General features: G+C 41.9%; 1 protein-coding gene across 1 annotated transcript; it reads left to right on the plus strand.

Moving 5' to 3' along the window:
- The first annotated feature begins 26,113 nt into the window (after positions 1-26,113).
- Positions 26,114-54,286, plus strand: PCSK1 (proprotein convertase subtilisin/kexin type 1). Its single transcript, XM_058865399.1, has 14 exons — positions 26,114-26,427; positions 27,892-27,996; positions 31,299-31,409; positions 33,654-33,800; positions 34,260-34,336; positions 35,975-36,063; positions 40,166-40,338; positions 42,509-42,721; positions 43,824-43,924; positions 44,899-45,132; positions 46,295-46,452; positions 47,913-48,046; positions 49,747-49,908; positions 51,398-54,286. The coding sequence occupies exons 1-14, from the start codon at positions 26,245-26,247 to the stop codon at positions 51,758-51,760; spliced, it is 2,250 nt and encodes a 749-aa protein (XP_058721382.1). The 5' UTR covers positions 26,114-26,244; the 3' UTR covers positions 51,761-54,286.
- Positions 54,287-72,089: the final 17,803 nt, after the last annotated feature.

Below are 72,089 nucleotides of genomic sequence, written 5' to 3' on the forward strand. Positions count from 1 at the left end.
ACCTGATATTACACAACCACAGCATCAGAGTGCACTCACCACACTTTTTCCAATGTGTGTGATCTTCATAGCAACTTTGTGACTATGCAGAACTCTTCATAAATATTTAATTAATATTATTCTGCAGACACAAGTGCTGGGGAAGAGTCAGAAAGTGACTCATTGTTTCTTAGTAAGAGATGAGGGACAAAGGAGCTCTGGCGTCACAGTGGGAGAGGGCTCTTGGTGCTTGATCTTAAAATCATCCCAGGATTTAAAAAAATCCTGTGGAATGAAAAGAAAGTATCTCTTGCACCATCAGCAAGGGTATGTGTGAGAAAACAAGCACAACTGGTCTACTCTGTAACAACAACAACAAAATGTTAGCAGTAAAATAATGTTAAAATCAGTAGGAGTAATTTCTTTCAAGAGCTTTAGCCATCATATCATGGATGGAAATAAGAAATAAACAATGTAATCACACACTAAAATAAATGATTTATCATTGAACATTTTATGCAAGCCATTCCTATGCCCTTCTGGTACAGTTTAAATGACTTATATTTATGCTCACATTTTTCTGGAATTTGTCTTCACTGATTTGGTGGCTTACAGCAAATTTACCATAAATGGTTAATTTCAGGATGGCTCTGAGACAATACCAAGCCTTAGCTCCACCTTTTGATTTTAGCTGGTTAAATAAGAGCAGATCACTGACAGCTATGAAGATCCTGCAGGAAAAATTGGTGAAAAGATATTTTCCTGAAGTGAACTGTGCATGAGGTTTCCCATCCCATCCTCTGGGTGAGAAGGTGAGAAGGGTACAACCCGCATTCACTCAAGCCAGATACAGAGATGGCTGAGCTGTCTGTATTATTATTATTATTATTATTATTATTAGTAGTAGTAGTAGTAGTAGTAGTAGTAGTAGTAGTAGTAGTAGTAGTAGTAGTAGTATATTTAATGATAATATATAGTCATATAGATAATGTGTGGGAAATTTATTTACTATTCATTTTAAAATATTAAAGCCTTACACAGTAAGAGCCCCTTTAAAAAATAAACAAACAAAACCAACTGGCCCAAAACAAAAATAACAAAACAAAACAAAAGAAACACCACAATAAAAAGACCAAATATGTCTACAAATGGCAGCTGGTCAGTGGCTGCTGCAGGACATCAGCCACCAGAGCAGGGACAGCATGCTGTCTCCTCAATACTGCCCCTTGTGAATTCTTTAAACATTCTTGAGGATGACTTCGAGATGACTTTAGATATCTTTTTCTGTGAAAGTTTCCACTCCATAAACCAATAGGGATTTTATTGAAAAGTGGCTAGGCAAAGGATATCTGAAAAATGACTAATTGTCATTACATCAGCCTCCTTGATTTATCCTCATTACCTGACACTTACTCTCTCTGTATATGAAGGTTTTTCTCTACTTTGCATACTCTGGTATTAAATTCTGCCTTCAAGCAGAGATCTGAGCAACTGCCCAGGAGATAAATGGTCAGGTGTATCTTGCTAGAGTAACTACATATTTCTATTTTTGGCTGGGCTACATTTTGAGTTGCAGCACCACCCCAAATGTGATGTCTGATGCATGACATTTATTGTTATGAATTGCTTTTGCAGATCTTTCAAGCCTGCAGGATGCTATCAATCCTCAGGGAAAGCATTGAAGGGTAAATTCTACATCAGTTCCCATTTTAATTTTAAATTAACAGCGTCTTGATTGAGTGGAGCAGCACACTAAATGAGCATTCACAATTTCATGAAAAATACCATGTTGCTTCCAGTTTTTGTTGGTCCTGCTATCATTTTTCCTGCACCAAGAGGTCAGTGCTGGAGAGCTTAACCCATCTCCTGGGGATCTGCCAAGTGCTGCTCAGCATGAGGGGAGGGTTGAACAAGGGGAGGCTCCTGCCTTCACGTGGAAGGAGCAGGCATTTTCTTTTACAGCCCCGCTGAGCTGCTAAAAAGGTTATCAGTCAACCAAGAAAAATGTGAGTGCCTTCAGAAACAGATTCTTCCCTATTATCCCCTCCAAAACAGATCAAAAACTGTGGTGCTACAGCTAAAGTGTGCAACTCGTGTTTCACAAATCTGGCATTACCACAAATAGTGTGTTTCCATCCTACTATAATATTTAGGTGCTGTATAAAGAGAAGTGCAAATCCTTCAGGGTGGATTAATCCTTCATGTTCAAATCAATCCTTAATTTGTTTATATCTGTTAAAATCCTCATTTGGTTTTATGCTGTAATGTCACCAAGACTCGCAGGGTACAGCTGCTCCATGACTTTGCTTTGGGCTGCTGTGTAACCTTAGAATGGCCACAAAAATCAGAAGAAAGTTGTCTTTTTTTGGGTGCACTGAAAATACAAACATTTGTAACATTTCAGGGGGCCAAGAGACCAAAACAACAACAACAAACAGCTAAATTGCCTGAACTGTTTGACCAGCCAAGAGGGTGGCAACTTTGAGAGCAGATCAGTAAAACCTGAAAGGCTGTGTCAGCAAAATGGATTAGTGCTGACTGCAGGGCCAGGCAGGCAAACACTTTGCAGTCCATTTGTAAAACTCTTTGGCACAGAGAAACTCAAACCCCAAGGAGGAGGTGGGTTTTGAGTGGTGGCTTTGGTCCTGAATAGCCTGAAGCTGGTAAGGGAAAGCATCCCCAAAAGGATCCTGGTGACATCCCTATCCTCCCTGCTGCCTGTGGCCTTGCTGATGTCCAAGAGATGGAAATTGTCTTTGTTGCCCCTGGATAAAGAGCACTGCCTTCCTCTCTATCTCACAGCCATTCAGGCTTCCAAACTTCTGCAAGAAGAAGCAGTAAAATAAGATGTAAAGTCAAGATACTGCTGTTTTATTCCCCGAGCAATGCCAAAAGAGCTAAAAAAGGCATCATAAATATCTGCCAGCAAGTGGGAAGGCTGTTGTGCTTGATGCCAGTTTTATGATGCCAAGGTGAATCTGGTTTGAGTCACTCTTATAACTTAAATGGACATGGCACAGACTTTTGATGCTCACTATTTTTTTCACTCCACCAAAAGTTATAATCCTGAAAGTGTAGATCCACTTTCTTTTCCTACCTTTTCTTGTAAAGAAGAATAATATGTGTGAGTTTTCAAAAACAGGGTGCAGGAGAAAATCTGGGTCTATTTCACCTGTAAAATTCACTAACTTTTCTGAGTCAAGTTTTGTGTGTTAAGACTAGCACTGCCTAATATGTAAATAATATTCCCATAAATACGTAAGAAAAAGCATTTTCCCCATTTGAAGTGTGTGTTTACTTTGTAAGAGAGGTGTTTACTTAGTGTCAAAGAGATGAAGATTTGAGCTTTGTGAGCTCAGAATGAACTTCCCACTACCTGCTGTGGGGGCAGAAGAGGGTCCTGGCCCAACTGAAGCACCCAGCTGCTATTTTCTTTCGCAAGAAGATAGTAGAAAAGGGACAACTGAAAAGAATAGATGGCTTTTTATTATATATATATGTATAATAACTATACTAAATCTGGAAATATGGAATATTTCACTCATCTTGACAGCTTTGAAGACTAAGACTTCCAGCAGGAAATTATCACTGGTCATGAGGCAGTGTGATCACCAGCAAATTCCATGTAGGCAGCCCATACTCTAAAACAATCTAAGTTTCATTTTATACATGTATGTATATATGTAAAGGTACTTAGCACTCTGAACAGCATCAGTTGGTGCTCATTCAGTGAGGGCAAATGCAACATTAATAAGTGATAAAGAAACAGATTTCTGTCCTGGTAGACAGAACTCGCAAGATGGACAGCCTGTGGGATGGGCTTTGGAAAACCAGTTTAATTTTCCCAGCCCCTTTATCTTTGAGCGATGGATTAAGAAATAAAGTTCTTTTGTAAAACACCTTACAATATTGATTATTAGTCCTGCTGTAAAATGCACCATGATAAAGATGCTGTGCTTTTTTCTGTGTGTTTTTGTGGGTTTTTTGTTTGTTTGTTTTGTTTTGTTGTTGTTGTTGTTGTTGCTGGTGGGGGGGGTGGTTTGTTTTGTTTCTTTTTTTTTGTTTTTTTATTTGGGTAGGGCAATCATAATAATTTTGATTCCAAATAATGCTGCCCATTTTAAAGGGTATTTAAAAGCTTCTTTCTCTCATTCTCTACAAAACCATCATTTAAAAATTCCTCTCCCCTTACAACAGTCTATCAGGGTGCTTTGCACAATGAAGGATACTATTGACATATTCAGCGGGATATTTTTAGCACAGTGGGAAAAATAAAATCTTGGGAAAGGTCAGCCCTTTCAGTGCGCTAATTAAATTTCTGCAGAAGGAGATTATATCACGATGGTGACACGCAGACTTGCGGGGACGTCATGCAGCAGCCTGCAGCAAGCAGCTTGGGTGAGAGAGGCTGGCAGGGGTGGACCTGCTTGCCTGACAGATCGCCCCTGAGTCATGCAGCACCAGATTTCCTCCCCTGATGTTTCCATTGTGGCAGGGCAAGCAGAGGGATCTTGCAAAAAGGAGTTTTTCCTGTTAGATAATGGCAGCTCTGTGCATCCTCTCGGCACTCGGTGGGATGTGCTGAGGGAGGGATGGGTGCAAGGTGGGGCTGTTAGCAAAACTGCTGTCCCAACTGCACTTGTAACACAGATAAAATCCACAAGGATTCAGACTGGGGAAAACAAGTTTCCTGCAGTGAGAGTGGTGATGCACTGGCATCAGGTTTCCAGAGGAGCTGTGCCTACCCCATCTCTGGAAATGTTGTAGGCCAGGTTGGACAGGGCTTTGACCAACATGATCAAGGGGAAGATGTCTCTGCCAGTAGCAGGCAGAGTAGAACTGGTTGGTCTTTAAGGTCCCTTCCAACCCACACCATTCTATGATTTTATGTTGTGACTCTATGTGTCTATGACTTGATGTTTCAATGCATTTTCAATTCTATGATTCTATGATTTTGGAGGAAGAATTCAAACCTAAGGTCACTTATAAACCAAAATAATGTCAACATAACCATAGACTGAGGTGGGATTTGATATTTGGTGGCATCTTGGTATCAGCAAAGTGCTCTGTAGAGCCTGGAATTCAAAGCTCTGAACAGTGGTGATTACTGCTTGTCAGTAAACAGCCACCTTCTCCTCTCTTCAGGGGGGCAAAAACAACTTGCTCCAGTGGAAAAATCAAGGACGTGCTAAGTAAGATATTTCAAATAAGTAAGCTATTTTGAAAACTGACTTCCAACGGATATGAAGAACAAGAACTGCTTTGTGTTCTCTGTGGTAATTTGCTGTCTGGACAAGGCAAGGCACAGAATATCTGCACCAGGAGATTATTTGTGTTCTGCAGGAGAGTGAGAGGAGCAGCTGGGCAGCAAAGCCAGTGGCTTCGCAGTCACCCGCAGTCTGACAGGTCCTCCCAGGCTTTGGATCGCTGTCTGCACCTGCCAGGACATAAAGAATGCCATCAATTCGTCCCAAAGCACTGTCAGAGGAGGACGTTCCAGCAAGATGAGCTGCCACAACAGGCACAGATGGCAAGCAGGAAGGCATTCATCTCAGGCCTACACGGAGGTGAAAGGCTTGGAGTTAGCACACCAGACAAGATTCCACTGAGCTGCCTGAGTGAAAAACAGGGAGGGAACAAGAGGAAGATGCCAGGCCTGGTGAGGCAGATCTGGGTAACTCATCCAGACAAAAATTCCCACCATGGCAAACTGTGGGAAAGGAAGCAACTATTTACACATATTCCATCCCAAGCTGTGGGAACAGCTCGTATGGCTCGTGGGTACCTTGGATTTGGACTGTATAAAATTGGTACCTCCAGAAGAGCACTCGGGGACACTCTCCACTAAACAGAGGAAGAGGGGCCAGCAGGACACCACAGGAACCTGTGAGGTGGTGACTATCTGCTTAATCTGTCTCTCTCTCTCCCCCCTCCATCCCTTTCTCTACCTCACATTTACTGTTAAATAAAACCCATACTATTGGCTTTGGCATACAGTCCTGTTTGCACCTTAATTCCAGCAGAGGCATCTTTTGATAATCAGATCCTGACACTGTTTCAGAAATGGGATCCTAACATTATTCTGGGAGGTCATAGCAGCATAACAGCTCCCCTGTCATGTACTGTCTCTTCCCCATCCTCCACCTTGCCACCCCTGCCCCAACCAGTGACTGCTGCCTCATTCATCCTCTGGTCCTGCTGCCAGTGGCTGCCAGTGCCAGAGCAGCTCCCTCCATCATTCCTGGCCAGGGATGAGCAGAGACTTATTTTTCCAAACATGTTCACTCATCTCCTGCAGAGCCCTGTGGAAATTTAGCAAAACCTTTGTGGCTGGAGACAATTTTGGTTGGTTACCAGCCAATGGCACAAGGGCTGTTCACCCTCCCAGTCGAGTCACTGTCACTTCCCAGCAAGTGTGAACCCGTCTTCACGCTTCCACAAGCAGACAGGGCAAGGTGCCTGTGCTGTGTCTGTTCAGTGGGAGATCCATCCTCCAGGGTGGAACTGTCACCGTCTTTCAAGACTCAGATTTTAATAAAATATTCTGCACAAAGCGTCCTAACTCTGAGCTGAATGACTGCTTTGAATGGAGCAATTAATAAGATGAAAGGGGGGAGGGTAGGCCTGTGTATCATGTTGTCATATGCTTCAGGAGAGTTCCTGGGGTGGGAATGATGAATCCATGAGCAAATTAGACTGTACAAGATCAATAGAGTTAAACCTGGGTGCTGCACCCAGTCCTGGACCCAGAAATGGGAGGTTGTGGCTGAGGATCCCGGAGCAATTTGCTGGAACTTCATTTGGGAAAATTAGATTTAGGATCATTAATTGCCTATGAAATCCTTGAACACATTGTATTTAAATTCAGATTAATTGCTCCAATCTGCAGTTAATTTCAGAGCTGCTGTCAGTGTGTTCTCACCGACACAGACATGAAAGAGGCTTCTGAATAAAATGTCTATGGTTGAGTTTTTACCCCACAAATGAGTGAGCAATGCTCCCAGCATCACGTCATTGGCCTCTGCCCCCTTTTCCACAGTCTTTTCGGGTTGGATGTGCAGAGGAATAGCAGCCTGGCATTTCTGAGAATGCTTCATGGCAGAGATAATTACATGGTGAAATGCAAACTAACAAGCTGCATCTACTTAGTATTAAGGATTAATGATCTCAGCTTTAGTCTCTGCTTCCCTGCAGGGTGGCACATCTCCTGAAAATCATGCTTCAATAAATACAAAAAGTGCGGTGTGCAGCCTATGCAGAATGTATGTATAGAAATTAGATTCTTGCTCTTCTCACCCATCATCTGAGGCTGGAGCTTCACTTGCCTGAGAAAAACAAAGATGCAGATTAAAGACTCATGGCATCACAGCATGGTTTAGGTTGGAAGGGACATTACAGACCATCCAGTCCCACGCTTGCCATGGGCAAGGGACACCTTCCACTAGACCATGTTGCTCCAAGCCTCATCCAGCCTGGCTTTGAACCCTTCCAGGGATGGGGCAGCCACAGCTTCTCTGGGAAATCTGTTCCAGTGGTTCATCACTCCCACAGTCAAGATTTTCTTCCCAATATCTAAACTAACCCTGTCTTCTGTCAGTTTAAAGCCATTCTTGTCCTTTCACTCTAGTACCTTTTCCAAAGTACCCCTCCAGCTCTTTTGGAGCTCCTTTAGACACTGGAAAGGGCTCTAAGATCTCCTCAGAGCCTTTTCTTCTCCAAGCTGAACAACCCCAGCTCTCTCAGCCTTCACCAGACCTGCCATTTGCTGAGACACAAACCCTGTTCTGCTCTCTGCTCTCCAGGATTATTTATCCCCATTTCCAAGCTGCCTTCACCAGCCCTTTCTCACTGTTCTTTGTGCACATTTCATATGACCTACTGACACATCCAGCTTAATCATCTTAAGCCTGTTTGAGCAGGAAAGAACCCCAGGTAGGAAAAAGGAAAAAGTGATATTTCTGTATGCAGAGAGAGAAGGGTTGCCTGGGTCATATAGGCCTAAAACACCAGCTCTGCCTGGGATACCAGATTTTGGATTCCCTAAATGAGGGACAACACAAGTGGATCCCTTCCCTCTGGGAGCACAAACCATCTTGCCAGGCTGGCTCCCCAGCCAGGATATCTGTATTTTGGAAATACACTGAAGGTTGCTTATTATGTCGTTTCAGTGGCTGGTTGTGTGAGTAAATCTTGTAGTCAGGTGAAGCATGAATAGTTTGGCACATATAATTTACTCAATGTATTCAGATGTGGTGTCCTGAATACTAAGCACTGTTCTCCCATCAGTGAAAAAGGTTTTAAATGCTGGGGGCTTTTTTTATCTTCCTTGGCAATCAGTGGGGGTTATATGTAAATCCTGTACTTGTGTGTATGATTCAAATAAATAGATCTGGGTTGTTTTGGGTTTTGTTTATAAAAAAGAAATTATCCCAACTTACAGTGAGACAACAGGCCTGTTGAGTCAGACTCCAAGGGGAAATATGGGAAGAAGAAAAAAGGCAGGTCTGGACTGAAATGGAAAGCTGCTCTCTTGAAGAAGGCTTGAGGAAGCATGCCCCGTCCTCCCAGCCCTTGGAGGCAGGACAACCACGCTTTTCCAGCCCCTGGAAGGCAGTGCCCAACTCTATCACCCATGCCTAACGCTGCTAGCCATGATCAGTGGCTTCAGAAAAGTCCTGCTCCCATGGCCACATCTGGCAACCCTTCTGCTCCCCATCCCTGGAGAAGAACTAGAAACATGTATGTGCATCCACGCTGAGAAGTGGAAGGTGTTTATTATGCAGAAATCTTCCCTTGCATATTCTTTTTTCCCTTTTTTTGTTCTTGATTTTTTTTTTCCTTTTCTTTCTTTTTAAGTTAGAGAGCACTGTAACAGTGAGCAGCTATTATGGCACAGCCTGTCAGCTGTAGTGCTGGCAGGTGGGCATCTGTGGGTTGTGTATTGGGTTTGCTGATAAGGACCTTACACAAATAATATCTCCTGCCTTCATCAGTCCCTCTGAACCAGCCTGTCAGCTCAGGAGACAGGGAACAAGGCTCAAGCTTGATTGCAAGCCTCCAGCTCCCTGCTGGGGAGCTGAGAGGACAGGAATCAAACCCTGGGGCTGATTTCTAATTGGTAAGATAAGGAGACGTTTTAAATGAGATAGCTGCAATTAGGATGAGAGGCACTACAGAGATCAAGAGAAATGCTTCTTCATAAGAACAAGCTGTTGCTTCTCTCAAGGGGAGCAAGCAGGGGAAGGGTAGCCTGCCTGAAATGGGTTAGCTGCAGCAATTAGGCAGGAAACTCAGTATAGAGAAAGAAATGTCTTCTTTCAAGCTTATGACAGATTTAAAAGGAATCAGGGCTCATTGAAAAATAAATTAATAATATTCATCTGTCAGCTTGCTTAGCTTGGTTGTTTTGCTCTTACCTTCATGTTTGGAACATTATTTTTAATTACTTCTATAATTTTCAAGCATGCATGGGGGAGCATGGGCCTACTGCAATGTTTGAGAAGAATGAGACAATTTTTTTGAATCCAGCAGGGAAAGTTAATGGTCTGCCAGGCCAGTGGTGCCCATGGGGCAGTGGAGATGTTGGCAGTGACCCCACATCCTGTGGATGATGGCCACCACTGGCTGATTCCTTCATCCATACCTTTCCTCTCAAAAAGCCATCAACCAGCTTTGGAAACCAAGAGGGCTCAGAAGTGCTGTTTACCCCTAGAAACAGGGGTAGGAGGACAACTGCAAACTGTTTAGCAATGGCAGATGACAACTGAGATCAGAGCTAACACAAAAATTCCTGGTAAACACACCTCCCAAAGGCAGTGACAGAAGGTATCCTCCACTATCACAATGCTCTTACCACAAATCTCACTTCACCTTTTCTATTTTCTTCAGTGCTAATTTTAGTCTTCCATATTTAACACAGTCCACAGGTTTCTGATATCTGCAATTTTCTGGTGCCTCTTCAGTTATGACACAGTTTAGATGTGACCTGTTCATCCACAGGAAGCTGGAGATAAGATTTCCAGCATTTGAAGAACACTGCTTGAGCATATGCTGAATGCAGAGCAGCTGACTTTTCCCTGAAAGTTACTTACAAGCAGCACTAATTATCTTATTTTTCTGAAATTTTACGAGTGGCGTCACTGCTTAAAAATACCATCAAGACAGTCTAGAGAATAAGGTTTTGCTGGAAATGTTGAGCAGAGCTCAGAGCTGTAGATGATAAGGTCACAGCGAAAGGGAGCACAGAAACTGAATTTCTTCTGACAGCCCTCCCAGTGCAGCAATGTTGAGTATCAGAGAGAAGCAGAGGTTTCCATATCTAAAAATAAATTGAAACAAGAGCATCTTGTGGTCTGCTCAATAGCATAGAGCAGCAGCAGCTGTGGCACTTCCCTTGGTCTCCCCAAGGCTCCAACTGGGAGGATTCAGGCCACTGCCCTTCGTATATTGTTTAAATTGAAGCACTCCAAATAAGCAGCCAACAAGTATTTTGACATGAAAAACTTGCCTTTAGGGTTTCTGCTTTTTCTCATGCAATTTTTTTTTCTTTTTTTTTCATCCTTCCTGCTTGTGCCTTGCTCTCCAGCTCCCTTATTAGCAGCGAAGACAAGGATCCAGAGATCCAGAGATTCTCATCTGTTTCAGTTCAAAGGGAAGAGAAAAACAGGGCAGAACCAGCACTGCCCTGACAGAGCACAATGAATCCTTAAAAATAAAAAAGAAAAGGCCAGGATCAAGCACTTTTTTATGTCACAGGACTGCAGCAGATAAAAATAGATTCACAATGACCCAAATGCCTTGAGCAGAGACCTTTGCTCCTTTCTGCTCCTGCCCTTTGCTGCATCCAGCAATAGACCTGGGGGTTACATGGGGTTACCACTGGCAGGTGAGGGGCCACACATTCCCAAAAACCTGCTGGCAACCTTGCTGCTGCATTCTGAGAGTCTCTGTGCTCTTCTCAGGGCATGAACCCACATATGTGGGCAGCCCCTGGAGCCACACAAGGGGAAACCAGGCAGGGCTGCTGTCAAAGCAATGCAGCAATGCATTTTCCTGGTTTTAGATAAAAGCTTAGTTTAAGAGAAACAGACGTTTAAAGAAATTCTTTCCTGTGAGGGTTGTGAGGCCCTGGCACAGGTTTCCAGAGGAGCTGTGGATACCCCATCTCTGGAAAGGCTGTAGGCCAGGTTAGACAGGGCTTTGACAACCCTCGCCTAATGGAAGATGTCCCTGCCAGGGGCAGCAGAGTGGAACTGGATGGTCTTTAAGGTCCCTTCCAACCCAAACCATTCTACGATTCTATGATTTTATGACTCTATGATTCTATGATTAGATGTTTCAATGCTTATTTAATTCCACGGTTTCATGATTTGGAAGAGGAAATTCAAATCTAAGGCCACATTTTAGCCAAAATGATGCCAATATGACCAATGATGGGACTTGACATATCTGTATTATTTTATCTCTACCCTCAATATAGTTTGAAGAGGATTTTGAAGGAAATCCTAGAAATTAAGTTTCAGTAGATACAAATATTTGCTGTTGGCTGGGGTTCCTTCCTCAAAATTGAATATATTGCTGCTGCTGCTGGACATCTGTTGACTTTTGCTTGGTATCAGCAAAGTGCTCTGTAGAGCCTGGAATTTCTGAACAGTGGTGATTATTGCTTGTCAGTAAACAGACACCTTCTCCTCTCTTCAGGGGGGCAAAAACAACTTGCTCCAGTGGAAAAATTACGAGCTAATTAGGCTATTTCAGTGCTTGAAAACTGGCTTCCAATGGATATGAGGAATGAAACTTAATCAGTGTATGGATAAAGCGCTGGCTTCCTCACTGAGTGCTGAGATTTTATCTGTTTGCATAGTCTCTGCAAAGTCATGGCATCTCTGTGTTCCTCCAGTTTCCTTCTGAATAAAATAGAAATAACAATTCTGTTCCTTGTAAAGAGTAAGTCGATGAATCATGCTGTCTTCATGTTTTATCTCTTAACTTGCCATTCTCTCAAAGGGAATCATGGGACACTGTCAGAATACATATTAAAAAAAAACAACATTGGGATTTCTCCTTAAGATATTCTTAGCATTTGTAAAACCAGAACAGATGCCATTGTTTATTCAGTTGAAACAGATCTATGATTTCTGGCTTTCTTTCCAAACTAAGAGCTGGCACACTGATCCCAGAAATGTGTGAATAGATTTGAGAGTTTTGTTACCTTACAGACCACTGAGAAAATTCTGCTTTGCAGTTCTGTGTTTGGCTGTGCTTAGTCCTCTTCCACTGTTTGCACAGGCCAAAAGAGGAGGTAGAAAGGAGGACTGACAGCCTCTCCTACCTTTCCAAGGACCACCACCTGTCCTGGATCTGCAGGCACCCAGAGGGATGGACACCATGGTGTGGGCACACAGGCACCTGATGAGCATGGAACAGATAAATGAGATACCAGGCTGCCTGTCTGGGAACATCCACTGCTCTGGCAACTTGGATGGGCTTTTGTTCAAGGAAGCAACCTGAAAAACCACCAAGATGCTGACACAACATCTCTTAAATTTCATCAGTTTAAGGAGGGAAGGCAAGGCAAGGCAAGGCAGGAGGAGAAGTGGCACATGGACAGAGGAGCAGACACACAAGTGCCCCAAAATCCAGAAGGGGAGATGGATGCCAGGATGCCAGAGAGGCCAAAGAACTGCATCAAAGACCATCTCCAACCTACTAAAGCCCACAGAAGTAATTTAAAAGTTATCAGGTGGCTGATACCGCATCCAACATTTTTTTTTCTCCATTTTCCCCTCCACTCCCCCCTGACCTTTTGTTAGCTTCAGGAAAAATATCAGCACAGAAACCTCCACTCAGGAAACAGGGTTAGAAATTTTTTTCTCTCTCTCTCATTGCCATTTTGTCCTGAAATTTTCTTCAAGAACTGTTTATTCTGAGAAGTGCAATGTTAAAATTAATGCCACGGTCACTTTGAATATCACAGAGCCATCTAACCGCCCCTCTCATCTCTGAAATCAGTTGTGTAGGTGATACATGACACTGTGATAGTGCAAACAAACATCTGCTCCTGTGGGCGTGGGCTTGCTCACTCCAACATGCTCTTGAATCTAATTGGGAATTTCCAGGCATATATTGCTCACGCTCTTTCCAAAATAACTTGTAAGTATAAAGTGTATGAATTAATCATCCTTTTAATCTGGCAAAAGCTGTGCTATATCTGCTCAATCATGAGACATTTATTTCTGTTCTGGGTATTCAGGATGGAATATTTTTGGGTTGTTGGGTTTGGTTTTTTTCCCACAAGTGCTGAGAGGAATTTCCAGCTTAAAGAAGTAAAGCAGTTGTTTTTTGCAACAGAAAAGAGATTTAGCAGCATGGTTGTCAAGCCTGCTGTCTGAAGGGAGAAGGTCAACTGAGGCTGTTCATTTGATTGGGTTTGTCCAGGGTTCCACACCACGCTGAAGTGCATGTAGTGTGATAGCACGAGTGTCCTCATGGCTCAGAGTCTGGATGCACACACCAGATGGTCAGCAACATTTCTCTGTCCAGTCTCCTCCTTGTTGTGGCTGAGGATGGGCGCTGTGGCCACTCAGGCACCAGCCCAGGTGTTGTAATAGCACTGATTGTTCTGCTCATGCTGCTGCTCATGATGGGTTGTGCTGTTATCAATTTTGGCAGGTAATTTCAGACACGTCCACAACTCACAGCCATGCAGGTCCACATGGCACGGACAGTGCTGTCAGAGTTCCCTGGTCCATGGCCAGGTGGAGCACACCCCCACAAAAGAGTTTCTGAGCACTGGGGGAATGTGCCCTTTGGGTTCCTGTTATGGAACTGTGCTCAGGCAGCAGCCAAATTGACAGAGGGAGGTCCGTGGTGCCATCTGAGCAAGGCATAAATATGAGAGTATTTCTAGAGCAAGGCAGCTCAGGTGCCTACCTGAGCCTGGAGTAGGCAGCAGCCAGCCAGCTCTGCCAGCAGCACCGTGCAGGCCAGAGAGCTGCAGCAAAGCCCATCCAGCAGGACAATTTCCAAACGAGAGTTTCAGACCCACTTTTCCTGTTGCCCTGGTGGAGTCACCCTGGAGTGGAAAATGAGGCCTGAGACCAATTTTGGACCCTGGGGCAGAGACTCTGCACATGGCAGAGACTGATGACACAATTCACAAGGAACTCAGCACAACCAGATCTCAGGATACTTTTCCCTCATACTTGGCTGGGGTAGGCTCCGGAATCTGAGGGCTCATGTCATTTTCCCAATGGCTGTTTCCTCAGGCAAGGATTCAGATGTAGGAAAACCTTTCCACTAGATGACTTATGAAGATGATTGTAGTACTGAGCACATAGACAAGGTGAGTTTCACAACCAGCAACATTGTCATATCATAAGCCAATTCTACACAGTACACCAAAACAATAACCTAAGTCTAGACCCCACGGAGGATAAACATCAGGAAGTCATAGCACAAGAGGAAATGGTCTCAGATTATGCCAGGGAGGGTTTAATTTGGAACTGGGAGAAATTTCTTCAGCAAAGGGTTTGTCAAGTATTGGAACAGGCTTCCCAGGGCAGTGGTGGGGTCACCATTCATGGACGGGTTCAAAGATTTAGGACTAAGGGAAATGATTCTGTGGCGGGCTTGGCAGTACTGGGTTGAGGTTGAACTTGATGATCTTAGAGAGCTTTTCTAATCCAAATGATTCTATGATTCAAATGAAAACATGGCTAAAATTACTGTGACTATAACAGATCAGATGTGCTAGCCTGAACAGGACACTTCTGCCAGACCCATGAGAAGGAGAAAGGATCAGTTACAAAGGAAGAGCTCCACTCACCTGCATGACCCTTCCTGACAGCTATGACACAGGAGATTGATTGTTCAATGTATTGTGTTAGAAAAATAAAATAAACTTTTTATTTATTTGATGTGGAGAGCAAGCGTTTAAGTGGTTCTTGTGACTGAAAATAATTTTTCTGCAACATAGTATTTCAGCAAAAGTTTCTGTGGAGGAGAAAGAGACATATAGATATTGGCAGAGTAGCTGAAGGAGTCTCTAATTAAAATTTATCCCATTTCATTCATTAGTTATAGAAGGCATTTAATAATGCCTGTCTTAGCAGTTTCATCAAAGTGGTACCAAAGAGCACAATGTCTTATGTGATATATTCTAGAACATGGTGTAATATAAAATACTAGTCACAAAGTCAAGTCAGATTTTTATGGGAGAAAACCATTAAAAGAGAAGCAGTTACAAGAAAATGAAATGTCTACAGCAATTCAAAGATGAGCTGGTATGGCTTGCCTTCTATATTGATTTTGCTTTCTGCTTAGCAACATGATCTCATGTGGGTTATATAAAAACACAAAAACACCAAACAATATGATTCAGGATCACCTTTCCCAGAAATATTACTGGCATTAATCTTGGATGGAACTGTTTTACCTTGGAAGATTTGAACAATAAAGTACAAACCTGAAGTATTTGATCTGTGGGGAACTAACTGGGAGTGCTTGCTTCCATCTAAACAAAGGTTTTGATTTTAATGTGATTAAATACATCTTTATGTGACATCTGTGCAAACATACCAGGGGCAACTGAAGACAAAGGAGATGGGTTGATGGAAAACAGTGTAGAAAGGTAGGCTGTCCATAATGGCTTGTTTCAGAGAATAAGGCTTGTTAAAGTATTTCTATTGATGCAGTTCCATTCAGCTTCCCAGCAATCTTATAGGTATATAACCTATATATACCTTTCGTTCTGTACCCAATCTGGTGGCTTTTGCAGGACTACTGAAACTCTTGTGTGAGATGACTGGAGTTTCAAATGCCTGTGCTTTGAATTTGTTAACCTTTTACATCTCTTTTCTGATGATACTCGAGTGACTGTATTCCCCAGAAAGGACATTTTTGCCTGTGGCTAGACACCATCATCTTGGAAGATGCTTAATGTTTTCAGCTGTCACTGGAATTAATTTTAGCTTGTTGGGAGCTGAATTTTCTTTGCTTACGTGGTTGGCTTTGTTTGTCCTGCAAGGTCTTCCATAATCCTGTGGCTCTGTGCTCTGCCTGAATTATGTTTTCCTAGAGGAAATGATAGCAGATTGCTCTTCCCTGGACCCAAAAGTGGTAGCTGGGGAAATCCCAACATGTCTTTTCTGTACAGAAGGAATACATTTCTGTGATTCTTTGGCATTAGTAAGGTGATTTGGAGAATGCTTTTTAAGACACACGCTTCTTTTGCGGCTTCCCTCAAATACAGGATGAGATTAAAACATCCACTGTCACATGAAGCTGCTACTTTTGTAGATGACAAAGAAAATATTTCTTCAGATAACTGGCAGACACTGTGTGGAACAAAACATTAAAAAAACCCAAACCAACAAACCCAAAGAGACAGCTTCAGGTTACACAGTAAATTCAGAATACACTTATCTAGGGGTAGTTTACCTGCCTGCTTAAAGTGTGCAGCATGCCCTTTTGTACCCTACCAGCACTGTTACTGTTTCTTGGATAGCTCTTGGTTCTGGATTGCCTGTGGGGGATTTCAGCCCTCTCATGTGGCAGCATGAGATGCTGAGACAGTACAGGTGGGGAAAATGCCTCATCCCTTCTTGGCTCCCCTACCTTTCATTGCAGATGTTATAAATCCTAAGTCTCAACAAGTACATTACTTTTGTGATAATTTATGGATGTTGATGTTACATTGTAGTGGGCTGACCAAGCATCCACCCTGTCTTTCATTCATTCCTTTTTGCCAGGGGATGGGGAGGAAAAAATTCAAAAGGAGGCAAAGGGAGTCATGTGTTGAGATAACGGAGTTTATTAAGCAACACAAAAGCTGCCCATGTAAGCAAAGCAAAATAAAGGATTCATTCAGTACATCCCACTGGTGGGCAGGTGTCCAGCTGCTTCCTGAGAGGCAGAGCCTCAGCCTGGTTAATGGCCACTTGCAAAGAAAAATGCCATAATCACTAACGTCCCATCTTCTCCTCCTTTCCCTGAGCTTTTATTGCTGAGCCTGACATCATATGGCATGGGATAGTCCCAAGGTCAGCTTGAATATCTCCATGTCCCCTCCTAACTTCCATCCCACCTCCAGACTCCTTGCTTTGGGACAGGGCAGAGGAAAGAGAGAGAAAAATCTCAACGTGGTGTGAGCACCACAGCTCACATCAATGCGTCACATTGCTATGAGAAAAGGGACCTCCATCCCAGCCAGATGGGATGGAGGCATCAAAATGGACTGGGGTGGGGTGACCATGGTTGGCAGACAGGCAGACACACACTCAGCTGCTCTCTCCCCTTCCTCAGTGCAGCAGGGAAAAAACGAGATGGGAAAGCTCATGGATCAGTATAAAGACAAGGATATCACAAACTGATTACCATCATGGGCAAAGCGGACATGGGTTGCTGAAAATTAGTTTATCAGTGCCAAGTAGAAATTAAGAATGGTTAGAAACAAAGATGGAAGCTAAAAAAGCCTTCCCCATCACCCTTTCAACCCTTCATTTCTGACTCTACCTCCTCCCACCCAAGCAATGTGAAACAATAAGGAATGAGGACAGTCATCAGCTCATAACATTCCCTCTGACACTCCTTTCTCCTCACACTTCCTTCCTGATCCAGGATAGGCCCTTTCCCTGGGCTGGAGTCCCTCAGATAAGCCCATGCCAGTGTGGGTCCTCTCCATGAGCCACAGATCCTGACTGAGGATGAGCACTGGCACCTCTTCCCACACTGAAATATTCCTCCCACCACAATGGAAGGAACACCATCACAACACCAACAAAAGTGGCCAATTTACAAACATGATAAAACTCCAGTCTTGGCCCTTCACAACATTGCAACAATAAAATATTCCCAACAATTATTCCACTCTTCTGGGTGTTTCCAGTCCAAGTTTTGTCCACTGCTTCTCCAAGTCTTTATCTTAAATCCCTGACCAGATCCTTCCTACTCCTAACTGGAGGGGAAAAAGCAGATCAAGGTGCCATCCTCTTGTTCTTCCAACTGACTGGGGGAGGACATGAGGAAGTGAGCTCTAAGCTGAAAGGCCACGGGCAAAAATTGAAGGGGAAAACAGCTACTCAGAAAGGGTCACCACTTCTGTGCTTATTGATGGCATGGGTCCCTGTCTCAACCATGCCCCTCTAATGGTGCTGGATGCTGGCACAGACACAGCCAAGTCCCAACAGAGTGGTGAGGACACATCTCAGAAGACATTTTAGTTTTAGAAGTCTTCCTGAGATCAGCAGGGCCAGAGTAGGTCCATTTGCTGTGGCACAGGACACTTAATCACAGGATTATACGGTATTGCAGCCCATGAAGTGGGAAGCACAGGTTTTCCTTCTTATCTTTGCTTCTCACTATCCTGCCCTTATTTTCAAGCAGTAATAAATTATTGTCAATTAAATTGAATTAGTTAAATGAAATTAATTTTCCCCAAGTCATATCTGTTTAGCCTGCAACTGCAGTTGGCAAGTAGTGATCTCCCTGTCCTTATCTCAACCCATGAGCTGCTGCTGTTGCCTATTTCTTTCCCAACACCCTTTGGAGAAGGATGAGGGAGAGATCAGCAGGGTTAGAGGCCTGGCAGCTTGCCCTGGTCATCCCACCACACATATGAAGGTTTTTAATAACTTTCTACCCTTAGCAGTCAGTACTCTTTCTAGTTAGGGTGACACCTTGGCTTTTTTTGTTATTTTGGGCTTATATTTCCTGTGATGCAGAAGGTTTTTGAAAACCCCTCTAGAAAATCCCCTGGGGACAGAATTCAGCAGCAGAACAGATGCAGAGTCCAGCACAGCAAGATCCAGGCATCTTTAATGGGATGAGTGTGTACACGATATACTTGGCTGTTGCCGCCCATATTGCTTGGTTTTATTAAGTTCAGAGGTGGTTTACCCCAGTTGCTCCCCGGTCATAAAGAATGGTTTGTCCCCAGTTGCCCATCATTGTAAACCCTTCCCATTTTTCCAGATTGTTCCCCATCCATCACCCCAATCCTGCCCCTAAGCCCTGTCAATCTATGTGAACCCCCACCTTTTGTTCCAGTTCTTTCCTTGCCTATCATCCCTTCCTCGACGCCCCATTGATTGTACAGTTGCTTTCCCTCCCCCGGGTCCTTACCATTGGTCCTGCATATTGTAATCCCCACCCATAACCCCTCCGTTGCTGTTGTCCCATTGGTCACCATATGAGCCGCCCACGGTCCTTAAAACCTGGCGCATGGGGGTGCCCAGGGTCTCGGCTCAGACCTCTCCCCTGTGATCCCAGCCCTGCACCTGTTGGAATAAACTTGTTCCTGGGAAATCGGGAGAGCCTGAGCACTCTTTCTCCCTTCGTCACAACCCGTGTCGCCCTGTGAGCCACGACGCCAGAGCGCAGAGGAGCTCTGGAGGTTCCAGGTTGAGCCTCGCAGTGCTTGCCTGGTTCCCCACTCCTGCCGCTGACATCGGCCACAGCTAGCCGAGGCAAAAGGGGCCGAGCGGGCAGCGACACTTGGCATTCCTTTCTGGGTTCAGGAAAAGTCTCTGATGAGGAGACTGTGCAGACTCAGGGAACATGGGGGTCCTGGATGGACCTTCTACAGGACAGTGTTAGATGGAGGGGTGCACAACCATGTGCTGTGGAAAACCTCTGAATTTGCTGCCACATATTTAAAGCATTTTCTAATATGCATGCCCTACCCTTAAAAATTGTGTTTGCTTTGGCTGCCACAGGACTGATAAAAATGCTTCCAACCACATGCATGGCACACCAACAGAAGGACTAATTTTGTGTGTTTATCAGCTTTGGACAGGGCTGAGTGATTTAGCTTGAAATTCCACTGCTTTATCACAGCTGAACCTGTACTCAAAGAATATTTAAAGAAATCTTTTCCGACTGTCACTGCTACTTCAGTAACCCAAACTCTTGCACCTTTGAAGCTAGATTGTAATAATTTGATATAACGCAGCACTTGAGTTATTAGATAAAAGTACACAGACAGCCCTTGGAAGCATCTGAAAGCATCCAGAAGCACCCAAAAGCATGATGTGTGGCCAAATGTCACCCAGCAGGGCAGGCTGTGTGGCACAGACACTTGAGATACTTCCCCAAGGAGCACCAAACCCAGGCACAGGCCTGGCTTATCTGCAGCCTGATGCTGTAGTGGCCAAACCAACACGTGGATGTTTTCATTTCAGTTCAAGTGTGGTTAGACTTATTCCTCATTGACATAATACAAACCAAAGGTAAGTGCTTTAAGCAGTGGAATGATGAGGAGAGGAACTTTATGCTCTATGAAGAAGTGAGATCAATTTTAAGCAAGTTTAGGGATGTGGCTGAAGGGTGGGCTTGGCAGTGCTGGGCTGGACTCAAGGGTCTTTTGCAGCCTTGGTCATCCTGTCCAGTTCTGTGAATCTTTTCTCTTATCTGTGTATGTTATAGACCCAGTATTGGCTTTGGTAAGGAACACTAGTGTCTCCCAGGTTTTTTTTCAGCAAGACTACCCTTGTTTTCATCAACAAAAGCTTTCCTGAAATTTTAACATAAAATCATCATTTATTGTAATTTTTTGTTACCCACTCATTACTTAAAAAAAAAAAAAAAAAAAGAGAGAGAGAGAGAGAGAAAGACAAGATATTTTTAAAATGCAGCTTTTAATATAGCTCTGAATGGGATTTAATCTGTTTTTCTATGTATTTTTTCTCTTCTCTCATGTATTCATGCTCTTTGTTCTTTCCGGTCTTCTCTCTGTTTCATCCTACTTGAAATGGAACACGAAGAGGAAGAACACAGCATAAGAGCCATTTAAAATAATTAATCAATGTACTTAGTCTTCTAAAAATACTCATACAAAACCACCCCCTATAAAATAAACGTGTAACTAAAACAGTAATTTTCAGTTCTAGGAAACGTTTTCATTAAGGCTAAATATTAATTATGCTGTTATTAAAATAAATCAACAACGGATTTATGAATTTATTTGTCCTCATATAGGGATTTATTGAAGAACTTGCAAGCAAGGACAATGAAATCATTACCATAAACAAAATATTATTAAAAGTGTAACACAAGTATGAAGAAATTTAAAATGTCAGGCTTGTAGAGAAAGATGATAAAATTTTTCCTTAAAATATTTCCTTTCTTTGATCACTTCTTCTATCAGGATTACAAAAAAACCCCCAGATTATGAACCCAAATCATGCGTCTTTCTATTGCCATCAGTGAAATTCTTGAGCTGGATTTTGTCCTTACCAAATAGAGAGATTATTGCCATTTCTCTGTGCATATCCACCTCTCCTACAGTCCCACTATGCATTTTCCCAGGGCTTTTTGCTGGGATTGGCTTCAGCTGTAGAGCAAACAGAATCATCCAGGTGGCCACAAATGGGTGGTTGCTCCCCAAATGCTTCCTGCTGGCCCCGGGTGGCTTCTGGTGTCATTAGGGCCCCTGTTTAACCACATGTATGGCTGGGAGGGCATGTCTGTGTTTCATTTGTACAGACATGATGAGCTACTTCTCAGGGTTTGTCTGCTGTAAAACTGGAAATGTGTCATGCGCTATTACCCAAGCAAATGTAATGCCCTCAGAATAAATATGCCCTGCGAGCTCGCAGGCTGTAATTGATGGAAAAACAGGTGTTCCCCCTTATCCTCTGTGATTGCCTGCCCATATGGCCTCGTTTATGCCATCCTCCAATTGCTCTGTAGTGCTGGCTCCTGCAGGAAAAGAAATAGTGCTACTGTAAAGGAGTGGGTTTCAAGAGTGTTCATCGGTCCAGAGCCAAATTAAATACAAGCAGCACAGCCCTTTTTAGTATTTAACTAATTAAACTGCAGCAGCCACCACAAGCACTTCAGGCATCAAGCTGCATTTCCAGCTACTTTTGAAACGTGGTGCTCTGACTTAGCAAATTAAAGCTACATATAACACAAATTCCCATTTGAATGGTGTTAACATCCTCAAATTGGACCCTCCAAATAGAATCAGTAAAATAGTATCAACTCCTGGTTGGTTTTATCTTCTACAGCCTGAAGTTTTATGTTGAAAAAACATTTAGCTCCCAGCAGCTGTGTAAGACCTACAGGCCTTCTGGTGTTAAAACCAGGAAGATTTTTTGGAATGAGGTTGTAGTGGTTTAGGTTTGAAATTTGGGAAATTTGCGTTTCCCAGCCAACACACCAAATAGTGTAGTGGGTTTAGCACTGGCTAAAATCATCAGTGCACCTACTAGAATTATTTGCTCATTTCCTGCAGGCAGAAATGTCAGTGTCTTGTAGAAAACCATAACAGTTTTTCTACAAGGTTTTGTTCTCCTGGATGAATGCACATGGGGGAGAAATAAAGGAAGAAAAGTGGCTTCATCTTAAGAGATGAAGGCTGGCAGTATTCAGCAGCCAAAATACTTAGTCTAGGACTGGGTTGAATGCTGATCCCTGTGCATTGATCTGTTCCCTCAGCATGTGCCTCTGTCTCTGCATCATTCCTCCTTTCACAGCAAGGCTTGCAGTGGACAGGAGAAGTCTCTACTTCGCTTGTCCGTGGTGGTGGAAGATTCCCAGAGTTAAGACCTGGTGTTATCGCTCTCTGTCAACCCAGCATGTGTGCAGGGAGTCAGTAGCATGTTCAGGGTATGTTCCCTCTGCTCCCTAAACACGCATCTTTTGGTTTCTCACAGGAGAAGTTTTGTTGTTTACTTATCAAGAACTACCTAAATTCAGTTTACATATTGAAAGCAAGCTCTGTGAGTAGACAAAATATGCTTGCCTTGATCTTAAAAAACCAAGTGGGCTGATCAAGATACGACATCAGAGATTAATCTTCTGTCTGGCTTTTACATTGTCACTGATCTAAAAGAAAATGTCATTTCATAATACCTTTCTTCATCCAAAATTTGCTTGCAACAAAACAAGGTGATGAAATGGTGGCATCCTCCTGAACCCTTTCGAATTTTTTGCAGGTAAACATGGTGCTTTTACCTACCTTTGGTTTTCCTTATGCCCCGCTCCTGTTTACTTCTGCTTTTTTCTTAATTGCCTCAGCAAGAAGACAGCTGCTCCTCTTCTACAAGGTGTACAAAGAAGAAGAAGAAATGCATCTTTCTCACTTTATCCCCTCCTGGGGTGCTTTCATTTCTGTGACAGCTTTCTCAATTCACAGTCTTCAGAGTTTTGTGCCTGTGCTTCCCACCCTGTAACATGAATGAACCCTGGCCACAATTCAGAGGTGCTGAAGCTCTTGCAGTCCTCCAACTTTCCCCTCTGCACTGTTCTGACTGAAGGGATGGGTTTGTTGGGTGTCAGTGTGGATGTGGTGAAGCCACAGGGTACCAGCTGCAGAGTGATGCCCACACCATGAATAGATAGTCTGGGGAGATGCCATGGCAGCCAAAAGAGAGCTGGGCTCGAGATTATGGACTTGAACTTTGAATAAGGATTACTAGGTTTAAATAAGTTGTCTACTAACAAGCAAGGAAATTGGGTGTTGTGTGTAAGAGCTTGGCTTTTCAAAACCAGCCTGTATCCCTTTTTCATCAACAAATCTTTGAAGGATCAGAAATGTGGGTACAAAAACACAGCTACAGCCTCAGAAGTTTGCATGCCTTTTGACAATAAGAGAGAAAGATCCACTCAGTTAAACTCCTGATCCTTGTAACTTAGGATTTAATCCTCAGTGTTACATGCTGTATTGATATCTTACCTGTGTGCAAAGGAATATTTTGTACTAGGTCTATAAAGGTGTATTTCTACTTGGGAAATATAATGATTCCCACTGAGCTACCACACACTGAAAAAAACCTTGCACCGTAGCCTTATTGGGATGTGGATCCCCCGGAAGCAGGTCTACCTTGAATTTCATGTTAAACTGAAGTTATAAAGAAGAAATAATTATTTTCTAAATAATAATCAGCCTTGTGCTTGTTTCTGATCTTACGCTCAGGCAGAATACCACTGGGTGCAGTAGGGACTAAATAAATATTTCACTGATAAACAACAAGCCTAAATTGTTTATGAAGCATAAAACAATTATCTTTGACTCCACCTGATGCTGCTGAGCAAGCTGTTCCCATTTATTGTTCTATTATTAGATGGGAATGTAGTGCATTGGACAGCATCTTTCCTGAATGGATGACATAACCAAATCCACGTCGCACAGACTCATTCTCCAGCACAATTCAGAACTCTGTACACAGCCCATCATCTTGCATGGGAGGATTTCTTTAAAACCAAACATATGTGAATGAATATTAATTTAGAAAAGAGTGCCTAGACTTCCAAAACGCTCCTGTGGGTGTAGATGCTCTGACCACTACTTAAAGACTTCAGGATAAATTGTAATTGTATGTACATATGACCCTGATTTCATCTCTATATGGAGACAATAATTCTGCTGAGTTCCTTAATATAAAATGCAGTAAAAAAGCCATGCCAACTTGCAGTCTCAGTGATGAGAAATGAGAGGTAAAAAGCACTTTATGTTTTGAGTAGAACAGTGTTACACTGGTAACACTCATACAGGAAAAACCCACATGGAATCAGAAATTACTTGGTGAGATGGCCACATTTAAATAAAGCCTCAGAAAAAATTCTAAAAATGGAACAGAGGGATCTTTAAGGCATCTGTCCAGGAATGTGAAAAAAAGACATTTTTGGCAGTGAACACTGAGAAAATCAGGCAGAGAATAAAACAAATTAAAATGAACAGGAACCACATGTCCTGGTTGCTGCCTTGACTTTGGTGAATCTTGACCTGTCGCCACACCATGTTGCAGAAAGCAAACGTGGGTGAGCAACAGGATGGTGCTCTAGTGCCATTTTATCAGTGTTTTATTCTATATCAATATTTATTGATATTCTCTTGTCATTTCCAGTATACTTACTACACACTCACCCTTTCCCCCCTCGTAGATCCATTCACATTCCTGCTATTTGAGGCTCCTACTCTTATGGCAGAGCAGTGGCAGTGATTACAGCCTCCTGATCCCTGTGGGTCCATGGAGATACCCAGAACTATATCCACTCTGGCATGGTGATGTCTGGGGCTGAAATGTGGGACACTGAAACACTGATCTTTTAAAATGCTTTCCTCTTCTCATTGCTTCATATTTATGTTTTGGTTATTTTCCCATTTTAGAAGCCAATGAAGAGCAAGGCAGGCATATCTGTCACTCCATAATAAACGGAAGGAAGCACGGTACTGAAGCACAGATCTAAAACCAGCTTGCTAAAATTTACAGTTAAAAAATTGGAAGAATCAGAGAATTAAATACACTGCACAGTAAAGTGAAGATGTTAAAAGGTTCAGTTTCTGAGGCAAAGGCATTTAGAAAACATTAGGAAACTTTTAGAATCATTTTCTAGTAGGTGAAAATACAATGAAGTGGTAGAGGGAAAGTTAGATAAAACTGAAGGAGCTGGGGAAATGCAAATGCAAAATGAAAATGTGAAAATAAGTGTTAAACAAATTGAAGCAATTGCGGAAAAACTACAATGTGCAGACCACCAGGTGCGATTGAAATTATTTTTAAATGAGAAACTGTACAAAATTAGTAGCTGTTCTTGAGGATAAACATATTTGCCCACCATCATCAGGGTGGGCAGGGTTCCCATTAAAGCAGCGCCTCTGTGGTGTGTCAGAGGTGTCGGGGGACACTGCGCTGTAATCGTGCTGTGCCGCCCAGTGGGTCCCCGCTTAGAAACCAAATTGAACAAAAAATGCTGGGCTCGCCTCGCTCTGCCCTCGCACCGAGGCGAGAGGGAACGCGGGCTGGGGTCGGAAAACCCACCCGGGACGGGATGGGTGCGAGGGGCGGGCGGGATCCGCGCTCCTGCCTCACCTCGGGCTCGGTCTTACCCATCACCTGCGGTAATAGGAACGATCGCACACCGCCACCGGCCCGGCGGCCCACGACCCTCGGGGACCAGATCCCCCGTCCCCCGTCCCGCCGAGCCGCCGCCACCCCCGCCATCCCCTCCCCGTCCCCCGGGACCCGCCTGGCTTCGCCCCCGCGCCCCCGCCTCCATCCCGCTCGCTTCCGCGCCCCCCCGGGAATCACCTCCCCCGGCTCGGGGGCCAGGTACACTTGACGTCAGGATGGCTGTCGTCGTTTTGACGTGTAAACACTCATTTCCATTCCGGCTCCGGAGGGTCTGTGAGCCTCGGGCAGCCGCGCCGGCAGGCAGGCAGGCAGGGCTCCGCTCCGCGCTATCGCGTAGCAACGCGGCGCCGCATCCCGCCCGCATCCCGCCCGCATCCCGCCCGCATCCCTCCCGCGTCCCGCGGCCATGGCCGGGCGGCGCTGGGCCGGCCGGTGCGCGGCCCTGGCCGTACTCCTGGCAGCCTGGTCCCTGCCCCGAGGAGGCAGCGCCGGAAGGCTCTTCCTCAACGAGTGGGCAGCCGAGATCCCGGCCGGCCCCGACGCTGCCAGAGCTATTGCGGACGAGCTGGACTACGACCTGGTGGGGCAGGTACGGCCGGGCGGGGGACAGCCGCTGCCGTGCATCCCGCGGGATGCTCCGCGACGGGGCTCCTTCCCCACCCCGCGAGGCTCCTTCCGTCCCTTCTCCCTCAAACTTGTGCCCGGCTGCCGCCCGCGGGGCTCGGGGGAGTTTACAGCTCCCGGTCCACACCGCAGCCTGCCAGGGTCCGGGTCCGCTCCTGGCGCCCGGCCAGGGACGGCTATTTCAGAGGGGACGGGGCAGGCAGACTCGGCTCTTCCCCAGGGGACAGGGCGGGGACCTCGGGCTCTCCTTGACGGGAACGGGCAGGGCGCTCCCGTTCTCCTTGGCGGGGCTGGGCTGGGTCGGGCGGGGGGTCCGGCTCTCCCTGGAGGCGTCCAGGAAGGGCAGCTGCTCTCCCTCAAGACCGGACAGAGTCAGACAGGGCTCCCCGCTCTCCCTGGGGAGACCGGCCGGGCACCGCGCCGTGCCACAGGGGACCGGGCAGAGCTCCCGGCTCTCCCCCGGCAGTCCGGGCAGGAGGAGGGGGGTGCGGGCGGTCCCAGCTGCGGCCCCACGCCGCCTCCCTCCCTGCCGGCTCCATCGCCATCGTGGGGCTTCTCTCCAACCATCCCTCGGGCGCTTTTTTGGGATGCCGTGACGTCAGCGTTGTCAGGGATGAGTAACCGCCGTGAGGGAGCAGCTTCGTCTCACCTCCCGGCGAGGGTCCTGTGCCGGGCACGGTGTCCCCCAGCGCTGGGACCCTGCTGCCCCCGGCCCGGCCCCGTGGTCGGGGTCGCGGTCAGCTCCCCTCCGTGCTGTCCTCAGTCCGCCTGCCCATCCCCGCGTTAGGGCACGGCTTGTTCTCCGCACTCCCAAACCCATAGGTGTGATCCCGCCTCTGAGGGTTTAGTCCTTCTGCTTTTGTAGCCAGTACATTTGCCCCCAGAGCTGCCAAAGAGCCCATCCTTAGGGGAGCGGGGTGCTCAGAATCAGCGGGGTGCACCTGGCTTGCCCGGTGGCTGGCTGCCGAGCAAGTGAAAATGCTGCTACAGTGGGTGCCTGTGCAACCCAGCCCCGCAGTGAGGTTTCTGAAACCGTGCAAAGGTTTTCACACCTGCCCAGCTGAAACCCGGGAAAAGCAGATAAAACCGGTGCACGACCTGCCCACTGAAATGTGTCAGTGCCAAGGTGTGTCCATGAGTGTAGTGGTCACTAGTACAGGTGCTGTGTAACTTGGGTACTGTAGCAGTAATGACTGCACTGGAGTAGTCCAAATGAAATTACTCCTCCAGCTTCTTTCAGCAGCACACAGGCTGAGAGAAGCACTTGTTACTTGAAGAGTGCTTCCTTGTTTGGATTAAAATATCTAGAGGCTAGTTTCTTTCTCTTTTGTCTTTCAGGCAATGTGAATTCTTTCATGTTTTTATTGTTGGTACTTGTTCACAGTGGGGAGATACCTCCTAATAATTAAAGCATGCCTGTGTTTTACAGATTGGATCCCTGAAAAACCACTACTTATTCAGACATAAGACCCACCCAAGACGGTCCCGAAGAAGTGCTATTCATATCACTAAGAGACTTTCTGATGATGAGCGGGTAAGTGTTAATTATTTATTTATTTATTTATTTATTTTATTCTGTCTCCTTACTGCTAGCTTTGTAAGGAGGTCACAGGCAGGCCTTCCTCATTTTGCAAGTCTAATATATTCAGCTATACTTGTGCTGAATAATACTTAACTATTCTGTCATTCACAGGCAGAATATGACCCTCCCTTACCACATATTTTTACAAGAGCTTTCCAAATTAAGATTTAGAATATGCAGCACCAGAATTTCAGATGTTGATGTGCCACTGATGCAAATGTGAACAGGGAACCAAGGGGCTGGATTCAAAGTAAAAATCCATAGATACACTAAGTTTAATTAGGCCATGTCTGTGCAATTACCATCTGAATTAGGTTTGATTTAAAGTGACTGAATATTAAGTAAAAAAAAAAGAAGTAGGAAAAAAGGGCTGAGGTTCTGCTGGATTGGCTTCTACAACAAGCTAAAATCCCTTCTCAAAGGATCCATCAGACATTCCAGAGCTGCAGTCTTTTGTTACAATGATATGCCACTGCAATCAGAGAACAGGCAAACTGGGGAGCCAAGGTACGACCCACTGGTGAAGCAGACTCCTTGTTTGTCTGGCTTTATTTCAGAGAGCAGCACTTCTCTGTGTAAGCATAATGAAAAACTGGGGTGCATGACAAATTTAAAGAGCAGACCAGAAAGCTGTCAGCCTCTCTTACAAACTGTTTTCTGGGAAATGTCACAACAACAACATTTGATTTTAAGATCAACATTGTTGCAGCAATCATTGTGACAATATGAGCTGTCCAAACGATGAAGTAACCTAGTTGTCAAAATGAGCAAATTATCATATAAGGACAATTCACTTCAGAATGAGTAATCTTCTATCTGGAGGTTTTAGATGCAAATGTCAACTAGGAGGAAATATTCTGTGTGGCAAGACAGAGTGTTTGTTTTGCCTGTTTTATTTTAAAACTGTATAGTATCATCTATTTCCTTGCAAACAGGAGCTGGTTTAACAGTTAAAGTTGAAATAATCCTAACTTGGGAATGTTCAAACCTGCAGATTCAGTCTAAACTAGTTCCAATTTATGCCTACATAAAATGACAAGATGTCATACATTGTAGTATGATGCTCAGGATCAGAGTTTTGGGTGCAGTCTTTACGTGGAGAAGAATGAGAGTGTTCAACACATCACATTCTAAAATCCTAGCAGAATGGAAGTGATTGTCTTATGTTGCCACCAGACATTATTGCATCCTTGCATTCTTAGGTTCAAAGTGCTGCAGGTGATTTGCTAAATTTACTCCAATTTCCATTTGATTTACCATCCAGTATGCAAATTAACTCTGTGAATAAATGAGGTGTAATTATGCATTATGTAAGTGTATAAACACAAAGCAATCATGTAACACTGTTTAGCTGCACAGGGACCTTTGCTCTAAAGAGCTGCTCTTGTTCAGCAGCAGCCTAGTTAAAAAGATTTAGAGTCAACCTTTAAAAAGGGAGAGAAAAGGGAATCCTGTTTTTGTTTGTATAACACCTTCATGAATTTCACGGTATGTTACGTGTGAAGGCTGTGGTAAAACTTGGCTCTAATCTGAGTATTTATCTGCTTCCTATAGTGTTTTTGTAAAACAGATAAAGGCTGTGAATACATTAAAGGGATATAATTATCCGGTTACCTAACTTCTTCTAGTATTTGCACTAGTTTCCAAATCTACTCTCTTGCAAGTAAACTTGAGTTGAGATGGTTTTTTACTGCTTTATGTATCAGTGATTGGAGATTTGGCATGGGGCCTTTAGCTTTTGCTGGAGATGGATGGTTGGAACCTCATCCAGCTGCTGAGTGACAAACATTTGGCTGGTTTGCCTGACATATGTGCTTGGGAGTTTCAGCTCATTTCCCTTCAGTGCACTTGCTCACCATGAAAAAAAATAACGAGCATGGAAGTTTTTAATTGCTAATTACTGTTGGGTGGTGAAGAGGTCAAGCTTTGCTGTGGGGAGGGAAGAGAGATAGAGGTAATTGTTTCGACGTGTGCACAGGTATGTATGGCCTGAGATATGAAGGGCAGTTTAAAATACCTATGCTTTTATGGGTATATTCATCTTCTACGACCAAGGTTTGTAGCGGCTTTAGGACTAAATACATAACAAAGAGAATCACAAACATGCCTAATGCAGCTACCATTTTAAAGGATTTATGTTCTTGTGGTGAATTTTCATTAGGCTTTCATTAGAAAATTGCATTTTAATCAAATCACTCATTTTAATCATAACTTCTGAGTCATTATTATCCCATACGTGACGATAGATGTCAGGATCACAAAGCTGTTCAATCACAGTAGATAAAAGGAATGGAATCTATTCACAGCTTGAAAGTAAAAGATTAGACCCAAAGCACCCTGCATGTAAGGCTTGTCACAGGATCTTGGCAATCTTACCAAACCTGAGTTTGCTTTTCCTGCTTGGAATTTGGGATGAAAAGGACCAACCATGTCTGCATCAAAGTGACCATACAAGGATCAACTATGAATAATGTTTTATTCCCTTTCCAAAAGGAGCACACAGCACAGAGAGAGGCATCATCATCAGGATGTCATTTGAACTGGGTTCAGTAATACATTCAAGGGTGATACACACTTAAAATACAACCTAGTGCCTTAGAGACTGCTGTGTCTGTGCACAGAGGCTCGTTTGATGCTTTATCAAAGCATGCTGAAGCATTTTGGCTTCTAGTTGCCTTAAGTGGAATTATGCCAGTGATGAGGTTAGTCTAATATTCATTGCTTGCTAATTGACCACTCTTCAAAACACTGCTAGGAAGGAGATTTGGAGGTCCAGCTGGTCTGTGAGTAACAGCATGGATATGATTGCTAGACTGAAGCCAGATATAATCTTTCTTCCTTCTTTTTCACTCCCAATAGAGAGTTAATAAAAGATAAGTAGCAGAAAGAAGCAGGCCGTGGTTTTCCTTGTTTCAGTAAGCACCATTGCTTAGATGACCTTCTAGCCATACTACACGGTATTACTTGATGTGAAAACCCGCCTTGTGTCACTCACAGGAGTTTTTTATTAATGTGATTTTCTGTTAATTGATTCTACAGTATTATGATTTCACCAAGTTCTCCTCCCTAAATCTCACTGTACTACTGTTTAAATAATCTTCTTTTCTGTAACAAATGCTCCTTATTTTGCTTCAGGCACCAAAATTTCTCAGTGTGACAAAATACTTATACTCTAGGTTATACCTTTATACTCTAGGTTGAGAAAGACCCAAATTAAAGAGGTTCACTTGTCATATTTTTACAAATAATTGTAGGTATCATGGGCAGAGCAGCAGTATGAAAAAAAACGAACCAAGCGTGCCTCAGTGAGAGACTCAGCAGAAAGTCTTTTCAACGACCCCATGTGGAATCAGCAGTGGTATCTGGTAAGACTTTATTGCCTTGTGGAGCTGGGGAAGGTGGCTGTGCCATCAGCTGCATTATTTTATCAGTATCGGAGTGATTGCACTGAAGGGAATAAATGAAGAGTCCCTCTCGTTTTACAGTGTCAGCTGTAAAAATGAGTGATTTCTGTGCATAACATTTTCAGGAAACCTTCTGTCTTCTGTGTTGCTTCAACAAAGATTCTAGATGCCAATTCAGCTGCTGTTTAGTATGGGGGGCGGGGGGGAGTGATTTCACAAATTCATAACTGGTAAAATCCACTTTAATGATGATTTTAAAATATTTGCTGTTTTCGTGTAAGAAGTCCATTACCATATCTGAAGCTGGCCATGTATTTCTTTATTAAAATTGGTAGTGAAGACTATATATACCAGATGAAAACAGAAGCATCTGCATGCATGTGACAAGCACCTTCAGCCACCTGGACTAGGATTGATATATTAGAGAGTCTCTAAAGCTCCATCACATGCTCAAAACCTCAGGAAAAAATATTTCCAGGGCTCCATTGTTTCTGTCTGCATGTGCCAATTGAGAAATACAGTTGATAATTTAGATTTTACATGGTTTCTTCCAGGAGCCTGTTTTTCTGTTGTGCATCTAGCTGTACCTTCAGTTTAGGATTCATTGCTTTCACTCAGACTAGGGATGGGATTAAAGGCAGGTATAACAAATCAAAGAGAAAGGTCAAGCACAAATGGGGCCTGAGTGGCTGGAAATACTTTTCCTGAGTTCATCCTAGAGAAATCATACCAAACTCTAGGCTGCTTTCCTTCATTTGAGCCAAGGAAGGTAAATCGTAAACCACGTAGCATAAAAAATTTCCATGAAGATTCCTGCAGAGTTTTTCAAACAGAAAAACATTGTTATCTGTAAGAATTTAGCTTTTCTTTGAAGCAAAATCTCTCTTTGCTTCCTTGTCTGTATCCAAAAAAGCAGGATATTTCCAAGATGTCTGTATTAGACAAGTACACAGACACATGCAGGATTCATAAAAGCAGTCTGGGGAAAAAAACCAAAACCTGACAATGTTCTTCTGTTCCAGAGATGTAGTTCCTTTTTCCACCTATTTATGGTTTTCACTACTTTTCCCTCTAGTTTTCACATATGAGAAACAAAACTATGCTATTTACCCTTGCTCACAATGCACATTGAATTTTTCTGATTAAATGTGTAAATGTGTTATATATTTTCTTCCAAAATATGGCTTTTGCCTTGTAGTGAATAACTATTACCTTATTTTTATGAATTGATGGCAACAATTTTAGCTCCAGTGTACCCCCACACATCACCAGGGAAAAAATATTATTTTTATATGGATTCAAGAGAACGAAGCTTGAAATCTCAAATAATTTCCTAAATGGAAGCAGTCAGGTATAGGGAGAAAAAATGAAAGAAATTTCATCGTTATAACAAAATTATTTTCCTAAGCCTTGTATTTTATGCAGTATCTCTTTGGAAACAAAGACATAAACAAACCTGCTGTCAGCTAATGTAATTGTGCACAGAGAAACAGAAAGAAAGTGCTTCTTTTTACATCTGTGCCTTTATGGGGGCTGCAAGCATGTTTTCTAAATTAGATGTATGTTCTGATCATTTAGTATTATAGGAGGGAAAATGACCCATTTAGGAGATACTCTTCAAAAAACTTGCTGCAGAAGAGAAGGCTATACATGATTCATACTTCCAGCTGATTTACCAGAGGAACAGCAATGAGGGTAGTAAAGAGAAAATTGTGACTCAACATGGTTGTTCCCAACCAAACAACTACCTTAATTGTTTTACCCATTAATTATTTTGCTCTGGCTAACTTTAACATCCAAGGAGGAAATACACTTGGAGGAAATCCAACTCACTGCACTGCAGGCACTGTCTTGGCTCCTCATCAGATGGAAAAAACAAACATTATCAGGTCTGATTATTAACCCAGTGTTCCAAGGTCCATTGGTGCATCCCCACCACTCCCTTCAGTTTCTGCTGCCTACTTACCAAAAATACAAGATGTTTTTTGTTCAGAAGTTGTCTTCAGGGATATTCAGGCAGTGGGGTAAATCTGTCAGCGCCGCAAGTATTTGATGAAGCTCATTTTTGTTTTGTATTTGCAAAATTTAAGCAAAATACAGAAGTTAAAGCCGAGATTGTTCACAGCATCTATAAAATATGACTTTGGACCTGTTTAGTAGAAATGGATAAAATGTTGATATATTTTAACCACCTCTGTCCTACAGCAAGATACAAGAATTACTCCTTCCCTGCCCAAACTGGATCTCCATGTTATTCCTGTGTGGCAGAAAGGATTTACAGGCAAGGGAGTTGTCATCACAGTCCTAGATGATGGACTGGAGTGGAATCACACTGACATCTATGCTAACTATGTAAGTTTGAGCATTAGAATGCTATGGAATATATTAATCAGTTGTAAATTTGATAAACAGACACTCTCCCCCAGCTCATTGTGTGTTCTGTAAGTCAGCTCCTGCAGTACAGAGACTGAAATATTTGCCTTAGGCATGATTTGAAACCTGGTCTGTGTCACAGGAAGCAGAATGTCACTTAGCAATGGTAGCAGGGTGGATATTTTGTTGTTTTGTTTTTCCTTCAGTAGATTTAGTTCCCAGACACATTTGTATGTAGTGGTTTAATGCTAAATTATTAAAGCTCCATGAAATAGTTATGGAATTGTTAATGGCCATCAAATTCTACCAGCTTGATTGCTGCCTATATGAGGCATATGAAGTAAATAAATACAGACTCCAGAACCCATTTTGTAAGCAACTTAGAAATGTCTTTCCTAGTTGTCTGAATTAATTCTGCTTTTCTTTTTTCACATGTAGGACCCAAAGGCAAGTTATGATTTCAATGACAATGATCATGATCCCTTTCCTAGATATGACCCAACAAATGAAAACAAGTGAGTAGGTTCATAGCTGTCTGAAGAGAACAAAACATTACACTGTTAGTTTCTGTTAGAAGATACAAGTGGAGAAATTTCTGTGTATGTCCCCTGTGGCAATTATTTTATAAGAGGAAAAGTTTGTGTAACAGAATTGCTGGATGGCTGAGCTTGGAAGGGACTTCTGGAGGTCATCTGCACAAGGAGCAACTTTAAAGCCTGCTGCACAGGATGATGAGGATGGCTTTTGTATACTTTCAAGGAGGGAGAGGCCACAACCTCCCAGGACAACCTGTGGTGGTGCTCAGTTTGCCTCAGTGTTAAGAAGCACTGTTGGAAATCCAGAAGGAGCCTCCTGTATTCCAGTTTGCAAGAGCATTCTCGTATAACATTAGCATAAGCACTGAAAATTCCCAGATGAAGCATTTCATAACTGTAATCTCCCTGTGATGTCCTGAATTTCTTCATGTCTTTGTACATGTAAGGGGCTGATGTGTTTCTGCAAGATGAAGGGAATGATCTATTCATGTGTCTCTGTGTGTTTCTGGAATGATACCTTCCAAAGTATATTTTTACATCAATTCTCTGCTTTGCACTGGGAATTTAAAAAAAAAAAAAAAAAAAAAAAGTCTCTTGATGGGTCTGTTAGACCTGGGCACATCCATCATAGCCCAGTTACGGATTTTGTCCATAAGAAAGAGAACAGGAGGGACCTCCTTAGAAGCTGGTACCTAAAATAGTCAATTTTTTAAACAAATTAGGATGCCACTACTCAGTACAGATAGCAAGAAACTGATGCATTGGTTCCCTGTTTCCTATCAGACAGTACAGAAGCATTTACAACACAAATCATTGTATGAGGGAAAAAAAAGAAAAATCAGTCTGAGGATGAAAAACCCATGAGAAAGACATTTGAAAAATGGCATTTTTACTTTGTTACAGTATTATTTTAGAGAGAGAAGCCATTATCCTCTTGTTATGATGTCATTATATCTTAAATCTACCTGTATTGCCTCTAATCTTTATTAATAAGTCAATGGAATTCAGCCCAGAAGTGCTGAAACATGTCACTGAATAACAAGCTGTAGCATTACATAATACAACACTTTTACCTTGAGACTTATCGGAAAGTTTTCTGTATTGAGGAATTAGAATCACCTGTGGGGAAAAAAAAAATAAAAAAAAATTGCACAGAAAATCTTCTGTTACAAGAAAAAAATAGCAATGGGGATACTTTAAAGACTCACTTTCTGGAATCCTAAATAAATGCAGTCATTTAGAAAAAAGGTTTCTAAACGTGTGATTAAAAAATATTTGTATCATATTTCTGTCTGAAGACAACTTCTTAGCCCCATAATTTTATGCCACTTTTTCACTGTACAAAAATACTGGTATCTACAGTGAGATTAAGAAAAGTATTTATCATCTCATGAAAATGTTCCTTTGAGCATTAAATAGGCAAAATTATATTTAATGAAGTTTAGGTGAAATAAGTATTTTTGTATCATGTAGCTACAACTCAAAAGCTTTTCAATAGCTGCATTTCATCTATTGAAAGGAAGAATTCAAACAAATCAAGGTCCTTGACAAGTCTTTCTGTATAATAAACAGCAAAGCTGTTATGATGTGTTCTTTATTCTTGCTGTATTCATTCAGGCATGGGACACGGTGTGCAGGAGAAATTGCCATGCAAGCCAACAACAGAAAATGTGGAGTTGGAGTAGCCTACAACTCCAGGGTTGGAGGTAAGGAAACAAAAATAATTAGATGTCTAATATGAATGGAAACGAGACAGATACAGAGTGTTGCCAGATACCATTAATCTGAAATATGAATGATTGGTCATTCTCAGAAAACATTTATCTTGCAGTATTATAAACTTCAAAATCCTGTCTGGCAACAGTGCTGAGTGATGCCTGTATATGACAGGATTTCTTTAATAAAGTCTGGAATTTGGTCATGAATAGATAGATAGATAGATAGATAGATAGATAGATAGATAGATAGATAGAATATATAACAACAGCAGCAACAGAATAGGCAGGGGTGAGGATGATTATGATAATCATAATAAAACTAGTTATCATAATGTTAATAATATTTAAAACAATAAAAATATTAACAACATCAACAAAAATAATAGCAACAACTTATAATTTACCTAGAGTTAAGACATCTTGTAAGGAATGAAGGGCTAATTACTTATTATTGCTTATCCAGGGGAGGAGAGGGATTGAGTAGAGTGAAAGGAGTACACAAAATTTTACCCATCCATAATTTAGCATATTGTTTCCTTTAACACAATCACATTTGAAAGGTCATGTCAGTCAAGTTATGCAAACTACTGTCCTTTTTGTTCCAACAACTTCCTTCTCTAGTGTCTAGTAACCATATGTTAAATTTGAAAACAAGTGGAGTATTTTTTGCCCACCAATCAATATAGTTGTTTGTTTTTTAATCAATGGCTCAATCTGTTGGTTGTTTGTGAAATAATCATGATGCAAGTATCCCATTGCAAATGGTACTTAGCTCAGAGGAAGTTATTTTTACAGTCCCACTTTTTTCATTATTCCCTCTCTTTCCTTTTAAACAATGGGATGATGAGTGGAAATTGACTCCCATAGCTGTCGTTCCCACCATTTCACCATGGTGTTTTGTCGGATCCCAGTTACTCCACTGAGCTGTCATGGATGTCAGCCTTGCAGTTTGCCTTTGCCATGATGCATTATGCTGTCATGATCTGTTTAAATAAAATATCTCACTCATAACATGAAGACATCAGATTTTCAAAGGAAGACAAAATGGATGAAGCTGCAAAGACGTCTCAACTCCCACTGTGCCCGTATTTTAAGGCTCTTGCATCTACGGAGGAGGTTCTTCCACAGCTATTTGCATAGGATCTGTGCTCATTTGCATATGCAAACTACAGATCTGTGTGGGATAATTTATCTAGAAAAGGGAAATAACAGTAGGAAAAGCAGTCCAGCAATCCACATTACCCAGCAAGCAGCATACACTTGGGTGGGGGAGGAGGAAGAATGGAAAAGTTGAAAGAAATTGTAAGCTGTTAGATGTGACCAGACTGATTAAGACAGGGGTGGAAGAAAAATATGTTCAAAGAGCAGAGGAAGATAAGAGAAGTCTCCAAAAGATTCAGATAAATTTGGAGTGGCTAAACACTGAGAGATTTTTTTGATGATCGGAGCTCTACAGGATTCATTTCTCCAGAGGCTGTTTTTTCTCCTTTTTCTTTTTTATTTTATTTATTTTTAAATCCATGAAATGACACATTGCACACTTCTACTTGACATTAGTTCAGGATGACTTCCTTAAGTGGCTGTTTGCTTGTAGCAGTTGCCAGACTGGATAAATCCAGTGGTCAACAGTAGGTGGACCTTCTCTCTGATAGTCAATATCTGCTTTAGGGTAAGAAATCCTGGCAATCTGGAATACCTTGTTCTCCAACTTTCAGCATCATAAGTTGGTTTAACTTTGTCTTGGGGGTTAAAACAAAACATTCCATTATTTTTTGTTGTTGTTTGTTTCCTGTGAAAGTACTGAATTTAGCAGTCCTGAATGTTCTCTCCAGTAACATCAATGCCTGGCCCTGTTGTGAAATACTGACTAGCTTCTCCATTACTTTGTGGCTGTGGGTACCATGGGCTCCTCTGTGCGCTGTGTGAAGCAAAAAATACTCTTAAAGCCAGTTTCCAAAGTGACACCTTTTCAGTGCCCTTTAACATTCACCTCCTGGCCTTTGTAGAGCTGAGAAATGTGGATTGCTCACCTCTGGTATAAAGCAGGACGTGTATTTTCATGCATACCTGACTGTACCACAGTGTTATGATATTTCCATGGTGCTGCCATGGTAATTAAATGGTTTAGAAGCTCCATTTTACAAAGGACTGGGCTGAGAATTTGTGCACAGTGATGTGTCACTAAAAATAGCTTTCTGCCAGGCAGATACATGTATATGCATCCAAAATTACCTTGGGCTTTGCCCACTTTTGATTTTGTGGGACTGATGATGGGAGCAAGAATAGAAAATAGTCTATGCAAGAGGACATAATTGGAATCTGCTGAAGGAAATATCACTGCAGTCATCAAATCCCTGACCTGACTTGAACAATCAGGGTTTCTGATGATCAGGAAGGCAAGGCAGTGGTTTTTTTTCCTTGAATAGTTTTCATCACTGTGGAGTCATTGTTCTTGGTTTGTTTGGATTTTTTTCCTTATTACATTATTTATCTGCAGACTTGTCTTTTTCTGAGGGAAGTATGAGCACATTACTCCTTACATTCCCACTATCTCATGTGTTGCAAGCTCTCACCTGGGGCAGATCTTTGCTGTCATGAGAGAATCTAGCAATTCTGAGACAATAGGAAAAAGAGTAATCAAACCATTCTCAGTTTAAGACGGCCCTGGGTAAGTGGTGTATTTAGTACCTGAGGCACAGGTGCTTTTCCCAGCTTTGGAGTGATAGTGGAGCAGCTGTATCACTGTGGTAGAGAGGATTAACTCCTTTGTCTTATTTTAGCAGTAATGAATATGAAATAATAAAGCTCAGCTTTATCTCTGAAGTATTAGGAGTATTAAGAGGTCAGCCATTTGGGAAAATAATTATGCTTGCAGTCTTTTTTCCCTTGCTTAATAGCTTAAAAAGAAAGAAAAAAAGAAAAAAACACAGAGCTGCAAGGGTAAGGTTAGAGGTTTTATGTTGTTGGGTATTTTGGGATATTTTTGGACTTTTTTTTTAAATTGAATTACTACATTTTGCCTGCTGTGCTTTGGCAAAATCCCTCTTTTGTGGAAAATACTAAAGAACAAATACTCATAATTCACCAACTGCCAGCAATGGTGCAGCTGCTGTAGCACTAACCAGCCAAATCCAAGGGAACCCAGACATTTTTATTGCTTGTAAACATAGGCTGAATCCTGACTGCTGTGGCTCTTATATTGCTGCTGGTGCTGTTAGCACCATACCAGAGTGGGGATTTTGCCAGAGTTCTGCTTTTTCTGCTGTCTTCCAGCACTGGACAGTGGCAGCAGCCCCACTGCAGAGCTGTGGCTTTGCTCAGCAAAGGATCCGATGCAGATGAACCACAGTCTGCACCTGAATTTAAAGTACCACTGAGATCAGGCTTGCTTTGAAAGAGATTAGATCATGCAGGTCCTAATAAATTGTTAATGAGAAGAATATCTCTGGATTGCTCACAGTAGGAAAAAACCAAAACATGGCAGTGGAAGAACAGTGAGACTTTTTTCCTGTGGTGGAGATTGAAGAGCTGGTGAAATTGCAGCATCGCAGAGACAGCAAAACCTTTAATGTGGGGGCCAAGTGCTTTGGTCAGAACATTCAGAACTATGCCTTTGAACTCAAACTCTTAGAACTCTTGAAGATAAAAGTAATGTTGGTAAAACCTATTTAATTTCAGTGGCATTTTTAGCAGCTTGAGGAGTCTTTGTTGCAGATGTAAGAGAGAAGACAGAGAAGAAAGAGAATGCAATAAGAAAAGCCAGGAACAGTAAGCAAGACATCATCTTCTTGGGTCTCTGTTGAAGGAGCAAAAGAAATAAATAGGAGGCTAATAGGATTTTAAGGTTTTGATTTTTTTTTATGTTTGTAGAGAAACACTGAGCATTGCAAATAAAACCTAACTGTACTTTTTTACACTGACAGGAGCTATCCTCAATATTGCTTACATGAACAGCAGTTGGCTGTGGTTGCAGTACTTATGGCTTAATTTTACTGGAAACATTAAAACCAGTTAACAAAGACAAGGAGGAGGGAACAGAAAGTAAATCCAGTTTGATTCTTTTTATTTCTTTTTTTTTTTTCCTGTGAAGGTATACGAATGCTGGATGGAATAGTCACCGATGCTATTGAGGCCAGTTCAATCGGTTTCAATCCAGAACATGTGGATATTTACAGTGCAAGCTGGGGCCCTAATGATGATGGTAAAACTGTGGAGGGACCTGGGAGATTGGCACAGAAGGCTTTCGAGTATGGGATAAACCAGGTATGATACTTCAGGGGGAAAAAAAAAAAAAAAAGCAAAAATTTTGCCAGAGAAGAGAATTTTAAAATGGTTGATACCAGAGAAAAAAAATGAAAATTGTTTGTGCTATCTTTGCTCAAATATATTTGAATGGACATGATATATTTTAATAGTACAGGTGAGAGAAATTTCCAGCCAGAATGGACTTTTGAAAAAACACCATTAGGGCTTTCTAAACTGGTTTATAGCTGCTAATCTCCATGGATAAGCTTTTTTTTTTTACATCCTTAATTTTGCTGCCTTTGTCTCACCCTACACCCAGCCTTCTCTGCTGCTTGTTTTACATTGAACAGTAATTGGATTTCTGCACTGAAAGACCATAAAATTTAATACAAAATTCCTGTTTCATGAATATTTTTCTGTGTGAAATAGTGATGCATTTTAGCACCCTGTGGATGAGCTTGTACTGTGCTAATTGCATTAATTTTTAAATTGGTGCATGTCATGATCCAATTAAAATGAAAATAGTATAAATAATAGTACAAATGCGTGAAGAGTACTGGGAGCAATATTTTTGTGGGTTTTTTTTTCTTGTTACACTCTTTGGAGCTGTTTGGATGATAAATAGGGTGCAAACTGAGACCTGCTATGAATTTATTAGTAAACTACTCTTGCTCTTGCCAGTGAGGTGAAAAGATATCTAAAGATGGACAGGTACTCAAAAAGAGAAAACAACTGAATCATAGAGGGGAGAAGAGAGAAATAGCCTGAAGGACAAGCAAACAGACAATTTTGGATAAAGGGCAATTAACATCAGTAGGTAGAGGAGAAAAGGAGAGAACAATTCAAATGCTGATAGCTGACAAAGATACTCTGAGGGAATAATGGAGACTGAGAGGAGAGAGTTTGTAACAGGTTTTATGTCCATAGGCAGGTAGCAAGAGCAGAGCGAGAATTAAAGGTGAAAATCAGACAACAAATTTTCCTTGGTCTTACTCTGAAAAAGCAGGTTCTTTGGTGGAGATTGCAATTTTTTTTGCAGCTTGCTTTATTTTTAATAGGGAACAAATTTACCCATTTGCCTCTCAGGATTCAAGATTCCTTTTGCAAAGGTCTGTCTGGTCTCCATTCTGCTTAAAGTCAGCCAGTGTTTGGATTGACAACAGCTCTGATCCCTGGATCTTCCACTGCTGCTCGAGTGAAGCACAGGTTTAACCTGAAGAACCAAGGAATTCTTTTCATCGCTCTAAGTGAAATCAGAGCAGATGTTGGGGTACACCAGTGCTTTTCTGGACTGCAGCCTTTGTTCTCAAATACACTATATAACTTTCCGCAGTTGAAGTGGTTTTTCTTTTCAAATTTAAAACTTGTATCACAGGGTATATCTTATTTCTCTTTGCTTTTAATATTTTAACGTTTTAAGTGAAAATATCTTAGCATTTGCATAAATAACTTCAAATCTCACCTAAGTGGAACGAGAAAAAAAAATTTCTTTCCAACTGCTGTGGAATATTTAATGTGCATATATTAATAATGAACATATATGTGCAAAGATATTAATAATGAACAACACATGAAATTTTGTTTGTCACACAAAACGTATTTCTTTCCTCTGAAGAACTAGTAGGGGGTAAGACTGGATAGTAATACATGTTTCTGCTGTGCTAGCTGTGATATTTTACATGGCTATGCCTGGAGGCTGGTGATGCTGACCCACAGATCTGTGAGGGAAGGAAGGGTATTCAGTGTCCCTTGTTCATACTCCTAACCCATACCTCCGTGAGTACAGGAAAGGAAAATTAAATAAACCCCACTAAACTTGCCTTTTTTTTTTTTTTTTAAAGGCATTTTTTCTAGAAATGGTGAGTATCAAGCAGCATGTGGAAAAATTTACTCATTGGACACTGACAATACAGACTCTGTTTTTAACCTGAAAATCCAAGGAAAGCTGTTGTATCTGGAACACTACACCTAGGCCAGTGAGATTAAGAGTTGTGCTGTAGGGTGAGCAGTGGCATATCAAAAACAGCTGATTTATTCTGTCTCTTGTCTTCTACAGTGCTTATGGAAATTGCTCCTCTTCTACGTTTGCTCATTTAGGCTTTTTGGGGAAAGGAGTTGTTAAATATACATTGTGAGATCTGAAATCTCTTTTATAACCATTCATTTCCTTTTTTATTTTTTTCCTTAGGGCCGAAATGGAAAAGGCTCCATTTTCGTGTGGGCTTCAGGGAACGGAGGTCGTCAGGGTGACAACTGTGACTGTGATGGTTACACTGATAGCATCTACACCATCTCCATTAGCAGTGCTTCTCAGCAAGGGCTTTCTCCCTGGTATGCAGAGAAGTGCTCTTCAACTCTGGCCACAGCATACAGCAGCGGGGATTATACTGACCAAAGAATTGTAAGTTGCTTTTACCAGTTTCAAAATAAATAGAAAGGTATGATATATGCAAATAATAAATGGAACCTCTTAAATGCTTGGCTTTGCGTGCCTGTTTTATGTTATGTGTTATGTGTTTTGTGCTTTTGACGGGAAACTTTAAGGGATTTGTAATCCAAAAAGTGATTGTATTCCTGTATTCCTCTACCTTAAAACGATGGTTAAACAAAATCGTTGTGTCAATTCTGTTCAGTAAGCATCCTGAATTTGTCTGTGGTTTGTGAGCACTGTTTGTGTATGAAAGTGGTCCTTGCATGGTTTTTTTATGGTACTATTCTTCACGAAGGGCAAATGAAGAGAGATTCAGAGTAAAAAGAAAACCTGTGATGTTGGGGCCTCTGCCATACCTTGCCATTACCTTTTTTAAGACAGAGACAGGAACAACGCCTCCAAACCTTCCACACTCAGCAAGCAGACATACCAGCTGGTGTGCTTTTCTTAATTGTGCTGAAGAAAATTGCTGTGGCACAATAATGCTGAAACACCTGTAATTTCTCTCCAGCCCTGGTAGATGCTAATTTTACAATACACTGAACTGATGGAGATTAAAACAGTGTCATTCCAAGTTAGCCTGGAGATCAGTCCTTGTTAAGTGGCTTCTCTTTATAGTTGAGATACATGGGCTGACGAGTTTCGTGTTTATTCATTGAAAATTATAGTTCTGCTGAAGACGGAGCAGAACACCAATACTAATCCTATGAGTAATTTCCTAGTAAGCAGTAATTTTGAATGTTCTAGGCCCAACACAATGATCTGTTTTCATGATTCACCAGTAAGCCTGAAACACTTATTGTGAAACCTTAGACTAAAATAAGATATTCAGTGTGGGAATATTTTGTTCCAACACGAAACGTTTTGATACTAAAATTATAGTTGAAGTAAAAAGAGTGGATTGAAATATGAACAGATTTAAACACTCATCACTTTTTCTGCTGATGAGAAGTGTATTAATACGCATCAAGTAAGGGACGCATAGTTACATTTGTGAGTATGGATATGACTGTATGTACAACTGTTTATGAGTTTGTTTGTTTGTTTTTGTTTTTGTTTTATTTTCTGTCAGACAAGTGTTGATCTTCACAATGAGTGTACAGAAACTCACACGGGGACCTCTGCATCTGCACCTCTGGCAGCAGGAATTTTTGCTCTGGCGCTGGAAGCCAAGTAAGTTGTCACAGCATCACCTCTGAAACTCTTCTCTCTCAACCACCCCCACCACCTTCCCCAAAATGCCTGTTTTAAGAAGCACTACCTCACAATGCAGCAGCACTTTTTATCAGTCAGACTTGGTCAGGCTGATGGCTAAAAATAAGCAGCTATTTGCCCCAACACTTTCCTAGAAAAGCAGAACCAATGTGAGTAAATCATGATGACAGAAATATTTTGTGTATTGGCAACAGCATTTACTGATTTCTGGTCAGATGCACCTAAAAGTGAGGGTGTACATGGATTCAGGAGAATGATTTGAAGACAATAGGCTGCAGGACCCTAATAGGTCCTGCCTAACAATAGGCTGCACAACCCTAAACTAAGCCTCAGCCAATTTACAGAAGAATTTCTGCCAGTGATGAGGCATAAAAGGGAAGGTGCCAAAGCCTGTCTGTCAGAGCAGGTAGGAAGCAGCCAGGTTTGTATCCTGTAGGGCAGGTAGTCAGAATTTAGGCCTTGGGGAAGCTAAGAAAGGGAAGGACAGTGACTTTTTCCACAGAAAACACTTTAGACAGTAGTGCATAGGTTTAACACTTGTGTGTGTAGATTCAGCTCCATTTTCTACTTCACACACCTTTGATGACATGAGCCAAGACACTTAGATATTTTTAAGGGTAAAGTGAGTCACAGATGGAACCAAATACCCAGTTTTCAAAATCCAGGTCCTAAAAGGATGGATGGGAAATTCTAGTATCTCTAGCTAGCTTTAAATGCCTGAATTATTTTGGAGGATTGGGGTCTATTCTTGCTAGACACCTGTTCTTCATGGACACAGAAGTCATGTCTGCCAAGGACAAGTGCAACAGGCTGTGTGTTATAAAACAGTGAGATGCCATATACATTCAAAGCATGTTCTGTTTCAGCCTTATAATTGATAGAAAAATGATAGATAGCCCTGAAACATTTAACCAGGAACATTTTTCAAACAGCCCAGATCTAACGTGGAGGGACATGCAACACTTGGTAGTGTGGACCTCAGAATATGATCCACTGGCTGGAAATCCAGGATGGAAAAAAAATGGAGCAGGACTGATGGTCAACAGCCGATTTGGGTTTGGGCTACTCAATGCTAATGCCTTGGTGGATTTAGCTGATCCCAAGAGATGGAAAAGTGTACCAGAAAAGAGAGAGTGTATTGTCAAAGACAAGAGCTTTGAGCCCAGGTAAGGATTTGCATTACCAGTTACCAAGTTGGTGTCTGTTGTAATAAAGCCTGAAGGGTCATATTCTTCACAGATTACTCTGAACGAGAATAAGGGACTTCTTTTTATTCATTTAGATTTGCCAGACTCTATTCCCCAGAAGCAGACAAGCAGCATTTGCTTCTTGGTTTGTTTTTTTTATTGTAAGACTGATGGAAATTACTAGAAGGAAGTCTTAACAAAGACTAAGATTATTATTTCTGCTTTTGCAGACAGTGTGTGAAAAGATGATACTGTGAAGCTGAGCTAAATCAGCAAGGCTGTGAATTTTTAGACAACCATTAGAAGACAGATAAAAAGATACTGACATCTTACAAAGACTTTTGAAAAATAAAATGTCTGTAATGGGTCTAAGCAATTCTTCTCACGTGACAGGCTTGTATATGTTGAAATCAAGGTGATATATTGAGCTTTAGTCATGTCTGTAGCATTTCTCTTATTAAACACAAGTGTCTCAAAAGCTCACTGAAAAGTCTTATCAGCCATGTGCCAACAGCACAATGAGCCTGAACAGACAGATTAATTATCATTAGTCACTGAGCTGGTTAATCAATAAGGATTTCTAGACTCTTCCTGTCTCCACATGTTCTCATGGTTTTTTTATTGAGAAAAAAAGATCTGTTTCAAAGGCTGAAATTATACCATGTGAATGCAACAAAGATCTGTCTGCAGAAATATATTGCAGTGCTTTGGAGAGTCACTGCTTGGTAATCTTATTATTTAAGCTATTTTACCATAAAATTGTTTTTATGGACTCTGTCTTTTTCATGGAATGTTGACCCATTATTGATGTATGCCACATTTGCTCATTTTGTATTTTTATTGCAGTCCTGCGTGTTATATGATGAGAACAAAGATCCTATGATCCTGAGTTTAGAACTATTTATGTGGAGATTTGGATACCCATTCTGTTTGGAAGTGATGGGAACTGTGCAGAGAAAGCTATGCAGAGTGTCTCTCTGTGCAGAGCATGAACACTTAGACATTGCCTTTATTTGTTGAGCTGGCACTGACTCCTCCTTTCTCATCATTCTGAAATGGCTGTTAAACATGTCATTTACACTTCATGACCCAGAATCAAAAGTTCCTGTGGGTAATTAAAGAACTACCTCAATTTTGACAGATTATTAAGAGCAAATGAAGAAGTCATCATTGAAATTCCCACAAAAGCTTGTGAGGGTCAAGAGAACTCCATTGCATCTCTGGAGCACGTGCAGCTCGAGGCAACGATTGAATATTCCCGTAGAGGTGATCTTCATGTCACTCTGGTTTCTCCATCAGGTATGGGAGACAAAGGCACATTTTGTTCGTGTTGCTGTGGTGTGCAGTATTTACTTTAATGAAAAAAAAATTGGTTTTCAGTGGTTAAAGAGAGTTAAATATATCATTGGACAAATCCACTGAGGACAAATCATCCAGGGAGCTCTAGAGACCCCTCTTCAACCTCCCCCTGGTTCTGGGTTATTTTTGTGAAAAGAGATTTGAAAATCATACTTCAGAAAATAAGGGCACAGAATGTTTTCACAGAGGGAACTGGACCTATGAAACCTCAGGTCTCCTGGCAAACAACGAATTATAGATCAATAATTCTTATCAGACTTCCTGTGATTTAGCAGACTAATGGAAAACTGAGGATATCTGATTCCTTAGGTTTCATTTCATGCATCTCCCCATTGGTGTATTTAAAAAAAAAATAGTGTTTTTGCACCTTAGTACAACTGTACTAAATGAGCTAGAATATGGCAAGCTGTCTGGACAATGCCCTGAAACAACACAAGAAGACAAAAAAAATAAAAAGAAAAAGGAAAAAGAAAAAAAATATTATAAACAACTAAGAGTAAAGTCTGCTAGACCAACTGGCATTAATATGAAAAAAAAAAAGACAAGCTTTCATATATGAATTTAAATATCAGGCTGATCTAATTTTTCTGTTTCTAGGTAGCAATCATCCAGTACTGCTGCCTCTACTGCACTATCATTTTGCTTTCATGATGAAATTGTTTTTCCCTTGTTTCTTGTTACTCTTCTACTTTCCTGCAAAACATTAGTAGCAAATGTTTGTCATTCCTTTTCTATATTTATGTTGTTACCTTTAAACATATTCATAAATTGTGACAAGGCCCCTTGGGACTTCACTGCTCCTCATAATGTAAAAAGTTGCTCCCTTGCTTTTTTCCTTATATGTAAACAAGCCAAACAAATTTCCTCCTGTGCAGTAGAACCTCTTTTGCTGCAGAAATGCTTTGTGAGCTGCAGCATTTTTGTAATAATAGCAATGCAAATGCTTTTTTCACCCTGTTGGAGGACCAGGCTGTAACAATACTCATCCACTCACCAAAAAACCCCAAACCAGTGATGAAATCATGATAAAACTGTGGGTTCTGCATGAGCTGGTTTACCATCAAAACTTCCATTTCAGAAGTTTCTTGAACAGCTCATCGGTGGGAAAGACTGGCTGTGCCTGACATCTTCTCCTTATGCTTCTTTTATGTGCATTCACTACCTTTTGTGCCAGAGATAGAACGCTGAACAAGATGTACCTTCTTGGTGTGACCTGACAGCTCATGCACTCCTAAGCACTGCTGTAAAAATAATTACAAGAGCCACTGCTAAAGGAGTCACTGCTGAAGAGTGTATTTTCCAGGTCACCTCTGCTCTAGGCAGTGTGCAAGCTGACAAATATGAAAAGTAGGAACAGGCAGTGCATGGACAATCAGAGTGTTGATCTTGCACCCACACAGGGACCAGCACTGTCTTACTGGCTGAGAGAGAGAGAGACAAATCTCCCAATGGCTTCAAGAACTGGGACTTCATGTCTGTCCACACATGGGGGGAAAATCCAGCAGGCACCTGGGTTTTAAGTATTACTGATATGGTGAGTATGCCTGCATGCTAACTAGCTGTGTTGGGGAGCTAACACAGATGAAATGATCACTCATTACTACAAAGCACGTTGGGTAATGCTCATTAAGCAAGCTAAATGAGGGGTTATTTAAGATATCCAGCTGGGTTAAAGATTAAAGAAAAAAGGTAGGGTCAGACTTCCTTGTTCTTTACCTAAATGCAGAGTGCCATTCTCGTTTCACTGACAGGTACTTGTCAAAAAAATTTCATGCCTGTGAAATTTTTCAGACACACGTGTGTTTTTCAGACACACGTCATCAAAATTAATAATTTAATAAAGTTTTCTGTGATTTTTGGGTTGAAGTATGAAAACAAATTAACATATGGCTAACTGGAAATTCTTTTCTGCAGAAAAGAACACAGCATGGATCTAGTCTTCTTCTGGTTCATGTGCACAGTTTTCATTAACTTTTGAAATTGAAAACCTTTTGAATTAATTATTTTTTGGGGGATCTCAGTGATCTATTCTGATGAATACATTTCCCTAATTTCTTTCTGAGAGCATCTAGGGTTGAACAAGGTATAAGATTTAAGGATTATGTAACAAGTTACAAATATATAACAAGATACAATATTTAAGGATTAAAGCCAAGTAGTCTACAGATATGAAATAAATCAGTTTACTAAAGCCACATGGGAATATGGATTACAACAGCAAGACAGCAGAATTAAGCTGCTTCGTAGGCAACTGAAAAATAATTCCCTTCAAAGAGAGAGTGATCAAGCTCACTCATCTCATTGAAGTTGTCTGTTAATAAGCTTGTCCTTAGGGGTCAGATCTTGCCAAAAACTGAAAGCTTCCTGTTAGACACTGAGCCTTCAGCCCCTATTGGCCTCAAATTGTAAACAGGAGGGTATTGCCAAGAGCTGAGCAGATGGACAAGGCACCAGGAATAGACATTACTATCACCAGTGTAGTGTTAATGCTGCAGGCTGATAGAAAACCCCATGGTTACAGATATCCTGATCTTTGAATGCATTTTTTGTGGAACAAAGCTAAAAAGAGCATTTTGTTTGTAAATTAGCTCTCGGTTCAAGTGAGAGCTTCCTGAAACTTACAATAAAGCAAGATTTTTGCCCTCAAGGCATAATACACTCTTTCCTCACCTTGCAGGATTTTCTGTTTTTTGTACTTGTCTCTTCCACTTTCTGATTCTGAAATCCTGCCACCAAAACTTATAAATAAACATCTGCTTCCACATTTACTTCCACACCCTGTATTTCAGATTGCTGTTGTACACCACATAATAGAAAATAATACTATTTCACCTTATCATTTCCAGTGGTATCTTTTATAAGGAAACTACCAAGGAATGGCCTAGTGAACAAGTTCTAATAACACAAAATACTACTTCAGTAACTTCTAGCATTTTATTTAATGACAAAATTCCATTTATGATTACAAGATGAATTAATAATTATGTTACATCAAAATGTGAATATTTTGAGTGGTTAAGCTATTGTGTTAAATCCCACATTCTAACATATTCTGTCTCCACTATATCTGAGGGCTTTGTGCTTATGAATCATACTCTATAGGTAGGTATTGAAAACCGGATAATTTGATTTGGTCGCTTCTGTGTACTCTGCATTCAAGTGTCTAAAGGATAAAGGATCTATTTGATCCTTTATGTCCTGAGAACCTATTCTGATACCACGCTTGTTTTTCAGTCCAGACGAATACAAAATGAGGGAAGGATTGTAAGCTGGAAATTGATTTTGCACGGCACTGCTACCCAGCCTGAACACATGAAGCAGCCACGTGTGTATACATCCTACAATGCTGTGCAGAATGACAGAAGAGGAGTGGAGAAGATGACAGATCTTGTAGAGGTAGAGTTATATTGCATTTATTCCTTACATGTTTTTCAGTTTATAAGGAAATGTTTGTTTGGGTTTGTTTGGGTTTTTTTGCCTAATAAGAAGACACATATTAATTTTGTATTCATTTCATCTAACCCCTGACTGGTTTTGAGTGTATATTGAAATTTGGCCCGTGTCAACTGATGTATTTATTAGTGTCTGTTTTCAAATTTCAAAATGTAAGTGGTTTAGGATGATAACAGGAAATTTCTCCTAAACCACAGAACTCTATGGCTAATGCAATTGAGTGGTGGAAGGAGGGAGGAAGACACCTCTGACAGACACACTAAATTTATGTAATTCTACTGAGAACAAGTGTCACATTCTAAAGGAACTTTGCTTGCTGGAGTGCTTCCAGTGAGTTTGGAAGGAGTTTCAGGAACAAAGAAGGGCTTGACAAAAGTCAGGGACTCACTGATTCAGAAGTTTGGCTCAGTGGATCTGTTCCTGCCAGATCCATTAGCACCCCCTGTTTACCCTACAGATAACAGTGCTCTAAAAATATAGCAGGGCGGAGTGACCCTGGGTTTCAGGATGCACAGGATGGACATTTTCATAGTGCTTGATTACATCAACAGCTTCAGAAAATAATCCCATCACATCAAATTGTCTCCCCATTAAGTAATTAGGACAGCAATAGAACACAGATAGTTTAACCTTCCTCAGACAGGTTATGAAAGGTGAGTGTGATAGTGGTCTTTAAATCCATTACATAAATGTCACCAGGTCTGTCAGCCACAGGCAAGGAAATAAATTGGAAGAAAGCAAACGTGGATTTGCAGATGCTGTAGGAGAAAGTGGGCAGACATGGTAGAAATTACATGAAGATAAAATGAGTGCTCAGTTAGAAATACAGTTCTAAGCTGAATGAGGAAGCTCTGCAGGAATTATATTAGTGTTGAAACAAGATCAAGCCTCTCACCAACTGCTCTGTGAACCTTTATTTGGTATTGGTCTTCCAAGGTCTCCTAGATATGTGCTATGACCACCGACTAGCCTTACTTCACCGTCTTTTTCTTGGGTGAAATCATCTACAGGGAAGGTTGCATGGAAACACTGGTTCTGTCCTTTTCCTAAGAGTACAAGGCACAATCAGAGCTGACATCACCACTGCATATATGTTTCCTTCATTAGAGTGCAGTGTCCCAAGGCACAGCCAGAAATATCTTTTAAGTCTGGGACAAATACTGGTATAAAATGACGTGTTGTATCCTGCCAATGTGGAATCTGAATTTATTACTGCTGATATGGGGGGGATTTGATATTTTTATGGTATAGTCCATTCAATTGTTTGCTTTGGTTGATAATGGTCTGTTTGTTTTCTATGTGCCCAAGTGGCTCCTGAATGGAAAAGTAACATTTACCCACATATAGATGGAGATAAGCAACCAGAGCAAACCTTAATCCAGTCAGTCTTTCTTTGACACCTGACTTTTTTTCATGCTAACCTGTGTTCTAGGACCATACCACACTGGAGAGCCTGAGTGAAAAACCCAAAGCCACAGAAGACACCAGCAGCAGCAGTGACAAAGCAGAAGATAAAATCCCATCAGAGGCCATGCTGCATTTGCTGCAAAGTGCTTTTAGCAGACAGATGGATCAGAAGCAACTGCCAAGGAAGACTGCAAGCGAGAAGTCAAACATTCCATTCGAACACTTTTATCAAGCCCTCAAAAAATTGAACAAGCCCTCCCAGTTGAGAGGCTCAGAAGAAAGTCTGTACAGTGACTACGTTGATCTTTTTTACAATGCCAAACCTTACAAGCATAGAGATGATAGACTGCTGCAAGCATTGGTTGATATCATAAATGAAGGCAATTAACTGTAGGGTATGGCACTGAGTTGGAAATATTCGTTCTCCCCACCTGTAGTTTTTTTTCCCAAAGTCTGTGTATGCTCTAGTTGTGTGATTGCTGCTTTGATTGCTTCATATTTAATACAACTATCAAGGAAGGGAAAAAACGGGTGTGAGGGGATAAGGCAGGAAAATTACACTTTTTAGTATTCTCTTTTTTCAAAACCTTTCTGCAGTATAGATTTGCCCCCTCAGGCATGAAATGCAATAGGACTCCCCTGAAAACCCTAATACTCTATTTTAAACAATTTTCACATTATTTATTCTTCCACCCTCTTCACTTAAGCATGCAGTAGGATTCAAAACCTGAATTACCAAGCAGTTTTGAACCAAACTGCCAAAGCTATGGGGATATATTCTCATCCATGGATTTGTCATGAATATTGCAGTCTTTGTTATATTTGTCATTTATTCTGATTTAATACTTGCATCCAGTATTGCTTCTGTCATAGGTGTTTTGTTCCTTCTCCAAACAATGCTCCCCTGCCCTTCTGTTCTCCTGTAAAGGAACATCTGGGAGGCTGGGTTTGGACTGGGGCATCAGTGAACACTGATGAAGTTATTCACAATTTAGACTACAGACAGAAACACACCCTAATAAAAAAGAGCCCCCAGTGAGGCATCCCAGACCATGGGATGGCATTCTCTCCAGCTGCCTGGAGCTTACCCAGGTGAAGTGCCTGAATTATAAGCCTGGTCTTTCTAGGCTGTATGTGTTTAAGGAGGACAGTCTCACTTCAGAGCACTTGGCTTTCTTTTTAATTGGTTATGAATCACCTGATGGAGTACTAAATCTATTTGTGTCAATTATATGAGCTTTGAGCTCCAACCTCCTACCTGTGGAGCCTGAGTTAGGTCTTCAAAGTAGTACAGCTGCCTTCTGAGATTCCTAACTCTGCAAGTAGTCAGGCCGAATGGAATAGAAGGGGTAGCTGTTGCAGAAAAGTCCATCCACAGACTGTAAAATTCCCAAAACATCTAGGAAGACAAGGAAAAATTGTCTGAGATTAAAAAAAAAACAAAAACAAAATACCTTGAGAAGGGTGAGCATGGGTTGAGGCAGAGGTGGCTGTCAGAAAGCAACTAGGGTGAGCAGCTCCCTAACATTAGCAGTTTTAAACACATACCTCTTTAAAGAGGGTAAAACTTATATATTATTTTGCTCTGAATAATTAAAAAAAAAAAAAAAAAAAAAGCCATGTTGGATGATCAGAAAAGTTAGGGGATCTAGAACAAGGAAATGAAGATTCCCAGGGGATAGTTACATCATTGGAATGCTAAAGAAAACCCAAAAAAGTGCTGACTGCTTTTTACTTCCTCTTGTCTACTATTGAAATGTGTTTTGCAGACTCTCTAGAAATATTTGATTGGATTCTTCTTCACTGTCTATTCCTTAAAATTATACAAGTTTCTCTAAGACAGGAATTTTACATTTTGCTCATAATCCATCAGTTCAATTAAAAGTTTCAAACTTCACACTAAATTCTGTAATTCAAAGGTAAACCTATTTACTGCAACTTATTAAGTCTTCTGTGGAATAAAAGGATTAAAGACAACCTTGAAAATTATCTTACCAACTGTAAGACTCAAAAAAACATTCTTTGTGGTGGCTTTATGCCTATCTTGGGCTTAGCCTGCCTTTTTGACAGTTTTAAGGATTCTTTAATATTCTTCTAGTCAACAGTTGAAGGCTATTCCACTATTGAATGTCTCTTGTATTGAATTGCTCCCTCGCTACTAAGAAATTTGCTTAGGAAGAGAAGTCATTAAAAAAAAAAAATATCCCTGCAAGTGGTCCATATCAGAAAGCTTTCCCTTTGCTGTCCTTTCCACACAAAAGCTTTCTGGCAATGCATAACTAATGAACAAGCAAACCATGAAAATTTCTAATTGCTGCTATTACAGAATGAGAGCACTTATTTTCACTAATGTTTAATTTTCAGAATAGACTCATCTGGTGAGGTAAGGGCCACTTTTAGTCCTGTGCAAAGAAGCTTAGAGGCTGGCTCCCTCAGATAACAACTAATTCAACCAGTCCTCATTCAGGTATATTACAGTGAGGAAAGTACTAACAACACTCCATTAGGCCTTGAATGAAATTTTCAGGTTAAAAGGGTGGGAAACAAAAGACCCTCCTTCATTTTAAGATCAGTTCCTATGCTGTAGCCAAAGTTTCAACAGAGGAAAAGTTTAAAATCTCTGTTTTGAATGTTTCCAACCCAGATCAGCTTATACAGGAGTAAATTATTTTTATTGTTAGTCTTTCCTTGGTGCCTGTGTGGATTTTGTGAAAAATGTAAAAGTAAAAAAAACAGTTTTCTCTCAGAATTTTAAATTATATTTTCGTTACAGGTATTTATAATATAGCAAAGATTTTATTGAACAGACAGAATTTTAAAAGGCATAATAAATTATATTGAAGAACCAGATTTTTTCTTGAGAAAGAGACAATTTCATCCAATAAACGTATTTTTTAAAAGGCATGTTACAACAGCAACTGCAACATGTATGTGATGTGATGTTAAAATTTGTCTACTAGTAGCATAATACAATGTGTTAGCAGAGCTCAGTGTGTGGTCTTAACATTTGTAAAGAAAACAGTAAGAAAAAGTCAAGGTATTGACTTAAAAGGAACAGGAAATTGAGTTTAAAATGAAAAATAATGGCTTGGGGAAATAACTAGGGGTTGGGTGGAAAAAAATGTGAAATGTATTGAAAATGAAGGCTTTCAAGGGATCTCTTCATCAGTAACACTCACTTGTTTCCTCCTCAGAGCTGCAGCCAATAAAGGCTTTCTGTGGACATCAGTGACAGCAACACTGTCTGTAATTCAGACAGTTAAAAATATTCTGCCTATTTAATACACAGATGTGTGTGTCAGAAGCACTAAAATGAAATAATGCAGCAAAAAGAGTCAGGGGGTCAAGGTAAACACATGGGTCTTCACTTCCTTGCATGAAAACAGTTGAAACATTTGTTGTTCCCTCCACCACTACTCACGTTTCAGGCCAGCAGAGAAACAAGTCCTTAAACCCTTATGCAGTGCAAATAGTGTAACCAACTACCTCTCAATTACAAAATTTGCTTTGTCAAATGCCCTAAGGATAAATAAAACACTTTTGCTGTGACTTCAAGGGATACTTTCCCTTGGGAGAAATACTTAGAGTAAATGTGCACAGAAAATGGATTTCTGAAGTAACATTTAGAAAAGAGAGAAATCTAAGCCTAAATTAGAACAAACTACCACGCTAAACAGTATTTTTTTCTCACAAGTTGACTGGGTTTTGAAATGCTGCATTCGAACTTTCTACCTTCACCAGCTTTGAGTTATCCAAGCAGAATTTCTGGTCAGTCACATCTTGTAACTCCAAACTTGTTAGTTTTCAGATAAGCATCCTCTTTCTTACCTCTCCCTCTCCTCTTCACTCTGAAAACAAACATAAGCATTTTCAGTGAACAGAAGGCTATTTTAAGAGAGAAAAGGGGGAGGAGGGTTGCAAATAAATGCTAGCTCTAGTATTTATTATTGCATTATCTTGGTGTCATAGATTAAAATAAGAGGATGTGGTATGTTTGTTAAAAGAGCAGATTCACGGGAAGGGGAAACACCTGATTGTTCCTTGTTTTTTGTGCACAGATCACACCGTGGCGATGACAGTCACAGTTAACTCCTTGTGCATAAGAACAGCAGGAGGGACTGCACTGTCCAAGGGTCTCCTTCTGCAACATTAAGCCAGTCTCTGCCACTGCAGTCTTCCAAACATCACAAATCTAAGGAAAGTTGGCATCTGAGTTAGTTCAGCTTTGAAAATAATTATAGATGAAAAATTACAGGAGGAAAAAAATAGTTAATATACAACAAACCCTTTCAGTTTGATCAAGTGTTTCTTTTCAGGAAGTCCATTTTCGAACCTCTGAGGAGCCATTCCATTCACAACAGTGTTTTAGAAAAGGAAAATTCTAGAAATGTGTATTTTGCTTGGAATCAATTGGCTATCTGATCTTTCTAACTGCAGACTGAAAAGATTCAAACTTCAACCCCACTTGGCACTAATAAAGCTAATTTCTGTGAACACTCTTCTATTTAATTACACAAGTACCCATTAAAAATATCACTTCTCCTACTGCAATTTGTGAGAATAATGTAACCAGAAAGAATGGGAAATTTTGCTTCCAGCAATGCACTAAATGCCTACTGGAAAAAAAATAGATCTAATATATTCCAAGTTCCACTAAGACACCAGAGAAAAATAAATTGATAATATATGAAAGTGGGTGGTTATCAGGAAAATATATCTTAATGGTTATATTGTTTCAGCTATTTGACTGCCTCCAATCATAGCAAGTATATATCTCTTTCTTTCTGATGTCACATTCTTTCCCTATAACAAATGAATTGATTGCTGTTGCATGTAGCATTTTGTTTGACTATGGCCACATTATCAATTAGTGTTTCAAACAATAAACAGGCAGCATAATGCAGTGCCATATATTCTGATAAGGAAATGCACTTAGGACCAGGGACATGCAGCTCTGCGTGCGCTGCTGCACGGAGAGCTCATGTGAAACAGATCCATAAAGGCTGGACAAAGAGGAGAGCCCTATGCCAGCCTCATTAGACTCAGAGAATTAATTCCCCTATTCAGAATAACACTGGTGGGGTGCATAACACCATGAATATCCAGGATGTCAAGATGAAGTTCAACCCCACAGTTCAACAGGGAGCTCAGCTACTTCCATCCTAATTCTCTGTTCATGAGAGACATATTAAAAACTGAGGACTTAGAAAGAGCTCTCAGCTATGAGTTTCTCATCTTTTACACTGTATTTCCATTACCTCACTTCAGAGAGGTGCACCAACCTTGAATGAAACTTTTCTGAAAATACCAGTAGTTATTAAAAACACTGGTACATCCATGAGTTTCAGGCATCAGGCTGTCTGAATGAACTTCATTGCTTACATTCTTATGTAGAAAAATACACACGTGCACAATTAAAAACTCCATGTATAACTCCACATAAAGTCTCTTTGATGCTAGAATGCAGGAACAGCAAGAAGAAAGAAGCTGCAGTAATAATTTGGTAAAACAGAGTTTAAAGCTAAATTTCATCTTGGGTTTTCCACCATAGTAGTATTGATAGTGCATGTTTTGGAGTGGGACAGAAAAGGAAGAGAGATTTGCTTGTTTCGTAATCTCTTTAGCAACTGTGGGTGAAGAATTTCCCAAAGAATTCTGTATTTCTACAATTGTACTAAGGGAAAAATAACTCTACTCTTGTAATGCAAAAAATAGCCATAACTCTGTAGGGCGCTTTGAACAGTTTAGACAGTTAAATATTCCGGGCTTTGTAACACAATTGACAACTGTGTATTGGGCTCTGAAAACGCTGGATCTTGAGTCTCTAGCAAAAATATTGCAGTCAAAATTCCTTCGTGATTTTGAGCATCGGATTTGAAGCTTTTTAGGAAGAAGTATTCATAATATCTATGAATATTTACTAATATTTTGAACATTTCTATTTTAATTTTGTTTATTTTGGGGTATTTATATCTTAAATATTTATTTATATTTACTTTAAAATTAATAGGCATAATCTGCTTTAGAGCATCTATAGATCCAGAGGTCATTCTGAGTCACAGTAAAGAGGAGACTTCCTGTCTCCAGGTGTATAGAGCAATTGTGAGTCACACTCTTCATTCAGGCACTGAATTTGTGTGTCTACAGTTAGGCAGTGTTAATGTTACCCTCATCTCTTCCCCCTTCTCGCTCCCAGGATGGAGCTGAGCCATGCCGAGCCCACCTTTGGTAAAGCTGGACTGAAGCTCTTGCCCATGTGTTCAGAAAATGGAGCACTCCAGCACACTGATGGTTACAGAAAATTTACAGGGATCTCCCATTGTTGTCCGATATTGTCCTCTGCAATGGAATTGTTCTCTTTTCTCAACCCCCAGGCTTGAGAAAAATCAATTCAGAATAAAAAAGATATTCTTTGCTTTAGCAAGTCATTTAAGCCCAGGCTGCACATGATGTAAAACCTTTAAACCTACACTTAATCTTATTTACTTGCTTAAATCACTCTCCTGTCCTGTTTAAGTGCACATATGGGACCAAGTACCTCCCTGAGCACTTGGCTGAATCAGAAGGGATTGCTCCTGCGTGGTACTTCTGCACAGAACATGGGGGATATGATGCTAAAGTTCTGCTCAATTATTGCATGTATCTCCTTGCAATCCTACATTGAGTGTGTGAGTCATGCCTGGATTTCCATACACTGTGCCACCAAGTCTTATGGGCTGCTTACATGGCAGTGTACTGGGTTTCAACATGGCATAGTGAATCACCTTTCCTCTGGGAAATGCATGTAAAATCTTTTTTGTTAGGGAAACAATACTTGCAGAGCCCCTGACAAACATCATATATTTGGAGACCTTACTTCCACACAGGATAACTTAGTGTCCTTAATAAATATGTCAGATGTTCATGTATTTCACACCTGTGTGACCTTACTCTTTTTTGGAAGCTCAGAGAATGCTCTTCATTTATAAGAAGCTAGACCATGTGTAGTGTATTAGAACAATTTATTTGTTTTCATATTAGGGGGCTGTACAGATGCATCAAGATCGAAGAACGGTCAGAAGATAGATGCTTTGTTATGAATTTTGAGTAATTCTGCAATGCTCACTCTGAATGCACTCGCTTACCCGAGAAACGAAAACAGATGAAAATTATTTGACTTGGGTGTTATTCCACAGCAGTTGAAAAGAAAGAGATGGCAGTTTGGAAACAGATCCAGGCAAGAAGGAATGCATTTTGTACATTTTGTGCTTTTCCATTCTCTTTATTCAAACAGCTCTATTACAGTACCCTGGCTTCAAAGGACAAATTTTAGAGATCTTTCTGCTGCTCATGCTGATGAGTCAGATATGGTTTGTTATGTGACAGGATTAATTGCTTTCTTAATCTCTCATGTCTCTCTTTCCTATCAGAAGTCTAATTATAAAATCCAAAGCCCAGCATTTCCAGCTATTCAAGGTTCATCAGCTCTGCAGTTTGTGCTAATGAGCTTGGTTCTTTGAATTCACCCCTGTAATTTTATACTAGCTGAAAGCCTAAGCCATTATCCATTTTTGAGAATAGTCATCAACATGTACTTACCTTTAGAGGTGATCAGAATTTACTTTTCTCAGAAAAGCTAATGGTAATTTCCTCAGCTCAGCTTGTTGGACTGTTCAAAAACCCTACAGACACCTCTAAGAAGCATGACCACCACATACAATTCTTGCTGATGGAAGGGTCTGTCTTCACAGAAACTTTTAAAAGGAAGCAGAGGGAAGGAGGGCCCCAACTTTCCTCACCTTTCAGTGGTATCTGAGAAGCTAAACCCCTTCAGATATATTTTAAAACCCAGGCTATATTGCACCTCCCTGGAACAAAATATCCATGCCTGGATTTCCAGCTGTGATTAGGCACTGACCTACTTGAATGTTATCATCTTCTGTTAGCTCAAAGCCAAGGCTCAGATTCCAAATATCTTGTGTTTGCATCTGCAGTGTGTGGAGTCATACAATTAGTTTCTCTGTGTGTGGGAGTAAGAGTGGAAGAGGAAGAGATTTGATTTACTGCATTGCACGTAGCAATGCACCTGATGTCTAGATCACCCTGCCCCATCATCTCCTCCTTTCCTGAGTCACAAGTGGAGCTCATCAGCTTAGGCATTTTGTTTTCATCAGGCAGTACTGCTGTCCCTCAGTAATAACTAAATTATGAAAAAAGATTAACAACCACCTGGGGTTTAGATATTTAAAAACAACAAGGATATTTCTTCATGGAGGCTGCCCTCAACCCTCTTTGTCTTCACCCTCAGTGAAGGGCATTTTTGGTGGAGTGAATTTAATAACAAAACAGTATCTCATGCATTTAATTCTCATTGCCATCACTTGGATCTACATATTGTTTGCAAGGTTTGCAGGTCCCATAACATGTGGGAATATGATGGTTCTCTTGCAGGTTCCAAAGCAGACCCCATGCAGTAGCTAACCTGAAAAAAACATATCCTCAGGGCCAGAAAGCTGTAAAACGGCCAAAAGCTGTTAGATTTGAAACAGAACTACTCAGCCTGAAGGTAGTGGTCATTGTCCTCTAGAATTCCCAACAAGGTACACAAACAAGCAAGGATATATCTCTACATAAATCAGTGGAAAATGTACAAAGTAATGTAACTGCTCTCTTGAGTAACAAAATGTAACTGCTCTTTTGAGTAGCATCAATTTTCCTTCAGTGACAATGCTTCACATTTTTTTGTAGAGAGCAAATGGACACTGGAGTGGCAGAGCCTTCCTGTTCCAGCAGCTGTCATGGTTTTTAACTTTTTCCAGACCCACAGGTGGCCAGGATCACAGAATCACAGAATCGTGCTTAGTTGGAAGGGCCCCATCAGGATCACTGAGTCCAAGTCCTGGTCCCATGCAGGACACCCCAAGAGTCACACCACGTACCTGAGAGCGTTGTCCAAATGTTTCTGTCAGTCTTGGTGCCATGACCACTGCCCTGAAGAATCTATTTCAGTGGTGAAACATCCTCTGGAAGAAAATCTTTACTGATATCCATCCTAAACCTCTACCAGCTCAACTTCAGGCCATTTCCTGGAGTCCTGTCACTGGTGTCAGAGGAGTAGATTGGTACCTGCCGCTCCACTGCTCCCTGCGAAGATGTTGAAGCCCCAGTGATGTCTCCCCTCAGTCCCCTCTTCTCCAGCAGAACAGACTAAGTGCCTTCAGCCACTCTTCACAGGGTTTCACCTCTAGGCTCTTCACCATCCTCATGTCATCCTTGGGATATTCTCTGACAGTTTAATGTAATTTTCATTCTGTCACACCCAGAACTGCACACACCATTCCAGGTGAGGCCGCCCCAGCCCGGAGCAGGGAGGGACAATCCCTCCCTGGCAGGGCCGGCCCTGCTGGGCCTGGTGCCCCAGGACAGGGATGTCCCTCCTTGCTCCAGGACACTGCTGGCTCTGGCCATTGACCAGGACCCCCAGGACCATCCCAGGTGGAGAATTCGGCACTTTCCCTTGTTGAACCTCACACAGGCCTCTCTGCAGGGCCTCTCTTCTGAGGCAGACAACATCTCCTCTCAGCTTAATGCGGTTGTCAGACTTTCTTAGTGCTCCTTCCAGGTCTGCATTCAAGTCATCTGTGAAGATGTTGAAGAGAACCCACACTAAGATGGAGGCCTGCAAAACCCCACTAATGAAAGGTCACCAACCTGATGTCACCTCATTCTCTACAACTCTTTCTTCTCAACCCATGACCCAGCTGCTCTCTAATCACATGACGTGTTTATCCACCTGTGGGATGGACATTTTGTCCATAAGGATCCTGGGAAAGCTTTGCTGAAATCCAAAAAGATTATATCATCTGTCTTCCCTTGATCCACAAGGATTTTTGTTGTAAAAGGAAATTAGGTTTGGCAAGCAGGACTTTCCCCTCATAAAGCTCTGCTGTCTGTAACTGATGACTGTGATGTTCTTCAGCTGTTTTTCGATACTTTCCAGATAAACTTTTCCATGATTTTACCAGTCAGTGAAATGAAACTGACAGGCCTGATGTTTCTGGGGTCCTCCTTCTTGCCCTTCTTGAAAATCAGGACAATGTTCACCCACTTCCAGACTGCTGGGACCTCTCCAGTTGCTGACTGCTCAAAATTGAGGTAGGCTTTTGGATGACATCAGCAGCTGAGGATTCTCAGACAGATTCCATCAGGCTCCACAGATCTGTAACAATCCTGTTGGAGCAGCAGATCCTGCATAAGGGTCAGCTGGGAGTTAAATATTCTTGCAGCTGTGATCTTCCAGCTCAGGGCACTGAGACACCTGTGGTCCAACATCCATGTTGAAGACAGAGGTAAAGAATGTGTTAAACACCTCTGCTTTGTCTGAGTCCTTGTTTGCAAGGTGACCATGTTCATCCTGGGATGGGGCAATGTTATTTCTACATTGCCTTTTGTCATTAATATGTTGGAAAAACTACTGTTAGATGAGCACCAGCAGGTCAGCTAACCAGAAAAATAACACAGGTGGGGCAGGTTCACATTTTTGTTTGCTCTGAAGACGGGAAGGCTGAGACATCTTCATATATATCTCATGTTTAATAACTTGTTGTGCCATCTGTGTGACTGCTGTTCAAAAGCCTTCTGATCTGGGGTAGTGCTTGGCACACTCTCAGTACTGCTGCTGACAAATTGCGTTGCCCGGAAGCCCCTCAGCCAGATTAAAATGTTATTTATGATTTTTTTGGCTTCAGGTAATACATGAATTCCCAGCACTGCTTTTCTCTACTAGACAAAACTCTGGCACTGTCCTGATAAACACTCCTGGAACAAGATGAAGCTGGCTGCAGAAACAGCTGGCAGACAGGATTTGTGTGACAGTCTGAGCAGGGCAAAGTTGGATCAGAATGAAGCAAAAAGAGGAGTGAAAAGGGTGCAAGAGATTTGCATGGATGAACGAGGAACTCCTGTCTTTATGCAAGAGTAAGCAGGAAATACACAGAAGATGAAAGCAGGGTCAGGCCACTTGGAATAAATATAAAGAGGTTGTCAGAGTAAGTAGAAATGAGACAAGGAAAACCAAGGTGCATCTGGAATTAATTCTAACCAAGGATGAAATTCAACAAAGGAAATGCAGGGTCCTGCACCTGGGCAAGAATAACCCCAAGCACCAGCGCAGGCCAGGGTGATCTGCTGGCAAGCAGCTCTGCAGAGAAGGACCTCAAGGGCCTGGGGGACAAAGAGCTGTCCCTGAGCAGAGTGTGTTGGGGACAAGGAGGCCAATGGAACCCTGGAGTGCACTTGGAAGGGCATTGCCAGTAGGTCAGGGAGTGATCCTGCCCCTCTGCCCAGCCCTGGGAGGCACCTCTGGAGTACTGTGTCCAGCTCTGGGCTCCTCAGGGCAGGAGGGACACAGAGCTCCTGGAGCAGGTCCAGCAAAGGCCTGCGAACGTGAGGAAGGGCCTGGAGCATCTCCCTCATGAGGAATGTCTGGGGGAGCTGGGGCTGCTCAGCCTGGAGAGGAGCCCCAGATGAGAGGGACCCTCAGCCCTGGGTGTCCCTGGCTGCAGGGAGGGCTCCCAGGGCCCGGGCTCTGCTCCAGGAGCCCAGCAATGGCACCAGAGCCACGGGCAGGGCCTGAGGCCTGGGAAGCTCCACCTGAACATGAGGCAGAACTTCTTCCCTGGGCAGTGACCAAGGCCTGAACACATTGCCCAGAGAGGCTGGGGAGTTTCTCTCACTGCAGGTATTCCAGAACCTGGACACAATCCTGTGCCACGTGTTCTGGGATGACCCTGCTGGAGCAGGCACATTAGGACAGACAACCTACTGTGGTCCCTTCCAACCTGACCCATCCTGGGATTCTGGGATTCTGTGAATCACTTGCTTTCTTCTGCTGTAACCAGAAAGGCTGCAAGCTTTGCTGGGAGCTGCCAGCTTCCAGAGCTCCTTCTCTCTGGATGCTGCTCATCAGCTTCCTTGACACAAGTCTGCTTTCTGCTCAGGACAGGCAGAGAAACCCACACCCCACTGCTGCCCAGACACAGAATAACCCTCACTGCTTTTGCTGCTCCTCTGCAACACCAGTCTGCAGTTTTGAACAGACAGGTCCCTCCACTGAGGGGATTTTATAGGTTTTCTCTGTTATTTAAATTTATTTAGGTTGCCCTTATATTCTGAAATGTTGGAATTTCCTTGTACACTGTGGCCCAAATACTTTGGAAAGGGTCCCATCTTCCTTCCTCAGCAGGCAAAGCTGTGGTTCTAGTGTTCTCAGCTGCCTTTTGTTTTCCCGTGCCTCCTTCCTGTGCCAGTGAGGAATGTGCCTCCCCACCTTTTCCAAGCCATGCCTTTCCCAATCTGTGTTACTGCAGTGGAGCTGCAGCACTTCCAGGCTTTTCCTGGAGACTGAGCTATCCAGCTCCTTTCCCACTACTCTTATTGCTCTCTGAATTCCAGCTGCAGCAGGGATGTCCAGGGCAGGGCAGCTGAACACAATGGTGGGAATTAAATCTCTGTATGGTGCCAGGACCCAGAGGTGTTGGAGCCCCTTGCTGGGTGATGCAGCCGTATGTGTCCCCAGATGTCACTGAGGCATCTTCACAACACAGCCTGGCCTGTGATAGCTTGTCAGCTCTCCTGCTGAGATCACTTCCCATGTTACCCTTTCCTAGGTTTCCTCTTGCTGGATTGATGTTTAGTCTGCCTTCAATTCCCCAAGGTTTCTTTTTATTAAATTTTGCTTTCCACCTGTGCGCTTTGTTGCCTTTTGGTTTTTTGTGCCCATGATTGTGGTGTCTATTTCTTTGCATTAATTTGCAAGTCTCACCAGTTCTAACTAATCCTCCCAAATATAAAATCTCATTATTCTCTGCTTCTTTGTTCTTCTAAATAATTAATGAGAGTGTTAAATAGAACAACTCCTGACACCTATCCCTGTGCCATCATATTATACAAACACTCCCTGGTTTGCTATATTGTCACCTATCATTTAGTTCCAGTCCTTCAGCCAACTTTGAAATGAGAATGTACCTTCCAAGCCTGATTTACATTAATTTATCAGAGAGGAATTTCATCAGCCTGTCAAGTGTTTCATTGCAGTCTAAATCTGGTTGGTTTTGCTCTCCTGCAACTGTGCCCTCTAGTGCTTTCTTTGGCTCGGATACTTTCAGAATAAAAACATCGCTAATATTGCCAGACAACACTTGTTGATTGCTGCTCAGGGGGTTGTGACCTTCTGAATTCCTGGTGGTACAAAACACTGTGTGTAATCTGTGTTTCACTTCTGTTATAAATGCAAAGGCAATTTTGGGATAAAATCAAAAAGAGAAATTTATTAATAAACAGCAAAGAACAACAATGAGAAAAAAAACCACAATAAAAATGGTCAGCGCAGCGCTGGGTGGACAGGGTCTACACCGGAGGTGTAGGGTTTCCAAATCCACGTCTGAGTGTTCTCAGGCTTGGGGTTTTAAGTCCTCAGGCTAAAATTCCAAGCAGGCTCCATTCACCAAGTGTCCTTGATTGTCCGGTGAATGGATTTCCTGGCTTGGAAAAATAGACCTAACCAGTGTCCGGACAGAGTCTCCTCATATGTAAAGAGACTCTGTATGTATTTCAATTTGGGTTATCAAGGCAGAAGTGGTGTGATACGGGATTGGTGCCGATGGATATCTCGGCAGAGTCTTCCCTTTTGTTTCCAGTGATTGCATCTCCAACACTGGTTTGACAGGTGGGGCGTTCAGGTCTAGCGACGGATACTTTTTCTGAGGCTTGTCTTTGTCGACCTTGATTGTTTCCCAACAGGGATCTGCAGGGACGTTGGTCAGGTCCGGAGATGGGTTTCTCCTCCGAGCTAGTTCCTTTGTTTTCCTGATGGCCCTCGTCCTGTCTTTTTTCCGAGCTAATGTTCGTTATCTGGGTGTTGGCTGCAATCTGTTGCCTTTGGAGGAAACTCCCGGCCAGGCTTGGAGAAAGGGTTTATGTACATTTTCGGATTTTATATTATTTCAACACATATACATTTTATTTATACCTTTACGAATTTTTATTTACAAATAATTTATTACAACTTCTCTGCTAAAGCCCAGACAGTCTTTTCATTGAAAAAGTTTATCTGCTACAATTATCAGGCACAGGGTACTGTTTCTTAAGCATAACCTACTACAGGAATAATATTTTCAAGGAAGCACGGGAGCAGAGGAAAACATGGATTTCAGATAGCTGCTTGGTTTTCATCCTGTTTGGCTGCAAGCTCTTAGATATGTTCCTTACAATTTCAGGTAACAATCCAAGAAAAGCTGGGGCGGAAATGGAAAAAGCAGCCTGGAAAGTGTCAGCTAAGTACAGGAAGCTGGTAAATAGAGGTAAATTAGGAAGGGTGTCCCCTTTACAGCTCACAACTCAGGTTTGGTTAAAGGGTTTCCTGGTGTTGCTGGTGTTACTTGTCACCTTGTGCATTGCAGCTGGCTGTAGCAAGCCAGTTCCTTTGTCATCCTGCTGCTGCTGAACTTGCCAGCAGCTCATCTGATGGGAGTGCCCATGCTGTCATCGAATGCCTCCTCCTGCCCTGGGGAAGCACCAGCCGCCTCAGGGGTTGCAATCCCTAATCAGCACAGTCTTTATTTTTGGATAGACATATGCACAGTTCATCAGTGGCATCAGATTTAACACTGCACCCAGAATCATTACATTTTCGGTGACAGCTGTCCCCAGTGAGTGACACAGAACTCTTTTAACTGGGCATCATTTTGTGCCCTGGTAGGCACTAATAAATAAAATAGTTTTTGAAGTGGAAGGGGAAGTGGATAATTTTTTTGTGTGTGTGCTCTGGTGTGAGAAAATGTAATGTGTTTTTCACAGTCAGCAATAAAAAACACCATCAGGTCTTATTTTCCTAGTTAACAAGAAGACTGTGTATAATAAAAACTCTGACAGGTGCCTTCTTATTCAGCATGCAGAACACTCCATCTGCCTTGAAACTCATGGAACATGTTAAAACATAAAAATTATACCAAATAATTGGACAATTATGAATTACTGAGAACATCCTTCATTTTACCAGCAGAAAATTACACCTTTAACTGCAAAGGTAATTTTGATAAAATCAATACTCTGGGCTAGGAATTTATCAAGCAAGTAAAGGTTGATTACCATTACTTGATAAAAGCATCAGATTGTCAATAATGACATATTATCAGCATGAAAACGTCTTGCTCTTTCTGTTTACCAAATAATCTTATCTATTCATGCAACAATTGCAGCACACAAGTTTAAACAGTAGTCTTGATTTTGCCATCAGTTTAATGGAGGATAAAAACAATACACCTGTGAAGAGCTGAAAAGCTGTTTTGCAATTTTCATATTGCCTTGGGACTTTTGGAAGGAATTACTCTCTTGCAGGAAAAGCACTGCACCTTTTTCTTCAGCTGGTCTAGGCCATATGTTTCATTTCTAATTAAAGCATGACCTTGAAATGAGGATGGCTACCACCTCATCATTAGCTGCATGAAGTCTTCTCCCTGACTTCCCTAGGTTCATCAATGCCATGATTTATTCCATCCTTTCATATTTCTCTATGGCCAAAAAGTTTCCCTCCTGCTGAAAATATTTTCCCTTGGTCTCTGATTCCTGATTCAAAAATGGAACTCCCTCCACATAATAGTAAAATGGATATAATCCATGGAGTTTTACTGGACAATGTATAATCTCAGACTCATGGGATCATTGAGGTTGGAAAAGCCCCCTAAGATCCTTGACTCAAGGTGTTAACCCAGCACTGACAAGCCCACAACTAAACCATGTCCTTGATCACTATGTTTACACAGCTTTTATATTCCTCCAGGAATGCTGACTCCACTGCTTGGTAGACTGTCAGAAGAAAGGAGAAAGGCAGGCACTGAATGAAAAAACACTTGTAGTAGAGCATAGGCCTTGAGATTGGAGACAATGTCCCATTTTTATTGGCATATGTTTTACTTCCCCCAGTTTTAGCTTTGTTTGAGGTCAAGTATTTGCTATGCATCACTGAAAAAGGAACAAAATGAATAAGAATCTTCATCATTAGGGAGTATAAACTCTGTAAAAATGGGCAAATGCTACTAAAATGACAAGATTCAGAGTAGAGACTGCTGGAGCTGGTGCCTTCTGATCCCAAACCCAGCAGGGCCCAGGTTCAGTGTGCCAGCCTCCAGCACATCCCCTCTCTAAACTGATTCCAAAGGGCTGGGATGGATGAGGGGCTCAAAGCCCACCCACCTGGGGCCACCGGAGAATCCTTCAGAGCAAATCTGCCCAGAGCTGCCAGGACTGAGCCTTGCAGGTGACACAGGGACTGAGAGCACCTGGAATACAGCTCAGGGAAACACTGCAACTGCAATCCTCCTCTGCAGTAAGAAGAGCAATTTCTGCCTCTCTCAGCTGCCATCAGTGGGACATCAGCACTGCTACCCTCTACCTGAGCAGAAAAATAATGAAAACCTTCCCTGAGCAAACGATCCCTTGCAAAGGTGGGCAAGACCATTCTGATGACTCATCTGGTCTCCAGGCTTCTATATATACTGGGAGCTGTCTGTGCCAGGGCTGGAGGAAGGACACTGAACTTCCCGCCACAATTACAGAAACTGCTGAATGGTAGAATTACCTCAACACCTTCAGCAATCCCCTGGAAATTCCTGACTGTGGTTCTGCCTGGGTCAGTCCCCATTCACTGTCATTACCCACCATCTGAGTCCACCAATAACCCCTGCCTTCCACAGTTTTCAGCAGAACAGTGGAGTGAAGCTAACCTGATGTTCTTTGTTCACAACTGGGCCACACTCTCTGGTCAAACTCATGGGTTGGTATTTCTTACCCAGCAGGGCCCGTGGCTAGACAAGAGAGAAAACCAGAAAATCAGAGATACGGACAAGAAAGAAAAACTTCAAAGTGACATTTGAGATAAACACTCATCCAATAAGAAAAGAGATTACACACCCACAGCTCCACATTTCTGCAGGGGGGAAGAAAGGAAAACATGAGTGGCAAGAGCAGGAGGGGTTGTGCTCACCCAGCTCATCATCAGGCTTGGAGCTCCATCTTGTGGTACTGGCCACCAACAATGGCCACTGACCAAGGGGGCCGGAGGCCATCAAACCTCTTGGGGATCTGGAGCTCAGTGGGGCTCTCAGAGCCATGGACACACTTTCTGGTGGCCTTTTACTTATATCTTTTTAATAGCATCTGTCTTGCATTTCTCAGCATTGTATCTGTCTTAATGTCCACATCAAAGCCACTGATGGACATACCTGCACATCTGGCAGGCTGTCTGTCAGTTCCTCCTACTCTGTCATGGCTCAGGGTTCCTTTGTCTCAGCACAGGAGTGAATGTGAAAATATTTGGCAGCTGAGGAGAGACAGAAGTTGTCCTTCTTACTGCAGAGGAGGTTTCCATTGGCTGTATTCCAGGTGCTCTCAGTCCCTGTGTCACCTGCAAGGCTCAGTCCTGGCAGCTGCAGGCAGATTTGCTCTGAAGCATTCTTCGGTGGCCCCAGGCCGTGTGGGTGGGCTTTGAGCCCCTCATCCCAGCCCTTTGGAATCAGTAGAGCTGGTCCTCAGGGAACTGATTCAGTCACTGCTGGAGGCTGGCTTTTGGTGCAGCAAGCTCCTGATGGGCCTGGATGGTCATGGTGGGAGGAGTTCAAGCATCACCTCATAGCAGGCTCACCTGTAGATATCAGGACCAGATGGAACATTTTGGGGAACAAAGTGGAACCTCTTATTCCCCAGAGATGCCCAGAGCAAAGCTACAGGACTCAGAAAAGGGATGAAAAAGCATCTGGTTATACCCAAAATAAAATCAGCTGTGTGGGACCCTGGACAAGGAAGGCAAGAAAGCAGAAGGTTGTGTATTAGAAACACTCATGTATCTTCGAGCTATACATTTATCCTACAGGAGATACATATCTCCAGTAAGAGAGAGATTAATTATTTTCTAACAAAAAACTTACACCATTTGCTTACACCTTAAAAAAATTGCTTCTTGAATTTCAGCAGTGGTCAGTGATGTTTAAGCTGCCTTTTTGCAGCTGAAAATCTAGCTGATGAGATCAAACCCATAGGCATCTTCTCCCATACCAACACCTGTGACAGTGATGACAGCTTGCTAGCAGGCAGGGCATGTTTTTTAGCAAGGAAAACAACTCCTTTCCCCACTTGCACCAGGGAGATTGAATCCAGGGTTAAATGTCTCTAAAATCATTGGCTGCAACAGAGATTTAATCCCCCAAAACAACAGAGAATAACAGAATTATTAAGAGGTTTCACTCTCAGCAGCAGGATTTAAGGCTAAAACCTCTCCATCATTTTCTGCTGGGTGTAACAACCCCAAAATCTCCAACTTCTCTGTCCCAGTTTGCCTCCTGTCTCTAATTTTGCACTGTTCATGCCACAGGAGATAATGAATGGAGAGTAAACTTCTAAATGCTTCAAAACCCAGCTTCCTAGGATCAGTCATAATTTGTCCAATTTGTAACTACCATGCTTTCATGAGGAGTTCTTGTCCAGAACAAAACAAATCATTATTATTCCTGTAGAATTCAGACTGGCTTCTGGAAGAAGATGTTTTTTCTTGCACGATTTCTTTCTGAAGGATATACTCGGTGTGATAGTCAGAGCATGTGATTGCTGGGCTCCAGAGTAATGGTGAGCTGCCACAAACAGATCTGCTGACTTCCAAACCCTCAGTAGCTGGGTCTTTGCTGTGGAAACAAAATCTCACATATTTTGTATGCAACAGTGGCTGTGCAGTTCTCTTTCTTTTACTCTTCCTTATCTGCACCTGTGCTAAATAGCAACATTTTTTACTTCTCTCCAGGTACAGAAAACTTCCATAAGCTTCTAATTCTTACTTATGTGTCACACTATATTAGGAACGGTGAAGTACAACACAGATTCACTTATCTGGGTTGCCCAAGACAACAAGTTTTATTATTCCCAACCTTCATTTATAGAGAAGTCTGAGAAGGTCCAAGAGGTAAAACTCTCATTGGTCATTAAACCAACACATCACCATCAGTGGTCAGTTGGGTCCTACACCCCTTGACTGTTTCTTGCAAGTAAACAACAAGGATCCAAACAACACCTGCAAAGGTTGTTGTCCTTCTCCAAGGACTGTTTGGATTCCTCCTTATGATTTCTCAGGCCAGAGTGAGAACCTTGTGTGACTTAGTTTCACACAGGCTCTGTGCTCCCTGCCTGCTTTCTTGCACTCAGCATCCATAGTTATAAACCTGGGGCTTTCCCCAGGACATTACCAGGCAATAAAATCCTTTAAAAAGGGATTTAGAAAATGCAATGAATAGGAGCAGGCAAAAAGGAGCATGGTATGGCTGTGTCCTCTCTATGGCTGTGTCCTCTCAGGCTGTGTGCTTGTCTTCCCAAGGAGACTCTCTCCCAAACCAGATCAACAGACATGAATTAGTGAAACTGAAAATCAGGAGCCTAATTATTGCTCTCCATGCTGATGAGGAAAACAATCTGTTTTGAAGGATGAGAATTTAACAGAAAAGTTTTATAGATGTGAATGCTTAGCAGAAGGTTCTCTAGAAATGAAAGCAAGATTTGATGTATAAAAAGATGTATTTAGGGATAGTTGTTGCTGGAACAGCTGAAAGAACAAAGGTTTAGTCAAGTTGGAAGGTTTAGAACAAAGGTTTAGTCAGTTATAAGGAGGTTTTATGGCTAAAAGTCCAACAGGTTAAGTGGACTTCAAACAAAGCATGTTTGTTACCAAGTAAAAAGCATAGGCAGACAGAAAGATGTTTTTTACCAAAGCAAAAAGAATTTTCCACTGCAAAAGAAGTTTCAAAGTTTAACATGTAATTGCTAACTCAGATGATTAGTTAGTCACTAACATAGCAGTTTTGATAGGCTATATGTAAATGTAAAGGTATTGTGTATGATGCTGATTGGTTGTTATGTAATAATATGCACAGGGAAAGAAAGATATATAATGCATTGCAACCTGAACCAAAGGGGCTTCAGGACACTGGGCTTGCCTATAGCCAGCAGCTGTAGGCCGACCATGACACCCTGCTGTAACCTAATCTATGGAAAAAACAGCATTGGAAAGAAAAGCCATCTGAAGTCCCCATCTTTCCCCTGGCTCTTTCACAATCAAGATGAAGCAAGGCAGAGGAAAAGAACAATCAAAGGTCTGGTTTATGTGTTCTGAAGAGCAGTGGTTGTAGTTTTGGCACCTAAAAGGCTTAAAGCTTTATCCTAGTCTTCTTGTTCCCTTTTCACATGGACAAAGGGCTTAAGAGGAGGCACTGGATTTTGAATGTGTGTAGGAAAATCCAAACACAGGCATAATCTCCCAGTTTGTGAAGAGGAAGAAATTGACTTCTTTGAAGCACTCAGCTGGTTTTCTAGTTACTTTTCATCAGTTCCATGACTGAACTGCAGAATGTTGTTAACAAACCAATGTCCTGGCTTTGTGGACACTTCCAAGTAGGTGCAAACAGAAACTCCTCTTCAGAAATTATGGACAAACTGAATGTAACAACAAAGACTGTACCACTAGCCCACAGCAAATGCACCACTGATCCGGAGAAAGGCTCCTCATCTGGAGTGTGGACTGTGTGACAGACTGTCCACTATGAAAAACAAAGCATCCTTGCAGAAGTCAATATTTGAATTTACAGGAAGGTTTCATGCAGAACATGAGTGGAATACCACTCACTGCACCTACAGCTTGCAGAATT

The sequence above is a fragment of the Poecile atricapillus genome, chromosome Z (genome assembly GCF_030490865.1).
Source record: "Poecile atricapillus isolate bPoeAtr1 chromosome Z, bPoeAtr1.hap1, whole genome shotgun sequence".
In the NCBI taxonomy this organism is placed as follows: domain Eukaryota; kingdom Metazoa; phylum Chordata; class Aves; order Passeriformes; family Paridae; genus Poecile; species Poecile atricapillus.

What these genes read in the sequence shown, in the direction of transcription:
- PCSK1 (XM_058865399.1), top strand. Translation starts at nt 26,245, where the DNA reads ATGGCCGGGCGGCGCTGGGCCGGCCGGTGCGCGGCCCTGGCCGTACTC. An exon ending in CTGACATCTATGCTAACTAT is followed by an intron (nt 33,801 to 34,259) that starts GTAAGTTTGAGC and finishes TTTCACATGTAG; the next exon opens with GACCCAAAGGCAAGTTATGA. An exon ending in CACTCTGGTTTCTCCATCAG is followed by an intron (nt 46,453 to 47,912) that starts GTATGGGAGACA and finishes GCACCCACACAG; the next exon opens with GGACCAGCACTGTCTTACTG.